Source organism: Crinia signifera, chromosome 8 (genome assembly GCF_055691185.1).
Source record: "Crinia signifera chromosome 8, ASM5569118v1, whole genome shotgun sequence".
NCBI classification, from domain to species: Eukaryota; Metazoa; Chordata; class Amphibia; order Anura; family Myobatrachidae; genus Crinia; species Crinia signifera.
The window spans coordinates 59,816,210-59,888,298 of record NC_139224.1 but is presented as its reverse complement, the minus strand read 5'-3'; the positions used below and the strand labels follow the sequence as shown (position 1 = coordinate 59,888,298).

The 72,089-nt window shown below is 44.7% G+C and overlaps 1 protein-coding gene across 3 annotated transcripts; it reads right to left on the bottom strand.

The window, feature by feature from the left end:
• Positions 1–43,533: 43,533 nt before the first annotated feature.
• PDGFB (platelet derived growth factor subunit B) lies at positions 43,534–69,805 on the bottom strand. Of its 3 annotated transcripts, none has more exons than XM_083156517.1 (7): positions 69,379–69,805; positions 58,695–58,791; positions 53,484–53,570; positions 49,746–49,939; positions 48,080–48,227; positions 47,584–47,759; positions 43,534–44,480 (listed from the first exon to the last, which is right to left on the bottom strand). In XM_083156517.1, exons 1-6 carry the CDS (start codon positions 69,433–69,435, stop codon positions 47,623–47,625), a joined length of 720 nt encoding a protein of 239 aa, XP_083012643.1. In that variant the 5' UTR covers positions 69,436–69,805; the 3' UTR covers positions 43,534–44,480; positions 47,584–47,622. The 3 variants fall into 3 exon arrangements, with proteins under 3 accessions (XP_083012643.1, XP_083012641.1, XP_083012644.1); XM_083156515.1 differs by lacking the exon at positions 69,379–69,805 and adding an exon at positions 68,173–68,322; XM_083156518.1 differs by lacking the exon at positions 69,379–69,805 and adding an exon at positions 68,173–68,297 and having other exon boundaries at positions 58,699–58,791.
• Between the last annotated feature and the right edge of the window lie 2,284 nt (positions 69,806–72,089).

Below are 72,089 nucleotides of genomic sequence, written 5' to 3'. Positions count from 1 at the left end.
AGTGGACACATGCCCATCTTGAGGAGGGAAGGCACCTGAGCAAGGTAAAGAACATATTGTTCTGGTTTACCCCGTGAGTGCTGGTCCTTGGGACAGAATACAATGTATATATATACATATATACTGTATATGAAGTTAGCATTAGCGTGATGTGTGGTAGAATGTACCGCGCAAGTTAGTCCATCCCACCGAGGGAAAGAGAGGAGAATGCCACTCTGAATAATGTCATCATAGCAACATACCCCTACGGTAATCAATGATGTGATCACAAAGCCATGTCACCATGCCATGCCCACTCCCTGTACACTATGGCAAGTCATACCGTGTTGCTGGGCCAACTATGAAGTGTATGACCGGGGCCCAGGTGCAAAAACATAATTTGGACCCTCTCCCACTATCCAAACCCAATAAGTTATTGCTAAGTCCTCAGGGGCCACAATGCAATGCACCTGCTGCACCAATTGTAGTTCCACCTCTGGGAGTGGTTTCATAGATCAGTTCAACTCAGCATTTGGATGAAACTCTACATACTGTACATTAGGGCGGAGTGAAAAAACTGAAATTGAGAAATTCAAAATTGGCTAGTGTGGGAAAGTTGTGACTTGACCTGAATAAGAAACGTGCAAAAGCTTTTTGATTTGAGTCAACATCTTCTGTTCTGGCAAGAGGCCTAAAGTTTCACTTTTTAGGTGAAAAAAGCGAACCTATAAAGATGCTCCGATCTAGTTAAAATTATGTCCGGATGTCTTAGAGTGGTTTATTAATATACTTTAGCATAGTAAAAAACAGTACGAGATTGTCCTAGTGCAAAGTGACTGACTGGCGGGAGAAAAAATCCCTAATAACTGACCCATTTTCATGGTCACAATTGTGAATATTGTGTGTTTTCTCCTGAACGTGTTTATAATAGAAGAAGCACAAATACTCTAAATGGAATTTCAGTGACACTGTGTGAAATATAACACTGCATAATAGCCCTTAATCAGACCTGATCGCAGTACAAATTTGTTCTCAAAATGGGCAAAACAAATGCTGCATTGCAGGTGGGGCAGATGTAACGTGCTGAGAGAGTTAAATTTGGGTGGGGTGTGTTGAAACTGAAATCTTAATTGCAGTGTAAAAATAATGCAGCAGGTATTTACCCTGCACCGAAACAAAATAACTCAACACAAATCTAAAGGTGGCCATACATCTACACATCGATTGTCAGATCTGGCTGGTTGGAACAAACACCTGGTAATATCTGAATGACTGTTTTTGGCAGTTTTCCAGCATTTCAAAGCAAAGTGCTCTCATCCATTACCAGTATTTTGTTCCAAACAGACAGATCGGACAATAAATCTGTAGATGTATGGCCACATTAACTCCCTCTGCACATGTTACATCTGCCCCACCTGCAGCTGCATTACAGCATATAATTATGCCAAAGATAAGCCAATATATTAACAGTTAAATACATTAAAGTGCATTATGCTGTAATAAGTATTGCTGATCAATCCTACCTAGCAAGGCCGTCTTTTTGTATGGGCTTAATGGGCACTTGCCCAGGGGCCCCAGGCGTATAAGGGCTCTATGTTGATAGCTGAGGATCCCCTTTTTCCAGGGATACCAGAATTTTGAAAATCGGCCCTGGGGAACTGCAGATATCCAACTTCAAAGCAGCAGTCCACATCCGACCTGTTAATTACAATTTCCAGTCATATTTCTCAGGTTCTCTCTGACACTAGCGGCTTGTCTCTATCATGCCCAGAACCAGAGATATCAGCCTTCAAGCAGCCGGTCCCTGCTCCAGCTTCAAACGTCTGGTGTAGTTTTATATTTTTGTCAATGGATTGTGTGGCAATCCACTCTGAGTGCCCCTGTGCCCTCAAAAAGGTTTAATGGCAGCCAATGCTGCTATTAGGAAAGACTGCAGCTTCATAGACACTGCAGGGATGTGAGGGGTTAACAGACCCAGCTCACATCCACGTGCAGAGAACCTGACACCCCCCTGATTAGCTGGCTGAGGGAGCGTGAAGAGGAGGTCAGAGGTCAGCTGTGCAGGAACTGATGAGAGAGAGAAGTCTGCAGCAGCATGAGAGGGAAGAGATACACGTGCTGCCAGAGAGGAGACGCTGTGTAGTGTGTGTCCAGTAGCCAGAGCTGGGCAGCGTGAAGTGCAGCAGCCAGGAGAGACTAAGAGAGGAGCTGCAGCACACAGCCACAGACCCAAGGCAGTGATTGATAGCCAGTGCCTGGCTGGAAGGGGAAGAGAGAGAGAGAGAGAGAGACAAGCATCAAAGCAGAGCAGTGACCCCACAGACCCTGGATGCTAGAGACAGCTGCTGAGAGGAAGCAATCGTTACTGGCTGGAGCCAGCATCAGCAGCAGTAATCACAGGTACCCAGTCCCCCTTGGCTAACCCACCCATGTGCCAACCTGCGTAGAACCCAGCTGAGGCCCAGTTCCAGGGACACCCCTAACCCAGCACCTGGAGAGGAGGCCCCTTGAGAGACTCCCTTGGTGAAAGCTCCCTATTTTGCATAGAGCTTCCAAAGCCTGTTGTTACCTGAGTACAGGAGGTTACCCCAGGAAACGGGAATCTGCCTGCCCCTCTTTCATGAGGATTGTTTTGTGAGTTACCCTGTTGTGGGTCTATGTAGATAAGTGTGCACACTGTTAGGGCCTAATTCAGAGTGAGGATTTGACTTCGTGGGACCTTGTACTCCGACTCAGGGACAATCGTGTAGTATGCATATATAAGGTGCCCGGCGCCATCTTGTGGACAATCTTTATTACACCGGTAAAGTCATCTTGTTTTGAAATACCAGTCTTTGAAGTAAATCTCTTTACCCTTGTCTTTATTATAATATTTTTGCTGACTGTCATTTTATGTAGAACTGTCATTTATTGCACCAGTGTTTAGTGTTACGGTACCGTAGGTAGGAATGCTCATGACCAGTACAGTCTGACCCTTGAAACAGACTGAGGTGGTCATTGGTTACTAGTTTGCGTTGCAGAGATATTCGTTCATTCACCCATTCATACAGTCGTTATTGTAAGTGTGCTGTTTACGCAGTTATGTGAGGAAAGAGCAGCAGGATTGCACTACGTATTCTTTAAATAAATTTCAGTTGCTGCTAAATGTTTAGCGTTGTCTTCTGTGGGTCCCTTGGGTTGTGCCGTTCCCTGCCACAGGTTCTCCAGCAGAAGCCGCGAAGAATCCAGAAGCCGCCGCCATCACCAGCTCCAGATTAAGGTACGCCATCTTGCGTCACACCATACAGGGGCACTGTCACACTTGGCGTCACGAACAGGATTGCAAAGACCCCTGTGAACGACGAGATGTGGCGATCACAATATGCAGCACCTCAGGAGATGCGGATAACCGCCAGTCCACCACCCCAAGTAGGTCCAGACGCTATCGAGACCATGATAGAACAAATCAAGGAGGCGACTAAGGTAATCCGTGAAATGCGTCGAGAACGGGAGGAATATGAATATAGAAGATGGCGACGTGAACTTGATAGAAGGTACAGACACCAGCGGAATCCCCGATGGAGGTTGGAGCGACGACCCACCGACCAGGTCACTGTGTGCCCACAGACTACGAGAAGACACGGGAGAGGCGGTCCACCGGCAGTGTTCCAGAATACGACGAGAGCGTCCTGTGGAATGCAGATGACCGATAGGCCGCAAACCGGCCCAAGAAGAATTACAGGTCGTGTCCTGTGGTTTGATGTGCCACGCGGATATGGATACATTAGACGTGCAGATACCGGGCGTAGCGTGTACGTCCATTACACCGCCATCCAGCATGCCGATCCTCAAAACTGCTTCCGGAGCCTGAGCGACGGTGAGGTAATCGAATTTGAACTGGTGAATGGGAGGAGGGGCATCAAGGCCGCCAAAGTTACTGGGCCGAATGGAACACCGGTGCTGCGCAACAGACACGCCCCAGAACAGCATTGGCACTACCCACACCGTAAAGAGCCTCCACCTTACCACCAATACAGCGGAAGTAGAGCTGAACCGAGAGAGGTCAAGCAGGAAAATAAAAGGGTGAACACCAATCCTCCTAGACCAGGACAGATGCCCCGCCCACCAGAACCTGACATCACGAGGTCAAGCGAGAAACCGGTCGTGTGGAGTGAGGCAGTCCATCAGAATCGGCAAGAAGTGACCAGGCCTCAACTTCCAGAGCCGACGCGGGAGTATGTGCCCAGGATGGACGATGCCAATTACCGAGCGGCGAACCTAGGGCCAAGAAATATCAGAATGGCTGAACCAGAGAGAAACTCCAAAATTGTGGTCCATATGGCCGTGACAGAGACCGTGGAGCCATCAGAAGTGGAACCAGCTATACCGTTGCCTGAACCCAAGGCCAAGATAGAACCAGCAGAGAGAGATGAAAAGGCAGAGACCTGTTTCATCAATGGGAAGCCTGCAACGGACGGCGAGTACACGACCATCTCTGGAGAAGAATTCGCCTTCAGAATCCAGCAAGCAATACAGAGGTCGAAGAGGCAAGATCGAGAGGCGAGACGTGCCTAAAGCTGAGTGCAAGTCGTGAGAGTGGGCACCATCCGTTGACAGCAGTGGAGAAGCTGGACCGCAGAGGGATGGAGTCCTGTGGCGGAGGGATGGTTGACCCGGGGAGCCCACATTAGATAGGAAGGTAGTGATACTTGTAATGGTTATGTAATGTATAATTGTTCACACCTGTTTTCATTTAGCGTTTAAATACTTTGTCATGGACATTGACAGGACTTTGCCCGGAACTTATTGGTCCTGGTACAGTTGCCTGCGGACAGGCAAATTTCCAGCAGGGAGGTATGTGGCAATCCACTCTGAGTGCCCCTGTGCCCTCAAAAAGGTTTAATGGCAGCCAATGCTGCTATTAGGAAAGACTGCAGCTTCATAGACACTGCAGGGATGTGAGGGGTTAACAGACCCAGCTCACATCCACGTGCAGAGAACCTGACACCCCCCTGATTAGCTGGCTGAGGGAGCGTGAAGAGGAGGTCAGAGGTCAGCTGTGCAGGAACTGATGAGAGAGAGAAGTCTGCAGCAGCATGAGAGGGAAGAGATACACGTGCTGCCAGAGAGGAGACGCTGTGTAGTGTGTGTCCAGTAGCCAGAGCTGGGCAGCGTGAAGTGCAGCAGCCAGGAGAGACTAAGAGAGGAGCTGCAGCACACAGCCACAGACCCAAGGCAGTGATTGATAGCCAGTGCCCGGCTGGAAGGGGAAGAGAGAGAGAGAGAGAGACAAGCATCAAAGCAGAGCAGTGACCCCACAGACCCTGGATGCTAGAGACAGCTGCTGAGAGGAAGCAATCGTTACTGGCTGGAGCCAGCATCAGCAGCAGTAATCACAGGTACCCAGTCCCCCTTGGCTAACCCACCCATGTGCCAACCTGCGTAGAACCCAGCTGAGGCCCAGTTCCAGGGACACCCCTAACCCAGCACCTGGAGAGGAGGCCCCTTGAGAGACTCCCTTGGTGAAAGCTCCCTATTTTGCATAGAGCTTCCAAAGCCTGTTGTTACCTGAGTACAGGAGGTTACCCCAGGAAACGGGAATCTGCCTGCCCCTCTTTCATGAGGATTGTTTTGTGAGTTACCCTGTTGTGGGTCTATGTAGATAAGTGTGCACACTGTTAGGGCCTAATTCAGAGTGAGGATTTGACTTCGTGGGACCTTGTACTCCGACTCAGGGACAATCGTGTAGTATGCATATATAAGGTGCCCGGCGCCATCTTGTGGACAATCTTTATTACACCGGTAAAGTCATCTTGTTTTGAAATACCAGTCTTTGAAGTAAATCTCTTTACCCTTGTCTTTATTATAATATTTTTGCTGACTGTCATTTTATGTAGAACTGTCATTTATTGCACCAGTGTTTAGTGTTACGGTACCGTAGGTAGGAATGCTCATGACCAGTACAGTCTGACCCTTGAAACAGACTGAGGTGGTCATTGGTTACTAGTTTGCGTTGCAGAGATATTCGTTCATTCACCCATTCATACAGTCGTTATTGTAAGTGTGCTGTTTACGCAGTTATGTGAGGAAAGAGCAGCAGGATTGCACTACGTATTCTTTAAATAAATTTCAGTTGCTGCTAAATGTTTAGCGTTGTCTTCTGTGGGTCCCTTGGGTTGTGCCGTTCCCTGCCACAGGTTCTCCAGCAGAAGCCGCGAAGAATCCAGAAGCCGCCGCCATCACCAGCTCCAGATTAAGGTACGCCATCTTGCGTCACACCATACAGGGGCACTGTCACACTTGCTCTGGCTCCTGATCGCTGATACCCAAGTTCCCAGCACCTCCTGAAAGTTGGGACTCTAGGTTTTTATACTAGGCTAAGAAATCTATTTTCAGATAATGGCGATATCTGCAGTCAAACAAGCTGCCCTTCCACCGGAGTACTTGTGCTTCTTCTATTATAAACACGTTCAGGAGAAAACACACAATATTAACAATTGTGACCATGAAAATGGGTCAATTATTAGGGATTTTTTCTCCCACCAAAGTCATTCACTTTGCACTAGGACAATCTCGTACTCTCTTTTACTATGCTAAAGTATATTAATGAACCACTCTAAGACATCCTGACATAATTTTAACTAGATCGGAGCATCTTCATAGTTTTCGTCATTTTCACCAAAAAAGTGAAACTTCAGGCCTCTTGCCAGAACAGAAGATGTTGACTCAGATCAAAATGCTTTTGCACGTTTCTTATTCAGGTCAAGTCACAACTTTCCCACACTAGCCGATTTTGAATTTCTCAATTTCAGTTTTTTCACTCCGCCCTACTGTACATACTGTAGTTCTCTGTAAACAATAATGCTGGAGCAATTACATCAGCCTTGTGTTTAACTCCACATAAGCAAAAATTGATTTAGTGTGCCTGTTACTCTGTGTGTAAACATTTGTTTAATGTATTAATATGTGTGAACGCATGTCCGCCATATCTATAATGGGTGCAGCCTATATTTTTAGGTGCGTCCATTTTTACTTGAGTTTCACAGTAGGAAAATCACTCGGAAAATGGCTTCAGAACCATTTTCCCTACACCTGCAATTGTGCACTAGATCCAGGGACAGCCAGGGCCAGATAAACAATTGGGGGATGGTGCTGCAGCTCCAGGCCTCCACATAAACATACAGTAGATCCATCACCATGACAGCGTGAAGATCGCCAGAAAGACACCACTCGGCTATTTTGCAAAAATGTATGCAATTTGTTTTAACTGTTTTATATTTAGAGAAACATAGGAGCTTGTAGTGTATGGGCGCTGCCTGCCTACATAACATTGGCCTCACCTCCTCTACATTTCATAATAGACCCTTGAAAATGTTCAGCTCCAGGACTGGCTATAAGGTCCTTAATACAGCACTAAGGACTCCTAGTGACCCTAGTGCCAGTGTCTATTGTGTTATTGGCTTGAGAGGAGGGGTCCCGGTCACTGCACAAAGGCCTCCTCCTCTCTTGATGCTCCCCTTTGCATTTCCTCTGTGGGTGGGGTAGATGTATGAAGCAGTGATAAGGGAGAAGTGAGCCAGAGGAGAAGTGGTACATGGTAACCAATCAGCAATGAAGTAACACATATAAAATTATACAGAGCGGCTGATTGGTTGCCATGAATCACTTCTCTGGCTCACTTCTCCTCCCTTCTAACTGCTTAATACATTTTCTACTGTGTTATTGGGTAAACCTGAAAATAGAACCATGTTAAGATTATGTGTATTTTTAGAGACAAATTATTTATAATCATTAGATGTACCCCTTTGTTTTATATACTAAAAAAAGATTAAAGCAACATACATTCTTTTGTTTTTGAGTTAATGTTTTAACGTCTTATGAGGATACATGTCCCTAATGTTGAAGCCTTCAGCTCTTCTTTAATCTCTGAATGAGTATATATATCATCAAAGATGAAAGAGACCCTGATCAACCCATACTGATCTCAACAGCAGTGTCCTTAAAATCTGGCCTGTTATCAAACTCTCGATTTGCAAATGCCTCAAACATGAGAGAGCAGTTAGGAGCATGTCAAATCCTGTGTTATACTGCAAAGCCAATTTGTCAGGCAGATGGATATATTTTTAAAGATTGATCACATTGTTGAGAACATTGAATGACAGTCTGTGGCTGCATCTGTTTAATGCAGAGTGTGGAGTGTTTGTGTGTGTGTGTGTGTGTGTGCGTGTGTGTGAGACAGGATGCTACTGCATGTGGCACTTATTGATTTAATATGTCTGCCAGCCTGTGTTTAATGTATTTTCTATGTGCATGAACACATTTCACTTTGGCCCTTATTCTGGTTGGTGCGTACTTTCCCGTATACTTTCGGATGGCGTTTTTTAGCCGTCTGCGCATGCGTGGGGAACGCTATGCGCATGTGCCACGCATGGTCTACGTACTTGTACTCACTAATACCGTACAGAAATGTGCACCGCAAACACTCAGGAAATATGGGCGTATTATGGGCGTCATTCGGAATGACACAGGGGCGTACTTTCAAAGTGGGCTAAACTGGGCGGAAACATGGGCGGATACGGGGGAGTACACTTATTTTGGTGGGCGTGCATTCGGACAGCACGCCGATAGCACGCGAACAAAAAGGCAAGAAATGTGCGGTGTCCATAAGCAAGTATTGCTTTGCGGACACCACTCGGTCATGCGCTAGGCAATCGGAACGCCTAATCAGGACGGACGCACCTCAACCAATGTCAGCTGAACACAATACAATCACCTACTTTACTCATTACTTGTTAATTACACGCTTCTCACTGCTTCAATTGGACCCATTGCAGCTTAAATGGAACATTACATGCTGCACTTGTCACACACTTTTACACTGCAAATAATTAACCCAACTTAATATAAATAATACAAATACACATGTCACTTCTACATGTATCAATTAAACCACACATTTGGGGGAAACCAACAAACATTTATTAAAGGAACTTATAAAATAAATTATAAATCGAAACAAAATAAAAGGTACCATAGCAGGAAGACAATGAAATAATATATACAAAATCCATGTATTATAGACATACATAGGCACAGCAGAATCATTAGGAACACATCAGGTGGCTTCACAACAAAAGTAGAGCACCAACACTTCAAGTACAGCACACAGTAATGGTAGCCGAAACAGGGCAACAGGGGAACCAAACATGACATTCGAAGCGAGGGCAAATGTGGGTACCCTCGGCACGGAATTGGACACAGGAAGCTGACACACACAGCTCAATGAAAGATTTGGGAAGACATAAGGGGGAGATTAATGTGGACCCAAGTTCATTTGCGGGCACGTTTGCCCCTGGCAGGCTCCTTGCCACGTGCAGAAGCTCTTCGGCCACGGCCACGGTCAGATGGTGGGCCAGGTGGAGCACATGCTGGGGAGGGGGTGGATCTTCTTCCCCCTCTGGCAGCAGGGAGTGCTGATGTTGGTAATGCACCAGAAACGGATGCTATTAGGACCCTATTACTGGCAACTAGCTCCACCATAAGATTATTATAGCGGAGGAGGAGTTCATTTTGCCGCAGGGCTTGATCAGCCAGCACCTGCAGGCTAGCAGCAATAGATTGCTGGGTGGCACTCATAGCCTGCAGGCTCTCAGCGATACTCTGCTGGCTGCTGATCAAACCCTGCAACACCTCCTCGGTCCTACGCACCCGCTCTGATGCCGACTCTCCGTGCTGCTGAATATTCCCAAGCACATGCCCCCACGTGGCCAATTCAGCCGCAGACATTGGGTGCTGCTGCTGCACGGGCCTGCTACTGGGGCCAGGTGGCACAGACTCCTCAACCTCCTCAAGAGATGCTTGACCAAGCGGTGGGGATGCTGGTGAGAGAGAACATTACAATTACAACACATTCCGTGCCAAATTAGAACCATCTACTTATGGCCTGGCAAATAATTACCTTCAAGCAAAGAAGCCATGACTTCCGCTGGGGCCTCGCTGTCCATGGTGCTCACCCCCCGGACCTCCTCCACTGCAATGCAGCACTCTGTCATCTCTTCCAGGGGGGTGAGCTGCTGCTTTGATGGCATGGGGCCAGCCCCAGAGGTGTGGCTGTGTTCCCACCGCTGGGTCAATTTCTTTTTGAGGTTAGTTTTGAAGTCGTGCCACCTGCAATCAAAGTGTACATATTAATACATGTCACTCCTCATGTTTGCTGTAGCACCCATTGCAATCTGAAACATAATACAACATGTGCCTCCTGACACCAAACTTACATTTTCAAAAACAACCCTTAGTAGATACACTTACACTCACCCTCCAAAAGCTATCAATTAAATGACATGGCAAACATGTCTGTGCCTCCAAGCAACGTGAACACCCATTGACCAACTCCATCTTATATCTAATGTAAACATTACTGGTCTTGGACTGCTCAAATGTAACACACATGAACTTGCCTCTTCTTAACGTGCTTCGTCTCACGAACTTGTGGAGCCACGGCATTAATCTCCGCCGTTTTGTCCTCCCAAATCTTCCATCTCCTTGTGTGTGTCAACCGGTCCTGTGGACACTCGATCCAATCCCGTGCGCGGGGCACCAGGATGGCCAGCTCCTGTGCTTCGAATGCCATGTTTCTGGTGGTTGGTTCCTCTGTTGCCCTATTTCGGCCACGGCCACGGCCACTGGCACGGCCACTGCCACGGCCACGGCCACCTGTCGCTGTACTTGAAGTGCTGGCAGGCTACTCTGTTGGGAAGCCACCTGCTGTGTTCCCAATGATTCTGCTGAGGCTGAAGATGGGCCAACTGCAGCTTGGCCAGATGTGGATGGCCCAGCAGGCTGCTCTTCTGCCCCTGGCTGGTCTGTGCTGAGGGGGACATAGCTGGTGCTGGACTCCATGCGGGCAAATAGTTCCTGCCACTCCTGCTCTTCCTCAGAATGAGCCGCAGACATGTGTGCAACAACATTGCATTTCTCTAACACACCTTTTTATACTATTTCTGTAATTGGCGTACATCAGCGACACCCTGCGTTCCGTACGGCCGCGTTCCGTACGGCAGCGTCAACCGTGCGGCGCATAGGCCACGCCCCTTGCTGCGCAAAAATATTTAAAAAAAACCTGGCAAACTGAGTAAGTCTGATTTAGTAGGTAAATGCAGTTGTGAACACCAATGACCAAATAAAACTGAGGTCAAACATGAAATGTATATGTGAATGTACATCTGTACTGTGCACTTGTTTGGTATGTAGTACAACTGACAATACCCATTCCATATGTAAATCCAGTCCACCACTTAGGCACACGTAATCAGTGCTAGCATCCAAATTACATGTGAAAGCTCTCCAAATTCAGCCTTGATGCTAGCTACTTTTCATTCCACCTCTCTAGTATGGCCCAGTAGAAGGTAAGTGTACACATGGCAGCATGGCCTAATTTTGGGAAAAGGTCTGCCACTATTTGCTATGTTTCTGCTGCATAGCTTTCATTATAAAATAGCTGTTTAGTACCTTGTTGAGTTTGGTGTAAGTGGCTAGTGATGCAGACTATTTCACCTGTTGCTTATACCCATGTTTGGTGATTGTTAAAGATTATATATAATGGGTTCCCATCTTATTTTACACTGTCTGTTTAGGATGGGCTGCTAAACTATGCAAAGGTACAGCAAGTGTGGGTGTGCGATGCAATGGGTTAGCCGTCTGTTCGGGCGCATACACGCTGTTAGTGTAAAAATGAACAATAAAGTTAATACCAAATATCACTCTGATCAACCAATGACAGCACATGATTGCTTGATTTGTGCCATTGCTAAGATGGCGGCATATGGAAGAGCAGCACCCTTTTCAGCTGCGGAGCTCAGGACACTGGTCTCCGTTATGGAGACCAGGCTGGGGCGGGCGGGCCCATTCATCACCAACCGCCAGAAGCGGAATGCGTATGTGGTGGCCCGCCGGCGCATATTCGCCCGCACACAGGTGCGGCGGACCATCGCTCAGCTGGAGCGGCGGTGGTCTGACCTGAGGCGTCGGCAGCCGGATTTGCTCCAGCAAATCAGGGGCAGTATTGCTAGATGTTAGTGTTTCTACATTAAATGTCCATTTGTACCTGATTGCTTACCTGACATTATTTAAGCCAATAAGGTAACCAGCCTGATCATGAGTTAAACATGGCATACACTATATGTGTGCTACTTCCTGTTTGACACCCTGTAATGGTCATAAAATATGTTATTGGGGAGGATTAATGCTTGTGATGCTTACAATGGGCCAAATGTCACAGCATACCTGCCATGTTACAGGCTGTGTTTTGTAAAGGCCACTAAGGAGCTGTTTGCCTGTACAATTATCTGTACTTATAACCTTTGCATTTATAGCTTGATAAGGCTTAATAGAAATGACCACTAATTGGCACTTTTTTGTTTTTTCCCAAACACAGCACGTGATCGAGCAAGACAGGCCCGGGAGGAGGCAGAGGTGGGCCAGGAGGAGCGTGCCCAACCAAGGGCAGAGGAGGTGCTTCCTCAGAGAGGGATGGCGGAGGAGGTGCCCGAAGAAGTGGAGGAGGAGGAGGGGTGGGCTGTGGAGGCGCTGCCACCAGAGGAGGAGGTCCAAACCGAGGAGGAGGTGCCACCTGTGGAGGCCCCTGAGGATGAGGAAGAGGAGGAGGTTGAGGCCTGTGAGGTCGTCCAGGCGGCCGGAATTGGTATGTATACATAAGGATTAATTGATCCTTTTGTCATCTACTATTTGCTATGTAGCACTGGTGATTCAATTGTTTATTTCAATACTATAAAGTGATAAAACAAACTGGGTAGCAACAGACACACTTTGGGGTTAGATAGGGTGGCCAAACCATCCCTTTCATCCTGGACACATATTAATGACACAGGTTGTGAGGATGGCTTTCATGTCGATTTTAAGTGCCACTGAACCTGTGTAGTTAATCTGGAAGAAAGGGATGACTTGCTCATGTAAGGGTTACATGTCCCTGCTGCAAGCATACAATCTGTAGCCTCATATAGGTGAGTAGAGTTTACTGGTGATTGATCTTTGTAAACTAGATTCAGTATGGCATAAATGGAGTATGGACAGGCGTGGCTTAGACTGGAGTAACAAGTGGTCAGTGCCCCTGGGCCCTCCTGTAGCTAACCACCCCCTGTGGTCTGCATGTATGTTTGCCAACATAATTGTGTGTTGATTTTGTCTTAGTAATGATTTTGTGCATGGGAGTGGGTTAGTGCTGCAGCTTCCCCTAACTGGCATTCTGACAATGATTTCTGGAGCAGACCATCAGCAGGCAAGCCATGCTTGATTGCACAAATGTACTGAGCATTCCTGAGAGTTGAGTAACTCCCCTGCCACGATCCATCATATAACAGACACTGAACTTTTTTTGCAGAATTGGGATTGGTGCAGCGTGTGACATGCTTCTCAGAGCTTAGTCATGGGTGGGTTTGGATTGAGAAGGAGCACTATGACTGTGAGGTGTTCTACAGAGTAAAGGGTAGAGGGGAAAAAACAGGCTTTCCATGTAGTATGTATGCATGTATGTATAGCTGTATGTGTCATATATATAGTTATATATGTGTCTATATACATATATATATATATATATATATATATATATATATATATATATATATATATATATATATATATACACACACCTGTCACGGTGCATGTTTAAAATTTAGGTATGACTATGTTAAATGTATGCCTGAATATCATTATTAATTTTTACATTTTCATTTGGTCCACAGATGAGCCAGCACAAGCACAAGAGGGTCTCCGTGGGGCCCTCTTACGGATAAGAGGCCACTTGCGGCAGGTGCTTATTGAACTCGACCAGCTGGTTGAGGGGGACTTGTAATGTTTTTTTTTTTGCCAGTTAAAACAAAATAATGTTATGTAAATAAATTGTTAATTACAGTTCGAAGTTGTCTGTGTGTTTATTTAAAATGGGAAAGTATATGTGTAACTTGTTTAAAATCTTTTAAATAAGCAAAATGTAAATAGTGTATATAGATGTATGTTAGGGTCACATGCTGTAAGGGTTAATGTGTGTAATGAATGTACTAGGAATGTGGTTCAGTATAGATTAGGATTTAATTGATTCAAATAGATAACAATCCCTTTTTAATGAGGTTGCCTAATTGCCTAAGTGGGTCATGTGATTGCTGTGTGTACTCAGTAAAAAAGTGTTGTATTGAGCGTAAATACTCCGCATCGGTGCGTACGGCCAGCTTTCCGTCCATTCTAACGCGGTAAGACCGTGCTTACGCGGTAAGACCGTGCAGAATCTGTGCGTGTCCACAGCACACGCAAGGTTTGTGTGTCGTCCGTACACACGCCCTGTTCTTAAAGAGTGAGTCCATCCGAATGCGGGGGACCCGTGGGCGTTTCTACGGACGATGTCCGCACAGCGTTGCGTGCGGACAGCACCGTAGGAATTCGGGAAAGTACGCACCGATCAGAATAAGGGCCTTTGTGTGTATTTTATCATATGAGTCAACCTAAAATTAGAACCATGTGCAGATGGACTGTAGTATGTGATATAAATAGATAGATAGATTGATCATACTTGCCTACCCTCCTGGAATGGCGGGGTGGGTCCCACAAATCGGGTCCCCGTTCCGCCCCCACCCCCTCCCCCCCGGAAAGGTGGGCAAGTCTCCCGCAACACCGCCGCAACCCCTGCTCCCCCACTGTATAAAATCTCGAATTTCGCTGGTCCATGGGGAGGGGGTAAAATGACGTGAATCGCATGAATTCACGTAATTTTAGCCCCCAATTCACGGACCCGCAAATTAACGCAAATGTCATGGGGGAGGGGCTTGGTGATCAACCTGGAGAGGGAGGAGATATAAAAAAGAAGGCAGGTATGAGATAGATAGAATAAATCAGATCACTAGGTCATGGTATATTACTCCTTTGCATGCACAAAGCTAAATGAATACATTCACCTAAGGGAGTAACTATAGTGGGTGCTGAAGGTGCATTAACTGTTTTGCCCAGAGGCATAGGCGTTTCTATAATGTGTGCAATGTGCGCAGTGCACATGCGCTTATGGTTCCAGGGGGGCCCACACCGCACACACTGCACCCATAAATTATACTTACCCCTCCGGAGTCCTGAGGCGGCATCTCAGCAATGAAGATGCATACTGCATAAAGGAAAATAGAAATAGTTGTCAAATGCGCTCAAGAGCAGCTAGTTTAGAATAATACATATGTTGACCTCCTTGAAAAATACCCAGGTACATGTGTTGGAGCCTTTGTGACCAGACCCAGATGGGAGAGATACTTGCCGGGACCCATGAAGCCCTTACCCAGTGTCAGTAACCGGGACTGCCACTACTAAGCGCTTTTGAGAACTTTCTACATCAAGATTGTGGAATCTGCTCTATCTTTTATGCTTTTATTGTTTTATACATATTATATGTTGTAATAAAACCATGTTACACTATACTGTATGTGGCTTACTCTCTTCCATATTTACAGATACTCCACCGTCGTTGGGAGTTGGTATGTGCAGGACAACAGGCCTATGATTCTATCTCCTATATACCAGTTGGAGAAGAGGAGACGCCCATCCCCTACCAGGGATGTACGGTATTTGCTCCTCCAGAATATCTTGATGAAGGGTCTCCATATATGTTTATGTGCCTACTGGAAGTATATGAATTTAGGACAAACACTTTTTCATTTATCCTGACCTTATTGTTTTACTACGGAGATGCAAATCACTTGCAGCTATTTACGAGTGATTTGCACATGCGTACTTGATATGTCCCCAGGAACAAGGCGCCATGTTCCCGGAGACCTGCACATGCGCAGTAGACTATGGCATAATGCCACAGTCTACTCGCCGACAGGAAGGAGGGGACCTTCTTTGGAGGCTGCATGCGGGTCCACTCCTCTCTTAAAACGCTCCTGTCCAGAGGCTTAGGTGACCTGCATTTCTTCTAAAGTGTATGGGGGAAAAGGAATCTTGAAATGCACACCCTAATTACACACATGTATCATGAGGTGTTATCATGATGGGCCTTGTAATTCTACAAAGAAACAATACAGTGCTAATGTAAATTTCACAATATTAAGCAGTACTGTCTCATAATAAGCAATAATTGAGGTTCTTGGTATATTTACTGTCGAAGAAATATTAGCCCACCAACCAGCCTCTAGGTGACCTTATATCTTCTGGTGGGTCCCTAATACTAAGTTTGAATCCAGGATGCAGTAACCTCAAAAAGGCCTGCGAAAGCCAGGTACAGTAACCCATTTATTCATTTATTTACAGTTTCCTATAAAGCGCAGCATATTCCGTTGTGCTTTACATCCCAGTACAATAGTGGAAAACTGAAGTAATAGTGAGTTAATAAGAAAGAAGTAAAAACTGGGGTTAAAAAGTGTTACATAAGTGAAAATGCTAGAAAGAATAATATTAGTAGAAAATAAATAGTGCTAAATAAACATTATGGCAACACAGCCCAATTGGAGCCGTGCCCATAATTAATTCCTTATAGAGTGGCCTGGTGCTTTGTGTGAGCAGTGCTGTCTCCTGGTGTTACACCGTGAGTGCGCTTCTGAGTGCTTCATATGTGCCTGGTGTGTACTGTGATGATTACAAAAACCTATAAAACCCTTACAGAGCACCCTGGCAAATCATTGCACATAGTATTATCCTGACAGTAGCGTTGCCATGGTCCTGGTTGTGATTTGGGGCACTGCATACCTTCAAACTGTCCCGATTTTTATGGACCAGTCCCATTTTTTGGGAATGTCCTGCATCCCATCCGAGGCTGCCAGTGTCCTGTGGTGGAGGGGGAAAAGGGAGAGACAGTTGGAAGTAGAGATGTGCACCGGCGACTTTTCATGTTTTGTGTTTTGGGTCTATATCTCCGGCAGTGTTTTGGATCTGTTCCAAAACACCACCATTTTCGTGTTTCGTGTTTCGTGTTTTTTTGTTTCGTGTTTTGAATCTGGATATTTCTTGGCAAAAAAAAAAAACAACATAAAAACCGCTAAAATCTTAGAATCTGGGTCTTCTTATTTTTTTTTTTTGCTCCTACGCTATTATTAAACTCAATAACATAAATTTCCACTAATTTCCAGTCCGTCCTGAACACATCACACCTCAAAATGTTGTTGTAAGGCCAAAAGGTTGCACCAAGGTAGATGGATGACTATGCACAGCGACACAAATGGGTGGAACAAACACTGGACTAATACGACACACTCAGTATCACCCCTGGACTGATATGGCACACTTAGCATCACCCCTGGACTGATATGGCACACTTAGCATCACCCCTGGACTAATACAGCACACTTGGCAGCACCCCATGAATGAAACGGCAGACTTGGACCACCCCAGAAATTATACGGCAGACTTGGCTCACCCCAGGAATGAATCGGCACAGATGGTGGTACTCATGACCTGATACAGCACACATGGTGGCACACATGGAATTATACAGCACAGATGGTGGCACCCCTGGATTGATACGACACACATGGCAGCACACATGGAATTATACAGCACATATGGCGACACTGCTGTAAAAATAAATAAATGAAGGGCAGCTCCACTGGACTGATACTGCAGACTTAGCAGCATAATATAAATGATACGGTACAATTGGCTCACCCCTGGAATTATACATGACACATGGCAGGACCCCTGTAATAATATGGCACACATGGAGCACCCCTGGAATTATATACAACACATGGCAGCACCACTGGAATTATACAGCAGTATCGCTGAACTGTAATTTAATGGCAGAACCAATGGACTTTAACAGCAGTACCACTGGACTAGATTTATGCAGCAGTATCATTGGACTTGAATTAAACAGCAGTATCACTGTACTGGACTTTAATGGTAGTACCAATGGACTTTATCGGCAGTACCACTGGACTGAATGCATGCAGCAGTATCACTGGACGGGAATTATACAGTAGTATCACTGGACTGGGATTGTACAGCAGTATCACTGGACTGGATTTTAACAGCAGTATCACTGGACTTTAATGGCAGAATCAATGGACTTTAACGGCAGTACCACTGGACTGGATTTATGCAGCAGTATCATTGGACTATAATCAGAGGCGTAACTAGAACTCGATGGGCCCCATAGCAACATCTTGAAAGGGCCCCCCTCCCATCTTTTGTCACTACAATGCCCTTTATGGACAGGAGAGAGAAGAGAGTGAGAAAGAAAGAGGGTGTCGGGAAGAGAAAGAGAGGAGCCAGTTAGAGAGGGAGAGAGAAAGAGAGAGAGAGCGGAAAGTGTTAGGGAGAGAGGGAGGAGCGAGCATGAAAGACACTACTTGATAACAGCACAGGACAGGGGGGGGGGAGGCATTAATGCATAGACGGACGAACTGGAGGGCAGGATGGGGCATAGACCAACAGACAAAAGAATGGGGGGGGGGTTGGCAGACAGAAGGTAGTGGGCATAAATAGGAGGCATATAGATGGACAGATGTGAGGGGCCGCACAAATTGACAGTAGGAGCATAGATAGACGGATGGACAGGCAAGGGCATAGATGGATGGAGTGGGTTTATATGGACAGAAAGAGGCGGGCTGCAATGGGGGCATATATAGACAGAAGGGTAGGGCATAGATGGGAGAGGCAAACATGGACATATGGGGAGGGGCAAAGACAGACAGAAGGACATAGATGCCCCCCCCCCCCGCGCTTTGACCCCTTTTACAATATACACATTATGCCAAATACAAACAGCACCTCCCTCCACCTTCCCCCTATTAAATGATTATTAATCGAATTACATTTGGTGTAACGCACATTTGTTGCTGGCAGTCCAGGCTGGCGCAGGCCATGGTTCCCGATCACCGGCTGGAGGAGGAGCATTGATGAGGCACCCGGGGAGGAGGAGTCCGATACAATGCTGCCGCTGCTGCACCGCTAGAGCGGCAGCTACTGCCAGTACGCAGCAGCAGCAGAAAATTCAGATGGTAAGCACTGCCCGGCCCGCGAAAACCACCCACCTCAGCCACCTCCCTCCTTTCGCTTCCTCCCGTCAGATAATTACTGGAACTGCACCCTGGGCTCCTTCTGCCTTTCTCCGGGTATCGGCACGACCCGGTCCCTGCCGGGACCCCAGTTATAAAATTAAGAAAATAAATCTTTTTTTAGAGGGTGCAGGGGGATTGCCTTGGCCCCATAGCAGCTGCATCCCCTGCACCAATAATAGTTACGCCACTGCCGAGGGGTATCATCTGCAGCCGGCGGGGGTATCTGCGGCAGCTGACGGGGGGGCTGTGCCTCTCTGGACACAGCCACCTCCGCGCACGTCACTGGAAGGAGTCTTCCCTCGCCGCACACTGCCGTGCCAAAGGTCAGAGACTCCCTCGTAGCAGGCAGCGTGGGTGCATCCGGTCCAGGTGGATGCGGCTGCCCGGTGGACCCCCGCTCTCCGCGCTCTACTCTCCCGCGAGCAGCTCAGCCTTCCTACAGGCTGCCGCGGCACTCTTAAAAAATAAAATACTAAGCATGGTGCAGGGGTGTGCCTGCTGTCCGTCGGGCCCCCCTATCCGCCGGGCCCCATAGCAGCTGCACCCCCTGCACCCATGGTAGTTCCGCCACTGACTATAATGGCAGAATCAATGGTCTTTAACGGCAGTACCACTGGATTTATGCAGCAGTATCACTGGACTGGACATTAACTGCAGTATCCCTGGACTTTAACGGCAGTACCACTGGAATTTAATGACAGTACCACTGGAATTTAACGGCAGTACCAATGGACTTTAACAGCAGTACCACTGGACTGGATTTATGCAGCAGTATCACTCAACTAGAATTATAAAGCAGTATCACTGGACTGGAATTATGCAGCAGTATCACTGGACTGGACTTTAATGGCAGTACCACTGGACTTTAACAGCAGTACCAATGAACTGTAAAGGCAGTACCACTGGACTGGACTTATGCAGCAGTATCACTGAACTGGACTTATGCAGCAGTATCACTGGACTGAAATTAGACAGCAGTATTACTGGACTGGACGTTAACGGCAGTACCACTAGACTTTAACACAGTATCACTGGACTTTAAAGGCAGTATCAATGGACTTTAACAGCAATATTACTGGACTGGATTTATGTAGCAGTATTACTGGACTGGAATTGTACAGCAGTATCACTGGACTGGACTTTAGCGGCAGTATCACTGGACTTTAACGGCGGTACCACTGGACTGGACTTATTCAGCAGTATCAGTGGACTGGAATTATACAGCAGTATCACTTGACTGGACTTTAACAGCAGTACCATTGGACTTTAACAGCAGCACCACTGAACTTCAACATCAATATCACGGGACTTATGGCAACACAGGACACGATCACTAGGCAGCACAGGAAACGAGCACTAGGCAGCACAGGACACCAGCACTAGGCTGCACAGAAGCACAGGACTCGACTACACCAGGTCGCCACCCACACAGACCACCACAGACTACCACAGCATCAGAGCACCAGAGACCCATCTACCCAGTTCCCTCTCCAATGCTGGAGTGAAAGATGGAACCAACAGCATGTAACTTATATTGAGTCCAGATCTCACAAGATCTGATGCAAGATGATGACTTTTGCCACGTTCTGAGCTCCGAGTCTGGGCGGGAATACCCGAACAGTGATCGGGTCTGTTCTCGGATAAGAGGTGTCCGGGTGTATTTGGATTTTGGAAATCTGAACCCATTAACCCCTAAATGGGAGTCCCCCCTGCAATCCGCTGCGCTTTAGAGCAGCAGAGAATAGACACTGTGTGCATGCGACAGTATTATTAATAAATGTGAAGAAAGGTTTTTTAATAAGTACAAATAGGTTTGGTCTGTGTCCCTTGATAAATATACAGTATATAGCAAATACTGGCGCTACAGAAATCATTCTGCAAAACATCCATTCGCAGTGCTGCGGGGACATTTTGCATTTAGCAGGGGCTGGGCATTCACAAGCCCGGTGGGCGGCGGTACAAGTCTTGCAAAGCAGCGAACTGCCACTGCATTGCGAGCCAACCAGAATCAGGGGTGGGGTCCTGGGGTGCACACCAATTGAGAGGTGCGACCCTGCGGAGACCTTTCAGTAGAACTGCATACAAAGTCAAAGGTGCAGGTGCACAAATCAAACTCCCAATTTAAAATATTGCAATAAAATTTTATTGCAATATTTAAATTGGGAGTTTGATTTGTGCACCTGCACCTTTGACTTTGTATGCAGTTCCAACCAGAATCAGGTCTTAATGTGCAATGTCACAGATTAAGACCAGATCACAAGCTGCTTTTTTATCAAATGGGCAAAACCATGTGCACTGCAGTTGGGGCAGATGTAACATGTGCAGAGAGAGTTACATTTGGGTGGGGTGTGTTCAAACTGAAATCTATATTGTGGTGTAAAAATTAAGCAGACAGTATTTACCTTGCACAGAAACAAATCTAACTCTCTCAAATCTAACTCTCTGCACATGTTACATCTGCCCCACCTGCAGTGCACATGGTTTTGTCCATTTTCAGAACAAATTTGTCCTGCGATCAGGTCTGAAGTTTGATTGTCCAACCACTGCAACTACAGTCCTCAACCTTGCCCATTTGTACATCTTCAATATGGCTTTAACAGCACGTCTTTAAAATCTGTTTTGAAATCTTTGCCTGGGAGAGACCTTGCTGATGCAGCATAACTATTTTGTGTCTTCTTTTTGTTCTCAGGCTTGCCATGGTGTGTGACTTGTGACAGGAAACTGTGTGGGTCATTCTGGTCACTCGTAAAGCTGCAAATTTCGCTGCTTTGCTAGCAAACTAAGCGCCGCCCGCAGGAACATCCGTCTCTCCCCCTAGCACAGCGAATGTCCCCACACGCATGAAAATTTATATTTTGCATAAACAAGCATTCGCAGCCTTGTATGCAGGGCCGTAAACATTCGATGGTCGCTGAGTCACCACTCTGTTGCGGCGCCCTGCTACGTGAACGGGGCTGGCAGCTGACATCCTTTGATGTCTGCTGTCCGCCCCCGGCAATGGCATCACAGCACCATTAGCATGGGAACACCCAGCTGTTTTATGCTATTTTGGAGGCAAAAGGTGGTCACATGAAATATTTATTTGATTTAGATTTATTTTCTGTTAATTCACTTTGCATGTTGTTAAAACAAACTATTAATGCTTCCATTTTTTTAAAAACATTCTTAAGGTTCACACAAATACTGGGCGATTATGGCCAGCGATGACCACTGTCTGCGCTGGGGGGAAAGTCTCTCAGTGCATACACACTGAGTCGCTTTCTCCCTGCCCGGCGCTGTCAGAGGGGGTAGATGGCTTTGCATACCACAGCGCTATGCAAACCGCCCACAAAGCCGCTCATCTGCTGGTAATACAAGAAGATGAGTGTCTTTCCCAGCGATGATGTGGGAGCGCACATCACCTCTCACCGCTCGTCGCTGGGCCGTACACACTTGCTGTTTTGAGCAGCTCTCAGCTCAAAATCACCCAGTGTATATGGGCCTTTACTTTGCAGCTATTTTTCCACACCCGACAAAAAGTTTGGCAGAGTGCTGTATGAACAACTATTTTTACAAACCATATTATTATATGACCTGGGTATATCAAATTAAACAAATCTTGAGTGTGACTTTTCACCTTTAAAGGGCACCTATGAAGCATTTTCTATATATACTGTACACGGTAGTTATGCAATACATAGGAATTTTTATGCTGACCTACAACAATCCACCTTTGTTCCCCATTAAAGTGGAGGATGCCAGTCTATGTTAATGGAATGTTACGCTTTGATCAGTTAATAAAAATACTCTGCTGCAGTATACATGTCTGCAAACAGTACAGTTTACAATTAGGTCATGCATTCCCCTTTACTATTCAGCATGAAGTCTAATGCCAGTCTGTTCTGCAGGGTCACAGTTCTCATGGCAGACATTTCCATTGTGACCTTTTGTAGTGTGCGCTGCAGTTTCACTGTTAAACTTTTCTATCACTAAAGATAATCATCTAAATTCATTAAACTACAAATTCCATGTACTGTATGTGGAAGAAGAGTAACAGTGAAGCTGGGTACACGTATACAGGGGCGCCGCACGAGAGGAGGAGACCTGTGTGCAGCCTCCTGCATTCAAACCCCCTCCTATCTGCCAGCCACAGCTGTGTGCTGCCCAGCACAATAGAGTCTGAGCAATAGAATGCTCAGACTCAATTGCGCATGTGCCAACCTCTGGAAAAATGGCGCGGTGGCCATTTTTTCTGGCAATATACGGCAGTGCTGCTGCATTCATCGCTGGCCTCCTGAGGTTAAGTATTAAATAGGAGCAGTGTGTCTTTGCTCCAGCGACCTCTCTGTTAAATCCACACAGTTCAGACTCATAATGATCGTAAGCCAGTATATGAGGTGCACACAACCACTATTCATCTGATTGATGGCTTAGATAACTGAGGGGATCTGGTTGGATGCTCCTGCACACCTGCAATGGGGTCCTAGCACATCTTATGATGTGGATTACAGGGCGGTAGAGAGCCTGGCCAGGCCCAGGTACTTTTCATGGGGCATGGCCTAATCATGGGAGGTGTGGCCATGCACCCTTAGAATTAAATACAGAAAAAATAGCACCTCCCTGGCCACACTGCGCCCCAGCACACATCAGCATGTGTTGAGTTAAGAAGATCTGTTGCTGTTGCCAGGTAACAGAGGATCAGACCTGGGGCCGGGTAATTAGTACCTCCTCCTAGGGCTGCCACCAGAAATTGTGGGGCATGTGCCTGACAAATTAGACAGGGCCCCCTTCCCTTTCTTAAACATCCAGATTGCCTGGTGAGACCTGTGTCTGCAGCACTGGCGCACAAATGTAACTTGTGCAGAGAGAGAGTTGTTTTATCTTATCTACATGCATAGGCGAATCTATGGGGTGGTCCGGGGGTGCACAGGACCACCCATTAGCCTATTTTGTAGCTGAGGGGTGGGGCTTTCCAACGAGCCCAGCCCCGTGTCTCTAGCCCTCTGGGAACCGGAGATACGGCCAGGCAAAGCTGGAACATTTTCCCTATAGGATAACATGGGACCCCCACCCAGTTTAACGGCTGCCAGTTCCCCCTTCGGCATCACTGAAGCTCAAGGTTGATCTCAGTCGAACCCAAATCGCTGGGCCTTCAATCTGATACCAGGCTCGATCTATATGGATTAATTGGTTCCAGGGATATTGAGGTTATACCGTTTTTTTTTTTTTTTTTCATTTCTTAAATGTAATTTCATGACTGTTTATGTTCTTTGAGGGCAGATTTCTCTGGAACCAAACAGCCCAGTTTCACAGGACCAAAATCATTCAAAGCCAACTCAAAAGTTCTTCAATATGATACTCAGGGCCGGTGCTAGGGTGTCCGGCGCCCTCCTGCAAACCATAAATTTTGCGCCCTTTCACATTGCCATTGCAACAAGCTGCAGCCCGATTGTGGGAGCGTATGCAACATGCGATCCTATGGAGGTTCTCGGGTGCATGTACTGTACATGTATGCATACACCATCTCAGTGCTGTGTCTGCAAAATGTTGCAGGCACTAAAGGTCCGCAGGAGCACACATCGCATCGCACGCTGCTATTGCATCTTTAGGCACATAACCCGGGATGCAGTTAAAATCCCGGCGGTCGGGATCCCGCCGTTCAGAATCCCGATTCCGGAATCCCGACCGCAGAAATGCCGACACATTCTCCCTCCTGGGGTGTCCACGACACCCCTGGAGGGAGAATAAATTAGTGTGCCGAGCGTAGCGAGGCATCGGGCCCACTGCGTGGCGAGCGCAGCGAGCCCGCAAGGGGGGGCGATCCACGTCCCCCCCTTGTCGTGAGGGCTGAGGCAGCTTTAGCAGAGCAGGGAGGGAGACAGCGCCTTTTCAGCATGGCGCCTCCCTGCTTTGCAGGAGCTGCTGAGTGGGTAGCGCCGGCCCTGATGATACTGGTCTCATGTAAATGGGTCAGTTGGTTCCAAAGATATAGCTGGTTTGTTAAAGGGGGGTAGGGAGAGGGGAGTGGTTGTCTCTCCCCCTCACACCAGAAAATGCAGGGACTAGGCTGGTGTATAAAGGGTCAGCCTGGGAATGTCCCTGCATGATCCTGGGACCATATTCCCGGGTAAATCCCTGCATTTTCTGTTGTGAAAGGGGTATTATTTCAAAGGGGCATTACGGTGTGCAGCATCATGTGTAAGCGGCATTATGTGTGCAGCATCATGTGTAAGGGACATTATGTGTGCAGCATCATGTGTAATGGGTACTATGGTGCACGGCATCATGTGTAATGGGTACTATGGTGTGCGGCATCATGTGTAATGGGTACTATGGTGTGCAGCATCATGTGTAATGGGTACTATGGTGTGCGGCATCATGTGTAATGGGTACTATGGTGCCATCAAGCAAGAACCCCCTAGCAATGAGCACGTAGGTAAGCAGCACTTATGTGGCAAATATGTAATGGGCATCATGGTTTGTTATATGGTATGTAATGGGCATCATGATATGTGGCACAATGTGTAATGGGCATTATGGTGTGTGGCCTTATGTGTAATTGGCATTAAGGCGTGTGTCTTTATGTGTAATGGGTATTACGAGTTTGCTAAAATGTGTAATGGGCATTACTGTGTATGGTCTAAAGTGTAATACCACACCCCTTTTTGTGATGCCACGCCTCCTTCCCATGAGGCCACACCCCCTTTTTGCCGCGCGGCTACGCCGCGCAAAGGTCCCCCTGCTGTTGTGTCTAGATCTGGGACCACCCATTACCATAATTCTAGATTCGCCTATGTCTACATGTTCATACGGGATACGGTCGGTTGGTCGACCTAAAGATGGTCGACAGTCATTAGGTCGACACCACTAGGTCGACATACTGCAAGGTTGACAGGGGTCTAGGTTGACATGTCAAAAGGCAGACATGGGTTTTTTCACAGTTTTTTGAGCCGACATGTGCCGACAGGTGGTAGTTCATGCCCTACCATCCACTAGGGCGTGGTGGGAGAATAAAATAGTGTGCCATTCGCAGCGAGGCACCGAGCCCGAAGCATGGCGAGCGCCCATGTCCTTGGTGTGTCAATGTCGCCGACATTCAGGTAAAAAAACTGTGTAAAAACCCATGTCGTCCTTTTGACTGTCGACCTAGACCATGTCGACCTAATGCTTGTGTCGACCTAATGACCTGTCAACCTTGTCCCGTGTCGACCTAGACCCATGTTGACCTGGTGTCAACCTAATGACTGTCGACCATCTTTAGGTCGACCATACAATCCATACCCGTTAATAATACATGACAAATTGTCATGCAGCTGCCACCTGGTGTCGTAAGTCCCTTAGGGGCAGATTTATTAAGCTTGGAGAAGAGATAAACTGGAGGTAAAGCGGAGAAAAGGTAAAAGGAGATAAAGCACAGCCAATCAACTCTCAACTGTCTTTTTCAAACACAGCTGATTGGCTGGTGCTTTATCTCCTTTTACCTTTTCTCCGCTTTGTCTCCAGTTTATCTCTTCTCCAAGCTTAATAAATCTGCCCCTTAGTTGCTTGTCTACAGCACTAATTCAGACCTGGTCGCAAGACCTATTTGTTTTTAAAATGGGAAAAACCATGTGCATTGCAGGTGGGGCAACTGTTATGTGTGCAGGGAGTTAGATTTTGGTGAGTTATTTTGTTTCTGTGCAGGGTAAATACTTGCTACTTTATTTTACACTGCAATTTAAATTTCAGTTTGTACCCACCCAAATCTAATGGGGCCCCGGCCTCCACACGGGGAGATGAGCGTTCTGAGCAATATTAGATTGCTCAGTTCACTCAGCACACATCGCTGTTCTCCGTGAGAACAGTGGCCCTAACACCGGCAATTATAGATATATCCAGCATGCTGGATACTAATCGCTGGGGAAGCACGGGGCCACTCATCGCTACCGCTATGCCCCTACACATGGAACAGTGTAGGGACATTCTCTAAGCAATCTAATGAGATCGCTTAGAACACAGTACTTATGAGTGGAAGTGAGCAGTATGCGTGTCCTAAAATTAAGGATTAGCCGTGGACTGGTATATGGTCAGGAATCGGGTCCCTCTGTGTCTGGCCGCTGGCTGTGTATGGTCTTTAGAGTTCCCGCTAAGGAGAAAGAAATTTTCAAGGAATAATTCCAAGGAAAAAAATCAGGTGCTTGACAGGATGTGTTTTTCTATGGGTTAGCTGCTGCTCAATGGGGGAATAGTCAGTCTCCACCTGAAAAGAATACAACAATACCAATCACGCCGAGGCATGTGAGCAGCACTTAGAAAGGGGTGACACACACTGAAAGGTACAATGTATAAATTTTATATGATAAAATTAAACATAAATTACATCACAATATAAATCACAATATAAAAACAATTAAAGGTACCATGTAAAACAGGTTCTTCACAAAAGCGGATGTATTAGTACAAGTCCAGATTGGACAGTAGATGGCGGCGGTGGGGTATGGGTGGGGGGGGAGGATAACCAACAATCGCAGGTAAGTGCACTTTACCAAATGGTCGGAGGTCTGGATGTCCAATAGGGTCCACTGAGTGAAAGTTGAGGTCCTCACAGTGGTATACGGTTTATGAACAGCTGTTGTCAGTCGGTCGGCTTCCGCTTGAGTGGGTAATAATAATATTGATAAAGCTGCAGTTGGCAGTGAAACGCGTCAGGGGGACTGCTGGTTATTCACTCCAAGTACTCTAAGTGTGGACTTCCCCATCCAGATTGGACCCACTTGCTTCAGGTGTATCATCACCCACGGACTCACCCAGCTCACCCGCCCTCCTCCCAACCAACCCTCCCCCATCTTGCCTGGTGGACACTGTTCCACTCCAACATTCAGCGGCATAATTTCAGCTTGCCACCAAAGGAGGACACTGCCAAGTGAACAAATACCACCATTCCATTCATCTCCGGTCGTGTTCGGCGGACACCGCTCCTTGGAATCCTTGTAATCCACCCCCCCCCTCCATCTATCATCCAATACATGAGGGGCACCCACTCAAGCGGAAGCCGACCGACTGACAACAGCTGTTCATAAACCGTATACCACTGTGAGGACCTCAACTTTCACTCAGTGGACACTATTGGACAATCCAGACCTCTGACCATTTGGTAAAGTGCACTTACCTGCGATTGTTGGTTATCCTCTCCCCCCCACCCATACCCCACCACCGCCATCTACTGTCCAATCTGGACTTGTACTAATACATCCGCTTTTGTGAAGAACCTGTTTTACATGGTACCTTTAATTGTTTTTATATTGTGATTTATATTGTGATGTAATTTATGTTTAATTTTATCCAGTAAAATTTATACATTGTACCTTTCAGTGTGTGTCACCCCTTTCTAAGCGCTGCTCAAACGCCTCGGCGTGATTGGTATTGTTGAGTTCCCGCTAAGGCCTGTAGGATTAATGCTTCGTCCAGCCATGTCAGTGTGGGGCAGATGTTCGCTGATGTCTGAGGACAGTGCAGGTAACTCTCAGTGGATTGCTGGTTGGGCAGAAGCACGAGGAGACGCAGATGACGCTGCTGACGCTGCAGATAGAACCGGAAGTGACGCAACGTGGTTCGTCTCCATGGCAATGGTAGACTTCTTTTACCATCGGGAGACTTTCTTCTTCCGTCATTACCAATATTATTTTCAAGTACCCCCAACTGGTCTGCAGAGTACCCCCAGGGGTACTAGTACCCCAGGTTGGGAACCACTGGCTTAGAAAATGCCCAGAGATCACTATGGGCCATTTTCTAGTTCACTCTTAAAAGAAAATTCCTTCTTAGATGGACAAAACCATGTGCACTGAAGGTGGGGCAGACATAACATGTGCAGATAGAATTAGATTTGGGTGGAGTTTTTCTTCAAAGTGAGATCTATATCACAGTGTAGAAATAAAGCAGTTAGTTAGTATCCCTGCACAGCATACTTGCCTACTTTTGAAAACTAGTTTCAGGGATATTATGGGCCTTATTCTAGTTCACTTTCTGACAAAATCCTTCTTAGATGGACAAAACCATGTGCACTGCAGCGGGGCAGATGTAAAATGTGCAGAGAGAATTAGATTTGGGTGAGTTATTTTGTTTCTGTGCAGGGTAAATACAGGCTGCTTTATTTTTACACTGCAATATAGATCTCACTTTGAAGTAAAACCCCACCCAAATCTAACTCTCTCTGCACATGTTACATCTGCCCCACCTGCAGTGCACATGTTTTTGTCCATCTAAGAATTATTTTGTCCGAAAGAGTGAACTAGAATAAGGCCCTATATTTGGCAGTAGAACTTTGCACAGCGCCCCATTGAGAGGGCGTGTCATGCTCCACCCAAAGGGCGTGTCTTGTTACATATATGGATAAATTGTGAAAAGAGATTGTGAACGTGGCACCTAGAAGCGTGGGTGTGCACTACTACATCTGAGAGGGATCTTTTAAAATCACTTATATACAAATGTAGATGAGCCCCAAAGCCGTTAGAAAGAGCTACTATACTTGGTAAAGTGCTGGGAAATGGTGCTGATAATTCAATGTAAATGTACCTGTCTCTCATTCCTTTTTTCCCAAAAAATGTAACAGTGTAATGTGGGCTAGGTGAAATGAGGGAGATTGCTAGACTAATGAGGGAGAGAGGGAGATTGCTGCTATTTCAGGGAGTCTCCTGCAGAATGCAGGAGGAGAAGCAACTATGCTTCACAGAATCAAAATAACTCACCCAAATCTAATTCTATCTGCACCTGTTACATCTGCCCCCCTGCAGTGCACATGAATTTGTCCATCTGAGAAGGAATTTGCCTCTAAGAGTGAACTAGAATAAGGCCCTATGTGTGTAGTCCCCATAACGCTCTCTGCACATGTTACATCTGCCCCACCTGCAGTGCACACGGTTATGCTCATTAGAGAAAGAGTTTGCTTTTGCAATCCATGCTGAATCAGACCCCAATTTCATTATCATGTATGCGCTGACAGTATTTACTAGATATATTTATCTTAGTACAGTAAATAACCTTTTTCTACATTATTTATAATACTGTCCAATGTGAATGTCAAGATTACAGCTAATGTTGACATACAACATCTCATGGCTATAGAATTGTACACGCCGTGTACACACGCTTCAATTTTGACAGGTTTTCAGGTACAGGAAATCAAATGGTTTTTAAGATGCTTTAGATCTGCATTCGATTCGATGCGTGCTCCCGTTTTCTCTAAAACGAAAAGAAAAATAGAATGTGGAGGCAAGGAAATATCCAATTCGATCCAATAATTCGAATGTATTGTATACACTGTGCTTTGTGAATACACATCGAATTCGATATCGAAATCGATATTGAATTCAAAAGTGTAGATCAAATGTGAATGAATCGAATGAAAAGCAAAGGCCAAATCGAAAGAGGGTAAAATTGTGGAAATCAAAAGCAAATTGAATCGAAAGTTAATCATATCTGTGTACACACCTTTAGATGTGGAATACAATTTGGTTTCAATTAGATATGCCGTTTGGTTTGATCTGGCATTCGATTCTATTTCTATTCTATTTCTACTATATAGTCTTGCCTGCCAAAACGATTTATCTATTCGAATTACACTACACGGCAGTGTGCATCGGGATTGAATCTGCATCAAATGTAGAGAAACCATTTCGATTTCGATTTGATTTTGCTTCTATAAGCAAAATCGAATTGAAAAATAGTGCATATCTCACTGTGTGTACCCTCTATATGTCTATGCTTTCATGGAGGATAATTAGACAATCAAATGCTTCCAGCTCTACATAACTTTAAACATCAAGTCCAACACATTCAAGTCCATGCATGTCCTAAAGGATGCCCAGGCCAAATCTAAGAAGCAAAGGTGCCATCTTGAGTACCAGCTTTAAGAGCAAATAAACTGTGTGCTGCGTAAATTAATAACAATTTACCCCATCCTACTGAAAACCATATCTGGTGCCCCCATCCTACTGAAAACCATATCTGATGCCCCCATCCTACTGAAAACCATATCTGGTGCCCCCATCCTACTGAAAACCATATCTGGTGCCCCCATCCTACTGAAAACCATATCTGGTGCCCCCATCCTACTGAAAACCATATCTGGTGCCCCCATCCTACTGAAAACCATATCTGGTGCCCCCATCCTACTGAAAACCATATCTGGTGCCCCCATCCTACTGAAAACCATATCTGGTGCCCCCAACCTACTGAAAATTATATTTAGTGCCCCCATTCTATTGAAAACCATGCCTGGTGCCCCCATCCTACTGAAAACAAAGTCTGGCACACCCACATTAACAACAAAAATAATAATGGACCCATAAAATTTTTCTATTTAACTTTTTACTCTGTAAGACTTATTTTTATTGTGTGCCCTATTATTAAAAAAACTATGTTTTCACAAATGATCTCATATATTTTCTGTAGAGTTGGGTATTATGCTCACCTTTATTTATCATGATTGATACAACATAGTGCACAGGTTCGCAAAGTCGGTCCTCAGGACCCCACACAGTGCATATTTTCCAGGTCTCCTCTCAGAATCACAAGTGAAATAATTAGCTCCACCTGTTGATCTTTTAAAATGTGTCAGTTATGAGTGCACCTGCTGGGTGACCTGGAAAACTTGAACTGCGTGGGTTCTTCAAGACAGAGTTTGAGAACCCTTGACCTAGTGCAAGGGAAAATAAAACCCTTAACAGTCAATCAGGCAGCTCCATAGAAATTCCCTTCTGAGTTAAATAAAGATTGGTAAGCCTGCCTACTTTATAGGTGGTCAGCCAATCAATAATGGTCTTTTTTCATTCACAATGTCTAGGGGATGAAATAAAACTCTAGAGATATCTGCAGATTTTCTGTAGTGTTCTTCCCAAATAGTTGACCCAAATAGTTCTTCCTACCTCCTGCACATTAAATCTATCACTAGATTTACAAGTACGTTGAAACTGAACATCTTTTATATTACTGCACAAGAAGGATATACCACTGATGAAGTCTGCATAGGATGAAACACGCGTAGGGTAACCTTGAATCCATGAATGGGTACTAATAAGTAATGTATTGCCTAATTAGAGGAATGATGATGTGACAGAAACCACAAAATAATGAAGCTTTTTTTTTAACAGTATGATGTTATATGTATTTTATTCCTGTGAACAAGTTTTTAATAGTTTTTGTTTCTTGTATCAAAAAATTAGAGGTTCACGATCACTTTCCATAATGTGTTTCTTTGGCTTTTGGGGGCCAATTGTGGATCACATGTAGTGGTCCTAATTTTGCCCCTGCCCAGATGGTCAATGTTTGCGCCCTTTGCATGTAACCCTGACAGAGAACAGGCGCGGCGAGTTACACATTCGCCAGGCCCTTTGCAGCGGGGAGGGAAAGATGGGGCAGAAAAGGGCGGTGCCGGTGCTGGACCATGGGAACTCCTGGCGTTTTATGGTGTGGCCAAGAATAATCACTTTATTTGCAAGTAGAAGTATTTTATATTGAATACGGTACAGGCAACCAATGGAGAGACTGGCAGAGTGGATCAGCAGATGATGAGCTTCTTGCTAGGAAGATCAGCCAAGCAGCAGCATTTAAAATGGATTGCAGTGGTGAGAGTCTGTTCTTGGGAAGACCAGTTACAGTAGAAGAGTATTACAATAATCAATGCGGGATATAATTGAGTGCATGGATAAGAGATTTAGTAATGTCTTGTGTGAGATAGGGTCGTATTTTGGACATGCTTTTTAGATGCATGTAACATGATTTGGAGACCGATTGAATGTGAGGAACAAAGTACAGTTCAGAGTCGAGCATGATCCCTAGGCAACGAGCTTGGGAGGTAGGGTAGATTGTTGAGTTGTCAACAATTATGGAGATATCAGGATGGTAACTTAAATATTAATTATACCGAGTCTCTGACTTCACATTTATAAAGCGCATCCAAAAAAAACTATTTCCACTCATGTTAATGCAGCTTTTATTTTGAAAAACTCACATGGAGTCCATGAACAGTCCAGGGGGCTGTTGCCGCAGATCCCAGGACTTTTCATTAACTCCATCTGAGTTTTTAAAAACAAAAGCTTCAAAAAGAATGAGTACAGCAAGTTGATGTTTTGGTCCATATGTTCCAAATAGAAGCTGGTGTCTAGATCTTATATCTCTCCACTTTATCACTAAACAGCCCACAATGTGTCTTGCTGAAAATAAATGTTATACATTTCAGAAGATACAGCAGCTGTCCCAATTTCCTACATTGCAGTGCCACAGAAAATGCAGAACTACTGTCATCATATCTTCTCTGTAACACAATAAACACACAATACACAATTGCCTGAGCCAGAAACACAATGCAGATCTCAGTATTTCCATAGCCATGCGGTAGCATAACCAAACCTCCTCATTTCCCAGCGTCCACACCCAAACGTGTCCTCTCGGGGAGAGCTTTTGTTTTCATTCTTAATTAATGGAAATTTGTTTTGGTTCCATCATACACAATTTTTCCCTGTAACTACATAAAGTCTAGAATGTGAATTTGCAGTACCTTTGGCACTTGCAGGCCATGTCTTTGTAAGGTTGAAAAGGAGGTTACAGTGTAACTTGTGGATTTGCTTGTATATGGAAGATGTTTTATTCAAACTGCTGTTTACCAAATGGTGCACCATATGCACTGTACTGCCAATGTACTGTCAATGTAATAAAAAAATAATAAAGGACATTTCTGGTGGGGGCCGAGGATAGTCGCATCCTTGGCACCCTGAAAAAATCCTCATCTGCCACCGCATCTGGGAATGACCGCCGATTGCAGCAACATGGTCTAGCTGTTGCAGGATCCAAGAGCTACACTTCACCCCTACCACCTTCCAGCACTCACTGGGGCCTCTTTTGCCTCGCCACACCTGAACCGCCTGATAGTTTCCTGCTCCTGGCTCCCTGCTATGCTCTGACAATTGTACGGCCGGCCCCGTGCTCCCACACACCCAACTGCTCAAATGGGCCCATGAACTCTACTGAGCATGTGAACACATCAAAACATCTGAATACGCCAAATGTGGTGAATCCATTAGCCCCCGGGCTCACACAAGCGTGCCTACCTCACTTGAACACCCGAAACATGCCCAAACACCCAAATACTCTGAGTAACCCTCTGCAGAGGCAGGGAAATCTATTTCCAAAGATGGAAACCCTGTCCTCAATAACCAATAAAACCAGGCCAATACAAAACCCTGTATTGCAAGATGCTCACTGCCACCACCCGTATCCCATCTCCAATCAGCCGCAGCTTGTCAATCATGCTGTACCATAGGGAGCACTGCAATTGTCGTAACATCCACTTATCTGCACATGTGCAGTGTTAATCCTGCACAGATCTTAAACCACTGGAGATGTACATACACCATTGAGGATGTGTACATCTCTGAATCATAGACATAGTGCCCTGAGAAACTGAATGAACTGTATGGTAGTATTAAAAAAAATAAAAAAAATAAAACATAAATGAAATCATCCCAAAATGATATATTATTCCTATGTTCCAATGAATGGTGCACGAGAAGTAGGCAGCACCATTACTGTTTTTGCAGTGTTAATGTGGCAACTTTGTTCTTGCACTTATATGACATCAGAATTTCAACACTCATGCAATGGGGGACAATGTTTAAATAATACTGTAACACATTTGGTAAAAACATTGCGAAAGAAAGAACTATTGCTTAATAGAATACCAAAGAATTTATTTTTAAGTGCAAACCAATTTAGACTCTAAAGGCTCTTGGGACGAGAAATCATGTGAAATCGTCCCAAATCGCATGTGATTGACATCCAATCCAATCTGATGAGCGGTCTAGAGTGCACCAGATCGGTGTCAGAGGTCGAACCTGCCTACCTACATTTTCTAAAATCTATCACCACCTTCTTAGTATCTTACTGTTTAAAAATAAATTATTATTCTCTCCCCACTTAACAGGTTTTGCCTTATAGCTGTCCCTTTTTCCTTTACTAATCAAGACCACTAGCATAGCATCATCTGCAAATTGTACAATAAGATCAGAGTCCACACTTCCAGAAATTAGTTACACATCTGGCATATTATAACTAATCTCACAAACCTTCACAATCAGCACCGCTGGCACAACACCAGTGCTAAAAGCGGAGCAATAATCTTACATAGGGATTGCTGTTTTCTAAATGACAAAGAACTCTATGAAGGACAGTAAGACCAGCATCCTCTGTGAATCTATTTGACCTATACACAAACTGGTGATAGTGAAAGCTCAACGATATACCCCACGCTAAGGAGTCCCAAAAGCACTCTTTTAAAACACTTCCTAATTAGTGATGTAAAAGTAATTGGGTGATAATAATTTAAGCTATTTACCACTGCAGATTTAGGGACAGGAACATTTGTGGTAACTTTAAAACATTGCAGAACATTACTATAAGCCAGTGATAGCCAACTACGGTCCTCGAGAGCTACCAACAGTTCACATTTTCCAGACAACCTAGCTGCTGCAAAGGTGCACTCATTACTAACTGAAACATTTTCAAAGATCCACAGGTGGAGCTAATTACTTCACTTGTGATTCTGGGCCAGATGTATCAAGCTTCAAAAGTGATAAAATAGAGAGTGATAAACAGCCAGCCAATCAGCTCCTACCTGCCATGTCACAGGCTGGGTTTGAAAAATAACAGGTAGGAGCTGATTGGCTGCTTGTATATCACTCTCCACTTTATCCCTTTTTGAAGCTTGATACATCTGGCCTTCTGTGAGGAGATCTGGAAAACGTTAACTGTTGCTCTCGAGGACTGGATTTGGCTACCCCAGCTATAAGCTAATATGGAAATAACACCTTGAAAAAGTCCTCCATTGAGGAAGAAACGCGTTGGTGAACTGCATACAAGTACTTTGGACGGAGGATAAGCCGGAGGAGGATCGCCATAGAAAGTGTCCAGCAACATCCATATTGGTGATAGAGACTCATGTTATTCTGGAACTGCTTGATTGCTAGTTCCTGAACATCCGGTAATTTACCAACCTCCTCTAGCTCAAGGATTGCAGTGCTATTCATGCACTTTATTTTCAGTGCTTTTATGTATATGTTTTATGGAAGTGTTATTAAATGTGTGATGTTTTAAACGTACTTCACCATTATACATTATTTCCATTCATTTACATGGTCTATGACATCGGAGGAATCCTGCCCCTCATCTGTAGTTCCAAGCGCTGGATACGTTTATTCCATTTTGTTGTTGATGGAAATAAAAATGTCAGTAAAAATACTTGCTAACTGGTCAGCACAGACGTGTAAAACTCTGCTTGGAATACAATCTGGATGTTTCTAAGATTGGTTTGTAGAGCAGAGCAGAGCAGAGCCTTATGCTAGGTACAAACCAGAACGATCCTGATCGTTAGCAGATTGTGAGCAGATCATGCGATGGTCGCACGATCTGTTGGAGCACACGATCTGCTACTGATCTGCATACGATCCGATCCCAATCCGATCTGGATCTTTATCTGCATCAGGTAGGTTCTGTAAAATGACCAGCGGGGACGCGCATCGGATCGGAACAGCAGCAGCACCACCGGGTAAGGGAGGGAGGGGGGAGCCGCCAGGACCCGCTGACTCACCGCAAAGGACAGCTCTAAATGCAAGAACTGTCCTTTGCCATAATTATTGCATATGTAAGAGCATATGCGCTAATTATATAGGCGATGGGTGGTGGAGCTCGGCTGCAGATGTTAGAACATCGCGCCCTTTGTCTTGTTATAAAAGCCTTTGTCTTGTTGTAATAGCCCTTATAACCAGTTAGACCTCTATGCTTAATCCCTTGCCACCTTGACTTGCCACGCATAACCAGAATTCAATATTTCTTGAATAGGCCTCCTTAGCCAATCGAATACCCCTTTTCAAGTTTGAACGGATATCATTATTCATCTATGGCTTCTCTGTAGGAAATAATCAAATTTCCTTTTCTCTAGTTACAACATCTATGCAAAATGTAAGATAAAACAAGACCATAAAGGCCAATAAATCATATCAATGCTTGAATCCCCCATAGTCTCCTCAACAAATAAGTCCATCAGTGCATTCTAGGCAATTCTGCAAACTTAACAGAACCCCACTGGCCAAACCGTAATATTCCTGATAACTGGCCTAGTCCTTTTAATCCCGGAAGATATTTCAGGACTAAAAACAGAGAGGAATAATCCGGCTGCCCGATGTGGGGGCATCAGAATTTTATAAGCATGTGTTGGAACTCCTGCATTCTGCACACATTTTGGGAGTACAGATTTCAGATTAGCCTGATTAACATCACCTGCATCAATGAAAGCATACTCTAGTCTGCAGTTTGGAGTTAATATTAAACAAGGTGACCAAAGCTGTGGAAACATTAGCTTGTCGCAGGATTTTAACAGCAGCCACAAAAACCACTGAAAACTCCTGGGGCAAATAAAATGGCCTGCACCTTAACAATATGAATTCCAAAACAGCTGACCAGTAGTTCTTAATTTAGCCCACATGCAAACACCAGTTATTATGGGTGTATATTGAAAGGGCTCCATCTTTTTTGTTGCCAGACTCTATGTCCCATTGCAGGGGTGTCCAAACTTTTTGTGACAAGGGCCAGATTTGGTGAAGTGTAACTGTGCGGGGGCCAACCATTCAGCCTGACATTCTTTGAATCATTAATCACATCAGAATGGTCCCCCACTCTGCCCCCATAAACTCTATGTCCCCCAGCCTGCCCCCATTCACTGTATGTCCCCCAGCCTGCCCCTCCTTCACTGTATGTCCCCCATTCGCTGTATGTTCCCCACTCTGCACCCATTTACTCTGTCCCCCAGCCTGCCCCCCTTCTCTTAATGTCCATCAGTGCCTCCATTCATTGTATGTCTCCAAGCCTGACCCTCCTTCACTGTATGACTCCCATTCACTGTATGACCCCCATTCACTTTGTACCCCACTCTGCCCCCATTCACTGTATATCCCCCAGCCTGCCCCTGCTCCCCCTTCTCTGAATGGCCATCACTGCCTCCATTCACTGTATGTCCCCCAGCCTGACCCTCCTTCACTGTATGTCCCCCACTCTGCCCCCTCCCTTCTCTGTATGTTTCCCAGCCCCTTGTGTGAGCCAGAGGAAGGAGAGGCAAAGCAGGCACTGCAAGGACAGGAGATGCTTGGGCTCCCGCTGCTGCCCTCCTCCGCTCTGCATGTTACGGGAGCAAGCTTCCCCCTTACTGCCCCCCTCCCCAAACACTGCTGTCACTGCGATTGTGGAGATGGGTGATATACGATTGCAGCAGCAGGGGTAGGACGCCAAACACATCTGACTGTGGCGGCCGGCACCTACTCACTGCAGCAGACAGCAAGGTAAAGGTGCGCTCGCCCACCTTTAGTGTCCTGTGCTTCCCACATCTGATGCTCTGCCCGCTTCCAGCTGGAGGCTGCGAGACTCTTGAAATGACAGCAAGTTGGATTTAATGAAATTGATAGTTCTAAAGTTGTACAAGGTTGGACTTTAATGTGACACTGACACATTTGCAAACTGTGACTCCCATTAAATCTGGGGGCTGTTCTACAGTAGTCTGTGATGGCTGCCGGACGGGTTCCCGACAGTCGGTATCCCGACAGTCGTTTACCGACGTCGGGATCCCGACTGTCAAAACGCTGACAGCCGGGTGCCCGACGGCCACCTATTTTCCCTCGTGGGGGTCCACAACCCCATAGAGGGAGAATAGGTGGCTCGCGTACCCGCAGCGTGGCAAGCGCAGCGAGCCTGCAAGGGGCTTTTTTGTGCTCGCCATGCTGTCTGACACCGGGCAGTCGGGATCCCGACGTCAGGATAATGACTGTCGGTATCCCGACTGTTGGAGTCCCGTACCACACCCGTCTGTGATGGCTTCTCCTGAGAGGTGATGTAGGAATGCTATCTGAATTGCGATGAGGTACAAAATCAAAGTGATTTGTGGTGTACATTCAATTGCATTTTCTGAATAACGTCTCCTGTCTTTTATCCTTCAGCTTCTAGGATAAAGCCCAAAGATTTTGTTCAACAATGAATCATGCGCCGCACTGTATGTCTGGAAAACCCCTCTTTTTTTAAGCCCAGGAATGGAATTCAAGGATTAGCCTGACACGGTCTCAACACTGATGGGTGGGGAAAGTGAAAGCTGACTACAATTTATCTAAAGGATTTTAAGCTGTTTTGAACGTGGTGCATTGTAACCTCTATTATTTATCTTGCCCATGTAGCTCTTAATATCACGGTCAACGCTCAATATTTTCTTTCAATGGGAGGTTCACATTCCTTATGAAAATGGACTGGACTTTGAAATACTTGCGACTTACAGATGGCACGGTTGTGCTCTGGAGAAATGCAAGTGCACTGCCAGCCTGTGAATGGGTTAAGCTTTGTACATTGCTGTCTGTTCACCTCAGACCTGACCCCAAAGTCTCAGTAGGAGGGGTGGGTGATCCTCTCTCACCCCACATCTTGGCAGGGCTCCTGTGTTTCAGCAGCAGCAGCTGCTCTCAGCCTGCCCAGCTTCTCTACCATCTATAAAATCCCTTCTCAGTTTCCTAGGGATATGGCTGCCTCCGGCAGCTACCCGATCCTTCCTCCTAGGGTGGGGTTACCTTTGCAGCTGCTGGTTTCCATCAGTGCTCAGTCGAGGGGGGCAGCTCCTTCTTAGGAAAGGTACAGTAATACAGCTCTTCTTGAAGAAAACAATACTGGCCACTTTAGTCTGGAGCCAGACTCTTATGAAGAAACACCATATATTGTTAGTATGCATGACCAATTAATGAAACAGTTTCAGGAAGTATAAAATATCCAATTGTATATAAAGCTATTGTTGGTTACACCAGTATGGTGGGGTATCACTGGGATACATGAGGGAAATTATTCATCAATTATTTGCATTTAAGCCTTTAAGGCAGGCATGTCCATACTGGGGCCCTCCATCTGTTGTGAAACTACACATCCCAGCATGCCTTGCTATAGTTTTAGCATTTCCGAATAGCAAAACTGTGGCAAGGCATGATGGGACTTGTAGTTTCACAACAGCTGGAGGGCCATAGTTTGGACATGCCTGCTTTATAACTTATTTATTTCTAAAAAGAAAAAAAAATGATTGTGCTTTACGTTTAGCTGCAAATGAGAATGAAAGTATTTAGAATGGCCATGGCTGTGCCTTATTACTATGCTGCAGTAAAGCAGCACACATCTTTGGGCACAGATACGTTCTACAGTAGCACACACCTTGTAATGGGGCACATGTCCAGTAAATCAGCACTGTTACCTCATACATCTTTGGCTACACCGCCACTTATGTAGCCATCGGTCTGCCGGAGAGCAGCTGCCATCATCTTATAGCACACCTATATCTTTTTCTACTCTCAATGTTTTTCCATGGTAGCCAGGAAAGTGATGATGTCATTACCAGTGAAGACTCCCCGGATCCACCACTGGTAATTACTAAAGAAACATATACACTGGGGCAAAATACATGCAATTAGGTCACTTTTCATGCAATGTTGCTGGTAAATCTGATGAAAAGTGTCCAAATCGCATGTAATCAGGTTAGAATATGACTATCTCTGCTCATGTTACCCATTAGAAAAAGATTTTGTGATCTGTGCTCAATCAGGCCCAAGACGGACAGATTTTTAAACACTAAAACATTTCAAAATCAATAGAACGATGTTTTAGGCTGTAGAGTTTTAAGGGGATGTGGTCACTAGGTCTACAAGCATTAAGTCAACAGTCATTCGGTCAACCGCTTTAGGTTGACACATGAAATACAGTAGGTCGATCTGCATTAGGTCGGCACAAGCATTAAGTCAACATGAAAAAGGTTGACATGAGTTTTTTCATACATTACTATCCAAGTGGTCATAGAGTGAGAATATAATAGTGCACAACGGAGAGCCATGCGAGGGAAGGCGGTACACTTATAGAGCGTCCATCTCCACTTAAGTCGACATAGACACAAAAAAACATGAAAAACTCATTTTGGCCTTTTCCATATTGACCTAATGCTTCTTTCGACCTAATAACTGTGTCGTACTAATGCATGTGACCTATTCCATGTGTCTTCCTAGTGACTGTCAACCCTACGACCCTTAACCCGTTTTAAAGGTCACCAAAATGACACCTACAGTAGGTCACAAAATGTATTCAAGTGACGTAGAGCACCTTTACAATGAGAGTATCACAGACAGAAACATTCAACTTGAAAGACAGGAAAAAAAGAAAATTAATTTTCTTAAACTAAAACACATGAATTTAATATTTAGCCCTTATCCATGTAATAAACCCTGCATGTGATTAGCTTTACAATGTATTTAGTCACATGGAGCCAAAGTGACAGACATGCTGTAACCGTGACCAGCAGCAAACAATGAAATGTTTGATTGGTTCAGTCAAAGCTAGACACATGCAACCAAATGTTTGTTAGGCTACTGTGACTTTACAAACAAATTGATCTTCACACCACATTATCAAATAAGCATCTACATGATGATCATGTGATCTCATAAACCGTTTCAGATATTTTGTCCAAAACTCCTTCCTCAAGAAATGTGAGTGCAGTAACCATAGCAACTAGTCAGATATAATCAGTAAACTGTCCAATGCAAGCAGCCCAGCAATCATTTCATGTTTTCCCCTTAAATTTAGTTACAAAAAACGGTACTTATGTATTAGCAGGGCGATTTTCTTACGCAGAATCGACCACTAAGCAATTTGCTTAGTGGGCGATTCTGCGTAAGAAAATCGCATCGCATGATGTTTTTGTGTGATGCGATCGTATGGGATGCGATTTTCCTATGTAATTTATCCACTTCTTTCTACCCTCGAGCGGTGCGATGCGATTTCAGCGCACGCAAAATCTCATGAGATTGCATGCGATTTTATAGGGTGCGATGCCATTTACTTTACTATACATTTCTGAGATGCAATGAGATTTAGCACCCCCCACTATACACGCCACTCCGAAGCATGGCGAGCAGCGGCGGAACGCGTCCTCCCGACATTTTCATACCCCCACTATCCACCTCAGGGTGGAGTTGATTTTATATAGTGTGGCGAGTGCAGCGAGGGAACCGGGAATACTTGTAACGTAATCCACGTCCCCTCGGTGGCTCGCTGCACTCCCCACACTATATAAAATCAACTCCACAGTGACGTGGATAGTGGGGGTATGAAAAGGTCGGGAAGATGCGTTCCGCTGCATTATCAATGCTTTGGGGTGGCGTGGATAGTGGGGTAGGGGGGTGCCTAAATCTCATTGCATGTCATAGAAGTATATAGTAAAGTAAATGGCATCGCACCCTATAAATCACATGCGATTTTGCGTGCGATGCGATTTTGCGCGCGATGCGATCGCATCGCACCGCCCGAGGGTAGAAAGCAGTGAATAAATTACATAGGAAAATCGCATCGCATGCAATCGCATTGCACGCAAAAAAACGCATGCGATTTTCCTACGGTGCCTTAGGTATGCAAATAGGACGCCCTGCTAATACATAAGTACCAAAAAACATTAACCACCTTTTTTTATTTTAAACATTAAATGCACATTAGTTTTTTAGTTTTTTTTTGCAATCTGCAAAGTTTCCCAAGTACACAGCAATGTCAGTATTGATACTTGACTTCAGATGGATAGATCATACCCTAGTTACACAGAAAATAGGTCGACCCATATAGTCAACATGCTATATGTTGACTTGGCTAAAAGGTTGACATAATTAAACCATTCGGAGGCTGAAGGTCGACTGTGTTTAAGGTCGCCAGGTACAAAAGGTCATGACAATACACATATGGACGACGCCTCTTTTTTTTCCAACTTTTGCTTCATTGGCTACCCACATGGGCTACAATCTGGAATAGTAACCTTGCCGGAAGTAGACTTGTGAAGGTCTAAGTTTTCACTAATCATGGTCACACACTGTGAAATAATACAAACTTTGGGCAAAACTCCCACAAACTTGTGTCAAAATGCATAAGGCCAATATATAACAGAAGTTGACATGGCAATGATCAACGCAGGCCAAAGGTCGATATAAGTTTTTTCTTTTTTACATTTTCCTGCTTTACCATCTCCGTGGACTCTGATTGGGAAAGGTAAAGTGTGCCTGTGCCAAGTGTGGCGTTAGCAGACCAAGGAACCTTGCCTGAAGCATGGTGACCAAAGCGAGCCATGCGAGGGGACCCAGTACACTAATTTGGCACCCATTTCCTTTATCAACCACTTCCATATCGATCTTTTTTGTATGTTGCCCATTTGGTTTTGAACTATTGACTGTATATCCATAACCCTGGATGGGTTATCACTGAAGCTAGCTGTTTTATCACTGTTAAATATGGGCAGAACAGAACCTGTGTGTGGTGTAATTTTCTACACCATCTGCCTCCAGTGAGATCTCGCAACGCCATCATTCTGGATTCGCACAAGTGTTACCAATTTGGACCTTGATATTGTTGCTCAATCAGGTGTCTGGTTTGACTTGTCCCAATTTTACCCACCCACAACTGAACAGAAAACAGTCGGATTCAATAATGGTTTTTTGGGGGGTTTAATACAAATTGAAGATTTGGTTGAGTTTTTTCTTTGTACAATTTAAATACTGCATATAAATTACTTTACATAGTAGACCAATATTTTTTAGGTTTTTCTCATTGACAGGCAGAGCTTTGTGCAAAGAATTCAAAGAAATGGGAAATCATGTTGATGACTATTGAAATACAATTAGTGGTAGAGGGGTGAAGTAAGTTCAAAGATGGCCCCATTGTATCCAATGTCTGCTATCGTAAATTGCAAGAACATCGCACATTTCAGACAACATTAGTCAACTTGCGATTCTGCATCTGTTGTTGAACTGCAACTTCTGTTGTTCTGGAAGTTGTGGTCTGACAAACAGTTGGTTAACCACATGTTTTCTACCCATGGTACAGTCCATTAGCTTAGAACAGAAGTGCTCTTAGTATATCTGGCCTGTATATGACATGTAAAAGTGAATAGCTGCTAGGGGGGGGGGGGTCAGGAGGGCACTTAGAATGTAATCCCATTTCCAATTTCCAGTCTCTGTCCTGCCTCGTGCAATCTGAGCAAAGGAAACCGCTTTGTACAAAAATAGGTATATATTTATATATATATTTATAAAAATACAAAATAAACTACATTAAATAAGGTGACAAAATACATCCAGTGAGTTCAAGAGGGACTTTGTATTTCCCCTCTCTTTCCCTCTACCCCTGACACCAACGCTTAAATTTGGATAAAATTCGGTAGTTAGTGGTTTTAATCTTGCTGTAGCCAAGGAAGCAGGTTTCAGCAGGTTTCAGCGTCTGTTGTTAGGTGGTATCCAGTGAGGGGTAGCAGGTAGAGATGGGGTACAGTTTATAATTGTCTCTATAAAGCACCAGCGCCAAGTCCGGCATTTGAAGCATGCGATCACAATGAGTCCAAGGACCCCATAGGGGTCAAACTTATTTTTTCAGTGTAGCCTGGAAAATAAAGAGAGAATATTTAAGTTTATTTAAAGTATATTAAAAGATCATGACACATTTTGTAATGTATTATACTTTATTTATATTGAGTCAAAAGGTTTCTGCAGCATCTAACAAAGTACATAAAACAGTGATTTATACCCCTTTCACATTGCAAAGTAACCCAGGTCGGACCCCGGTTGTTGCCAGGTTGACCAAGGTCGAGGTGAGGTGTGAAAGCACCAAACCTTTTAACCTGGGTAGAACAACCTAGCATTTCGACTGGGTTATAAGAAGGGTTAGACCCTGGTCAGTCTCTGTATAATGGTCGACCCGGGTTAATGTGAATGTTCCAGGTCTGACCCGTGTTTGCGATGTGAAAGGGGTATTAGAGTACAAGACAATGTAGGACAAGATTATGATATAGAAACATTGCTGCATTAGAGGACAAGACACTTAATAAGCATCAGGGTGGCAGAAACCAAGAGTTAGGTGACGTTGTAGAGTGTATGAAGTAGAAGATAGTCTAAGTTTGAGAAGGAAAAGCACATGAGATGTAGCGTTCATGAGAACTTGTAATTTAAAGTTCTTGGTCTGCATGTCTGAAAAATCCAAAGGAAGGATATCATTTCAATAATGTAGTTATATCCATAGTTTGAACTTGATTTGGATTTTGGCCTCTAGACTCAAATGAAATAAGTTTTACAAACACTGCAGCTCAGGATCATTATGTAGCCAATCCTCACCTGCCATGAGAACACTAAGACCAGGCCTACTACCTCTACATCTGAGAACTTCAGGACTGCCCCAGGCCTACCCTTTAAGCATAATTTAGCCTAACCGTGTGCTATTTCTTTAATCCACTGTAACCTATGCAGTGCACCTCAGATGGCTGCATCGTATGGGTACTCCATGGGCAGGGTGTACATCACGTGGATCTGTCCATACAGGGTATATCATACTATTATACAAGTATTCCCATATATGCATTGGGTCCTTGTATGGATTATGGCCTACACTGTAACCTTTGTAACATGCCCAACATGACTGCCTCATCTGGTATGCTTGAATTGATCTGATGGTTTTATTAGGACTCAACTCTTGAGTGTTAGGACTCAGGCACACATTTTGGGTCAGGTCTTCTGGGGAAACCTTTTCCACGCAAGGTAATCCTATGCAGAGCGCCCAAAATGGCTGCCTTACCTGGTACCTTGTGATGGTGGAATACACAACCATGGAAGCGCTTACCCAAAATACCTACACCAATCCTCCATTTGTGTAGCAAAGGGGGTAGGTGGGAGTATAAAGGGAGATAAGGTCAGAGATGCAAATGGGAGAGGAATGGGTGAGGGCTTTGTTAATGACTGATATCCAGTGTAGGTCTTGTAAGAGAGGGGAGACGGACATAGTATGAGGAAGATAAGCAGGGCAGCCGCAATCACATGAAAACAGTCCAAATTGCATGTGAATCACCCTACTGTATTGGGTACAGAGGAGATAGTTGTGCCATCAATCAATAATAAAATTGTGGGAGTTGGGTTATATTGGTAAAGACCAACATTCTATATATACTGATCTGAGCTGCAAAGTATTTCTCATCATATGTTGGACTGATTTTAATTGCCTAGGTAGTTGTTCATTATGCACACTCCTTTACATATCAGAAATCTATTATTGACCGACAGCACCTTCCAATTTATCAAGCAAATCCCTCCTGCTTATGTGAAGGGAGGAACTTCTTATAATTGTTAATGATGCATGGTATCTTGGAATGTCTTGGCCATCAGAACAGTTTAAAATCCATGACGTCATATATATACTGTATATAACTCACTTTGGGTAAACATGGTAAAACCCTCATCATTATTTTGTTATAATAGCATTGTTAAAGCCTGTCATTGAGTACAGCAATTCCTATTCTAAGCAAGTTTTAAATTGAGCACATGGCAAAACAAATATTTTTTAGAAATAAGAGCAAATATACATTATACAGGTTATCTCTTATCCAAATATCCGTTATCCAAATTATTCCGAAAACCAATCATTGCAGAAAGTGAAAAGAAAAAATTCTTGCTAAAAACCTACTGGGGTAACAGCACTACTGGGGTCATGATATGTAACTGGCACTACTGGGGTCATGATGTGTAACTGGCACTACTGGGGTCATGATGTGTAACTGGCACTACTGGGGTCATGATGTGTAACTGGCACTACTGGGGTCATGATGTGTAACTGGCACTACTGGGGTCATGATGTGTAACTGGCACTACTGAGGGAATGATCTGTAACTGGCACTAAATATGTGCACGACAATGATTGCTTGGCATTCAAATTCAGCGCCTGAGATAGTACATAAACTTTGTTTCATGTTTGTAAACCTTGTTTTATGCACAAATAAAATATATTTGTTTGTACTGTATTTCATGATGTATTTATACAACATAAATGCAAGATACCGAAGGATACAACATTGAAATATAAAAATATTCTGAAATACGGAATAATCCGTTATCCAAAATTCTTCTCGTCCCGAGCATTTTGGATAAGGGATACTCAACCTGTATTCATCTGTGCATTTATGAACATGGTCTTCGAGCACATTTAAAAAAAATGATCCAGAAGTCCCATTACATGATAGTATCGGAGTTTATACTCCAAATAATAATTAACAGGCAGGCAGATAAGAACCCAGATTTAAAAGCACTGTAACAATTCTGAGATTACATTCTGCTTGTGTAATTGAAATGCTCAATTTCAGCATTTAATATTGTAGCTTGGCCCATCTACAGAAAACATTAAGTACTTTATTACCATTACTATATGGCTCTTTCAAACTTGAAGACTAATGGTAGCTTTTGACAACTATAAAAATGTATAGCAAAATAAAACTTCCCGACATTTGACTGTTAGTCAAATAAAGGAGCATACTATACTATACTTTGACGTTCATAGATAATTTAATCTTATCCCTATTTGTTCAGTGAAGCTGTAGATTCAAGGATTCAAGGATTGGTACTCCATTCCAATGCACTTAATCCTGCTAGTACCTGTGGGGGGGCCTCGGGCAGTTTTAGAATTAACTGATTGTGTTAGTTATTGAGAGCGGATTATAATCTCTCACCTGCTCAATGACAGATAACGAGAACCATTTCCACATACACTACGTGGCCAGGAGTTCTCTCTGCTCCTTCTTGCTGGGAAGATGTTTGAACTTTCTATTTTTCCTCTTTAGCTGCCGTGGTGGGGGCTCCTCTTTCCGAGTGACAGGGAGTGGAGGTGGTGTAGTTACAGTTACACCTGTAAAAAAGAACAAACATTTAGAGGGGATACACGAGAATTTTAAAATATGAGGAAGCGAAAAGTATATATATCTTCAGATCTATCTATGCATTTGGAGCTGTAATCCCATCTATGTTTTGGTCTTGACAATGGGCCCAGAGAGGCTCGAAATGTCAACATATGGTTCTGAATCTGTGGTGATGTATTAAACCTTTTTAGATTACATTTTTAATGAAAGCCTGGTGAGTGCTCATTATTGGACATTTTCTATATCTATATCTATCTATCTATATACACACACATACATATGCAGCACAAAACACAAACAGGAAAGTTACCTGCAACCCCCCTGTGTTCATCGTGGTGGTGCCGACTTCTTACAGACAGAGGACTAACAGACTGACAGCTACATTCCACATGGTCTTCTAGAGGAATCGGGACAAGTATAGTTGTCTTCTTGGATCGCTGTATCACAATTTTCTTCACCTGTATCAGGACAATAGAACACGTTAAAAAAATGTATCAATATTTTGTTCCCAGATATAAAACCTTTACCTCATTCACTCAGTACAAATTTGATTAAAAAAATTAAACCCAACTGCATTATACACGCTGATAGAGGTTCACATATAACCTCTACATTGTCATACTGTGCATGAAGCACATCTTTCCATTGCTCCCAGTACATATTCCATCACTCAAATGTCCAGCTAGGAATTTTCCATACAAAACATTCAACTTTTCCAAAGCAGAATAATTTCCTGGAAAGTGCCCCCAACGGTGGGGATACATTAACAGCATTATGAGAGAAATCCCCCACACTGTAAACGCAGCCGTCTGTGACAATATGGGAAGCCTCACATTGCTTGCTTAACTATTTGGATACTTTAGTTTAATGTGTTACATACACTGGATGCAGTTTTATGGTTCAAAAGTTTTGCTCATACAATGTAACAGTTGAGCGAATGACTTCATTCTGGCAGTTTGTCAAATATAACATTACTTTATGGAAATCGGGATGAGGGAAGTTGCATTGCAGGTGGGATATTTTCATTTATATTTTCCAGTGTTTGCGCATGTTTTGAATAAATTAAGGGAATAATTTGCAGATGATACTTAAATGATCCATTATATAATCATTTTCTAGGCTTGTCCTTTGTCTGCTAATGAACTATGGTTGCCTGTTTTCATGATTCAGGGGCCCATTTACTATAGGATCGCATGTGCAATGCGATCTGGGCGGGATCTACCAGCCAGGATCACATTACAATATGCGATTCTTTCAGCTGAGTGTTTGTCCCTGCTGAACGTATGTCCGAAAGGAGCCCACCACTGCGATTTGCTTTGCCGGGTGCGTAGTTAGCGCTGACCCCCAGCTGACCGATGCTGACTGCACTGCCTCAACGGCACCGAGGTAAGTTTGCTGCAATGGGCTGCCACCATCGATGATGCCAAATTTTGATACATCGGGCAGCATTGCATCCCCCCCATAGAAACCTATGGGAGATGCGGCTGCCATTGGAATACATTAGAGGAATACTTAATATTTGCAGTTAACCCCCAGAAAACGGGTGTTTTCAGGGAAGTAGCTGCAAATATTACATGGTAAATGCGCCCCTAAGACTGGCTAATATAGGGTTTAACGGGAAACAAGACAAATGGCCCATCTCAATGGCAATGTGTCGTCCTCAAAGTGCTCACAAACCATTCCTGAAAAACTCATGGTTTACCGGCTGCTACATGTGTATCCGGTGTTCCTGGTGTCATTGAGAGACAGCTCAATAACCTAAATCTTTTGGCCTGAGCCATCATACATGTAAGAGCCTTAAACAACCCATGGTGTCCCCTTTATAATAGTAAATGGAATCGAGGCTAAATGCTTTTTTGATGGATAGCCAGACTTTCATAATGTTATCAAGGCCATTTGCTGGTAGGAATATCAGATGATATTCAACAAATGTATATGTAGTGTAAGACAGATGCACTTCCCTCGTTACCGCTTACCTGGACATAGCGAATGTGGGTGCGAACTGGAACACATTTGATGTTGTGTGCGAAACAGCACCCAGAGCACCTCTGCACCTCTACGCATGATGGTTGCACTAGGAAGTTAGCATTGGTTGGATCCACCAGCTGGCGGGTGATTTCAAACACCTCTGTCCTTGTTTTGCACTCTGCGATCTTCGCTACTTCAGTATCTGGGAGAAATAAACGCTTTAAGTCAGTAACATCACTTTCAAAATATAGAAGTATAGAAGAATAAATGCCACCATCCACTAGTGCGATATGGCCACTTTTTTTGCAGTTCCGACGCATTGCTACGATCGATCGTATAAAAAGTGAGGTACTTATGTAGTATCTGGGCTGCCGATTTCTAAATCGGGTCGGATCGGGAGATCGCATCGCATCGCATGCGACCATGCGATTCGATGCGATGCGATGACCCGATTTTTCCATAGGAATCAATGTTAAAATGGACTGAGTCCATTTTAACATGGAATTCAATGGGAAAAATGGGTCCTTTTCATACCCCTACTATCCAAGTGGGCATGGAGTTGGATATAAACCTGTGGCGAGCGTAGCGAGCCACCGAGCCCGAAGCGTGGCGAGCGAAGCGAGCCCCGCGAGGGGACGAATACCGTCCCCTCGCGGGGCTCGCTTCGCTCGCCACGCTTCGGGCTCGGTGGCTCGCTACGCTCGCCACAGGTTTATATCCAACTCCATGCCCACTTGGATAGTAGGGGTATGAAAAGGACCCATTTTTCCATAGGAATCATTTTAACATTGATTCCTATGGAAAAATCGGGTCATCGCATCCGATATCGGATGCGATGCGATGCGATATCGCATCGCATCGCATCTGATTGTATGCCTTAACTTAAGGCATACAATCAAAAAATCGGCAGCCCAGATACTACATAAGTACCAAAAGTGACATATCGCATGTCTTTTACCTGCGATGTGAGGCGTGTTTCCGGGCGCCTCGCATCGCATTCCCAGATCCTACGGGCTGTCATGACATCATACTATATATATATATATATATATATATATATATATAGAGGTAAAGAATCAGGCTGGCACTCGTGGGTCTTAAGTAGAAAAACAGTGTATTCACAGCAAATAGCTCCAACGTTTCGGGGGTTGCGCCCCTTTGTCAAGGTGTGTGATTAACAAATAACTCTAAGATCTTACCTTAAATAAGAAGTGGTGAGAGAGAGGCAGCGTGGGACGCTGTGCTCCGGCTGCCGTGGCGCTGGGGGTGGAAGCGGAAGTGACACGCCGGACAGCTGACGCTGCCGGATGTGTCAGATTGTCGGAGCTTGGAACGCAAGCTCTGGCGTAGTCATGGAGACCACATTCTATTGGCCAGGGGATTCCAGCGGCACCATCGCTACTAGCGGCTCACGCTGCCTGTGGATAAAAGATGCATACATGAGTGACATGTATTGCAAAACACAATTAACAATTACAAATCTCGTGCGCAACATTATACATACTGGAAGTGTCAGCAGGGACACCTATCTAAAAACGTGACAATGTGCATTATAAAAGGTCTGCAAACTAATGAACCGGTGTACCACCACATCTATTTCAGTGTCAGCTCTAAATAAGCGGTCTGGGTCAGCCGTGGTCCAGAACGCAACGGGGATGTGGGCGGTCAATGTAAACTGGCTCTAATAACGTGCTCAGGGGGTCATGGTGGGATTACAGCCGGCACACACTCTTAAGTGTCACGGGTCCCTGCTTGCTGGGTTGGGACACTATGGGGAGTCGACTGACGTTACAGTTAATGTCGTCGAAGTGTGGTCAGGGAGTTATCCTGCACTACTAAGGGACATAAACCAACATAGTAAAGCAGCCTCTACGATGGAGGAAAGGAAAACGTACTAAATAGAGGGTAAACCAACAATAATTGGCTGAGGTTGAACGGGGCTGACTCTCCTACTGAAGACCCCTATGTCTCTGGGGGGCTGAGTGATGACCCTGAGGTGGTGCCCGCCTCAGGGTCATCACTCAGCCCCCCAGAGACATAGGGGTCTTCAGTAGGAGAGTCAGCCCCGTTCAACCTCAGCCAATTATTGTTGGTTTACCCTCTATTTAGTACGTTTTCCTTTCCTCCATCGTAGAGGCTGCTTTACTATGTTGGTTTATGTCCCTTAGTAGTGCAGGATAACTCCCTGACCACACTTCGACGACATTAACTGTAACGTCAGTCGACTCCCCATAGTGTCCCAACCCAGCAAGCAGGGACCCGTGACACTTAAGAGTGTGTGCCGGCTGTAATCCCAACATGACCCCCTGAGCACGTTATTAGAGCCAGTTTACATTGACCGCCCACATCCCCGTTGCGTTCTGGACCACGGCTGACCCAGACCGCTTATTTAGAGCTGACACTGAAATAGATGTGGTGGTACACCGGTTCATTAGTTTGCAGACCTTTTATAATGCACATTGTCACGTTTTTAGATAGGTGTCCCTGCTGACACTTCCAGTATGTATAATGTTGCGCACGAGATTTGTAATTGTTAATTGTGTTTTGCAATACATGTCACTCATGTATGCATCTTTTATCCACAGGCAGCGTGAGCCGCTAGTAGCGATGGTGCCGCTGGAATCCCCTGGCCAATAGAATGTGGTCTCCATGACTACGCCAGAGCTTGCGTTCCAAGCTCCGACAATCTGACACATCCGGCAGCGTCAGCTGTCCGGCGTGTCACTTCCGCTTCCACCCCCAGCGCCACGGCAGCCGGAGCACAGCGTCCCACGCTGCCTCTCTCTCACCACTTCTTATTTAAGGTAAGATCTTAGAGTTATTTGTTAATCACACACCTTGACAAAGGGGCGCAGCCCCCGAAACGTTGGAGCTATTTGCTGTGAATACACTGTTTTTCTACTTAAGACCCACGAGTGCCAGCCTGATTCTTTACCTCTACACCATCTCCGCTTGTCGGGCACCGGGGTAGTTGACCGAGAGGAGCGAGTGCCGGACCGCATTGCCCTATATATATATATATATATATATATATATATATATATCACTTTGGATAAACATGTTAAACCCCTCATCATTATTATTATCAAATACAAATACCATTTGTAAAGCCTGTCATTGAGTACAGCAATTCATAGTCTAATCTAGTCTCAAATTGAGCCCATAGCTCAAGAGCAAACATTCATTATAGTCATCTGTGCATTTATGAACATGGCTTTTGAGAACATTTTAAAAAAAAATGATCCAAAAGTCCCATTACATGAGATTATCTGAGTTTATACTCAAAATAATAATTAACAGGCAGGCAGATAAGAACCCAAATTTAAAAGCACTGTAACAATTCAGTGATTTGTGGGTATAATAGACTAGACTGACTTTTATTATCAAACTGTGAAAAATCATTTGATGGTGATTGATTTGTTAGCGTACACATCCCCTTGCATGTTAGAGATGGGATTCGATCGGCGGTGGGAGGGGGTGTTCGGCAGGGCAGACATACACAGCCTAGTGAACCGGTCTGAATCAGGCCCTTAATATGCTGACAATTTGCAGATGTTGATACAGTTTTTTAACTGATGACACTTCAACAATGTCAATCATACCTGTCAACATTGTACGGCCATCCATATGAATGCCGACTGTGACCATCAACATGCTGACGGCATGCCTGCATTTTGATATGGATGGTCATCTACAAATGATGCTCCTGTAACTGAGAAATAGTTTAGCGCAGGGAACTGACTTACCTACTACGCTGCGTATGACCCGGGAGTGGCTGGAATCGCCCCTTCTTGTTCCATTTTTAGATAGTTCGTACACATTCTCCTCGTCATCTATTAGGAAAAACACATGTTAGATGTCAGTTGTATAACATAATGTCCAGCTACTTTGGAAAGTCAGGAGTGATCAAGGTCAGATTGGAATGAAACATTGCATTAGAGTAAACAGCAGCTGTGGGTATATGTGATTCTAGCACTGTACAGCTCAGTTAGATTTCATTTTCACACTTACAAAGTCACACTTCTCTTTCCTGTAAGTTTCTGAAAAAGCCACTTGTAGTTAGAGGAATCAGAATCTAAAATTAAATGATCTTAGATTGCGTAGATTAAACTCATGTATACTAAACCATTGGAAGTTTGTACTATACACAGCAAGCTATAAAGCAATGCAATAGTTACACAGGCATTGTGTATTTACTGTATGTGCCCTAAATGTGAGTACTTAACAACCTCTAACACTTCTTTCTGCATACTTGTCCTGGGGAAATAGAAGGTTGTAAAATATCAGGTTCTAAGAAATAATAAAAAAGAAAAGTAGTAAGAAAATGAAACAAAATTCAATGTCTATGCAGTCACAAGACTGGGGCTGAAGCGCATGGTAAGCCCCATAAGGGGGACCGCACTATGGCCCTTATTCAGGTTAATTTGCTCACCTGCTTGTTCACAATGTGTGCGAGCAGCCACAGCAAATAGATTATTCATTGGCGCTCGCACATATCAGTGCGGGTGGGAGACGTGGGTTTGCGTGCCGGTTGATTCGCCCATAGGAACGTTCTCATGGTAGTTCCCCGATGACGCGGGTGCAGGGAGCGGATGTCAGCAGTCCCCCCGCTTCCTGTACAGGGACTCGCAGATGTAAGACACCAAAGATGTGTCTTACATTTCCGAGCACTTGAAAAATCATTAGATGGTCCACGACCATCAAATGTGCCTGCACGCAACGCTGCGAATGATTGAGTATGCAAATCATCCATTCCCATGCCTGCAGGTACTAGCCGAGCGAGGTGGTGTTGGTGCGTGCGGCGACCGGTGGACTCGCAAGTCTGCAAAATTTGAAGACTTGCGAGTCCACCTGAATAAGAGCCTAAGGACGTTGTAAGAGAAGGGGGTAAGGAGCGCCAAGGGCTGATGTCAAGGGGCAAAAAAGGGTAAGGCAAAGTTTTGGGTAAAAAAGGGTAACCCTGGGCGGTTACATGTTCCAGTTGCGAGAAGGGGACCCTGGCCCCCCACATGATTCAGTTACGATTAGGGCTGGTGGACCGCAGTGCAATCTTAGCCACTCAATAAGTAAATTTGTAATCAAATTAATAAATTGTGACCTTTAATTCATCATAAACACATTACTTTGTCTGGTTATTTCAGGTACAGAGGGAAGAGGAGGGTTGGGGGGTAGGGGTTTGAGGTTTATATGAATTGTATGGACCTGTTGTCATATTTTATTTTTCTTGTTGCTAAGAAAAGAAAATGTCTTTCTAAGACAGATCATATTGATTTATCCTGCTGACAAAGAGAAATAGTGGAGGGGGGTTGGGCACTATAAGAGATGACATCACAGCAAACCCCCTCCAATCCCCAAGAATCTGGCTCCAGAGGAGACGCAACCTGCTGAGATCTTCCATTGTGCAACCAACCAGCATGCACGCCTCTCCATTATCTGCATAAGCACATTGCATTGCAAGCCTAATGAACTTTATGCTCAAAGGATTTTTGCATATTGTTTTTATTTACTAATTTGCAGTAAGGGTATCCCTGTAGTAGAATTCCCAGCCTTGGGCTGGGGGATTGTCACAGGGACTTATGTTTAAGAAATGCAACACATTACTACAGTGAAAATGTAGTTAACTTACAGTAGTACCGGTAAATATAACATAGGCTTAGTTATCTAGATCTATCTATCAAATTTTTTCGGGATCAGGAATTATTTTATACTTGTCCATTTGTAAAACAGAATTAGTTGTTGCTCTGCACAAATTTGTCTTCCTTTCGGCAAGATCAACATAATGGGTAGGACAATTTAATTCATTCTTAAGCTTGTGTCCTTTACTAAACCCCTACATTTTGGAATTTGAATCGGCACCTAGCCAACACCCATCTGGTGTAGTGTAAGAAGATTACTATCCCTGAAGAAAGTCATCACATACCAAACTTATCCCAATCAACGGAGCACTTGAAATAGCAATCAGCTGCGAGGTGCCCGCGCTCTAACCGTTTCCATGGGACCATCAATATCACAATTTACTTACATGCCCCATAAAAATCTTCAACTTAGGGTACTGTAATAAGCGTTCTTGTGTGTGACTGCCAACTGAATTGCCCACCGCCCCCAACCCCACCTCCCCCTGTTTACATTGATAAACCTTAGGAGCCGCCCTTGGGAAAGTATGTAAACTTGCAATATAATTTTAATGGAGCTTTTTTTTTATTGATCCCATTACAAGGAACATTATCATAAAAAAGAGACAGGCGTTTATGTGTCAATACAACACCTGGCTGCGATGGGATCGCCTGCAGAATTAATCTGGTGGATTTTCTAATAAATGTCATCATTTTATCCAGTAAATAGTTGAAGAGGATATACTGTACACGCAGACCAATCATGAACCAGATGTTAAACAAATACATATTAAAGGAAACAAAATAACCCAAAAAGTTCTGAATCACATGCCACAAATAGCTAAAATTATTTTAGAACAATTCTACAAGAAAAGGGCAATTAATAAACTACTAGCATTTAACTGTCGCAATATATCTAAAAAGTCTTATTGTGCTTCTGGGAAAGGAATTATATTAGACAATGGCTATTATTCAGATTTAAGGTAACACTTTAGAAATCAGTGTTTCCAAAACAGCTGCTTACCACACCCTGTCTGTATGAGAACACACCAAGGACAAACACTGAACAGGCCAAGAGTTGCTGGGGTCCAACTGTCCACAAACTCATTAGTGACTTTTTGCATGTCACAAATTGCAAATTGTCCAATTGTATTAGGCATTGTAATAGCAAACTGGCAACTTTAGAAGGTTATAATATGCGCCACAATCCCCCTTGTCCTTTGTTAACAAGTGGCAACATGTAGCATTTAGGGATGAATTGAGGCTGTATTTGGGCATATTTCTATTTCAAAGTATTCTCGGAGGTCCTGATTCAGGGAGGTCTGTGCAGACCGAACTGCATATCCGGCAGTGCAGGGTGTGTAACCCACTGCTTATAATGTGATACTGCCTATATTGATAAACCGGGCAGCATCCCACCCCCACCCCCTCACCCCACCCCCCCCATTGAAATATACAGAGGATGCGGCTGCCTGCTGCAGTCCCTCCTAGATACATTCTGGGGATACAGTACTTCATATTTGCGGCTAAAATGGTCTTTTCAGGGAATTAGCTGCAAATATTTAATGATACATGGGCCCCGGACCTATGACATATACAAGTGCAACTTTACCCTCCGGGGACAATAGCTTTTGCCCTCTAATCAGCCCCTGCAAATACAAAAGTATAAATACATTTTAAAATGTGTATTTATTCACTATTTGTTCTAGCGAAAACTTTCTTTCACAAGTGAATATCTGTCATCACTAAAGTTAGATGATTAAGATTAACTAAAAAAAAAAAAAGAGCAATAAACTGTATCTGTGCAAACTACTGGCTGGCTAATATTTAGTGTATGTCACTGTACAATAATTCATGTCCTGAGACACACTAATTACCGGGAGAGCAGACAGCGGCCCGCATCCCATCCACTGCTGCCATACAATAATGCAAATCCTGTCATTGGAACCCTAACACCCTTTGGAAAATGCATCAAAATGAAGTGTTCTGCAGCAGACTGAGCCATGATGACACATTTCACAACATAGTCACATGATGTTAAGAAACAATACACAGCTCCATGGCACTGCTTTATACCATCCACTCCCCTTTAGTTCCCAGGAGCAGGACCCTCTTCCCTCACTTATATCATCTCCTCCTGCAACATGAGCGCCAAACCTTTGGGATTGGCCACTCTGCTGCTTATTTGGGTATTTTTGAGTCTTATGACTGCTGCAATGTTGTAAAACCCTTGAATTGTTTTGTTCACATTGGTTGTGTACTTTGTAAGGAGCTGCAGACCCTTTGTGGTGCCATATAATAATGATAATAATAATAATAATCCCATGTATAGAGAAAAATGTATATTCTTCATATACAAGTGTTTTAGACCACAGGTTCTCAAAGTCGGTCCTCAGGACCCCACACAGTGCATGTTTTGCATACGCGGGAACAAATAGCTTTCGGCTATTTTGTTAATTAGTAAGATGGATACAAACATTTAATACATCTGCCTGTTTCCATGTAATAGGTATCTGGTTTTATGTCTCCTTACCTCAGATTTTTAATACATTCAAAATGGAATCTTATAAAGCTGAACAAGTATTGTTTTGTAAGTGCCATGTACCTCTTGCATACAGCAGTGTTATCAGTGGCACTGCCAGGTTTAACATTAATACATGTGCCCCATGGTAATAAATAGCACAGACAGCTGCTGCAGCTGGACGAGGTCTGGAAGTGAGAGGGCGTGTAGTGCAAGGGGGGGGGAGCAAGGAATTCTTTTTAAGCACAAGCCAGAGTTGGAGACTGGCAGAGCAGACAAAGAGGGGAAGTTGTGTCCAGACACAGATAGCAATGTGCAGGGTCTGACGTGCGCACAGGAACAATAGCAAAGAGGGAGGTCGCAGTAGTGCACAGCAAACTCTAAAGTTCTGCAAGCACTGTGCTCCTGGCATGAGTTCCTGCACACATGAGTCTGCTCTATGGGTCACACTTATAACCCATGGGCTAAGGTGAAAACTATTTCCCACACAAATATATATTCCATATACAAAGATTTCATGTTAGCACATTCCTGTATATATAAGACATTTACTGCATATTTTGCACATAATTGTAGGCGCCTAGTTCTGAGAAATAGTCATGCAGTGACATGCAGATAAACACAGAGATACATAATGTATCTACGGATTGAATTATGGCTAATGTCATCATTAGCCGGCTGATGGGTGTCATTTAAAGACTGGTGTACAGGACTTTCCAGGGATTTGCACTGAAACCATGATGATGGTACTTTGAGTAATGAGCATGTGCTCCCTGTGTGCAGCAATAAGCCCAGCGTGAGGATGCAGTTCTGTAGAGATTTACCTACGGAATCTATCTGCAGCAATCTTCGTATATCTGCTACAGACGTCACAGATCCTGCTGTGAGTTTCTCGTACAGCTCTTCTGGAATAGGGTCCCCCTGCCAAATACATATACAAGGGCCATTACTATGTTATACAGACATGTTTTACATCAACTCACAAAATAACTAAATACTCTAAAGTTGATATAGCAATATTTACTGTACACAGGCAACATAGATTTAGGGCGGTATTGACGGGCAGATTTATTAAGCTCGGTGAAGTGATAAACTGTCTGGTTTTTTTTTTATCACCAGCCAATCAGCTCCTAACTTTGAAGTTACAGGTTTGGTTTGAAAAATTATAGGTAGGAGCGGATTGGCCGGTGATAAAAACCAGACACTTTATCACTTCACCGAGCTTAATAAATCTACCCCTCAATGCGGTCGGTGAGGGGGTTTGTATGGCGAGGATGGCTTTTCCTCGCTAAAAACAAACCATCCTCACCAGCAAACCCCCTCACCGTCCCCTCGCCGTATTCAATGTAAGGGACATATCCACTGCATTTTTTTGCGTGCCCTGCCGTTTTAATGGCCACACTCGCCGTTTCCACCTCACCTCAGGGAACAGGCAAGGTAGAAACAGCGAGTGAAGGGGAGTGTGAATACTGACGGCGCGCTATCGGCACTTCTCGCCGTTAATAGCTCGGCGTCAGGGGCATTGAATACCCCTCTATATCTGGCAGTCTTCCCCAAACATTTGTGTTGCATTTTATTGGCTCATCTAAAGGGTGACACTGCTGAGCAGCCTGAGCAATGTATATCGCTCAGCACACAGCGCTGCACAGCGATGTGTCAGCACTGTGTGCTGAGCGATCTGTCAGGGCCAATGTTCTCTTGTGAAATCACTGGTCCTGCTATCTCTATGGCCCGTACACACAGAGCAATGTAGGGGTATTTACTAAGCCATCTAGTCAGATCGCTTAGAAAATGCCCTGAAATCCCCCTGTGTGCCCTCCTTTTTGCCATCAATATTTTTCACTAGCTACCTAGACTTGCTATGGAGTCACGTCATGTACATTAGCTGGGTGCAATAAGGTCACCCATTCGTTTTCAGGTATCTGGAGATTTAGCATTACCATTGTCTTACTCCCTGCTTGCTGTATGCACATAGTATATGCTGACCATATATTTAATGTCCATTTTAAGGCACGTCAATAGGCCCCAGTTTTATAGGTGACACTAGTTCTGGAGCTGGTGTGTTAGTCATTTGAATTCCATATTGTTTTACCTGATGAATCTGAGGGCGCATGGAAGGATTGTTTCTAACCTTGGATCAGTTACAATAATTTGATCTCATTTCATATCAATGGTTGCACATGGTTCTGATGCTTTTTTGGTGTAGCTGTAACCAGAGAGATTGATAGGATGCTGGTAAAAATGCTCTGATATTTGGATAATCTCACAGACATTTCCAGAGTGTAGGGACGTATGATGTTGAGGCCTGTGGCTTGTTTATCTGTCAATATCCCCTTGTTTGTAATTTCAGTCTAATGCCAATACTTGTGTACTGTCAATATATTAAAAATATCATAGTTGTGAATAGTGTGACACTTGCAGTCAGAATGCTGTTGTTCATTATACTGGCGCCAGAATTCCGACTGCATGGATGCCAAAGGTATCACACCTGGGAAGAAAGGTTTAGGCACTAGGGGGGAACTTAGGGTTAGGCCGTGGGGGGGGGGGGGGTTGACTTTAATTGGTTCCCTTTTTTTCTAAATGGAGATAGCATAAAGTTTCAGTTTTATTATCTGCTGCTCTCTAATGGGAAGAAGTCCATTTGCAATGAATAAAATTACAGATCTTCTCAATTTTGTCACACTGCCTATGTAAACAACTTGCTCGTGGAATGTACACTGATCATATCTTCAATAGACAAATACAGGTGGTGGTTTCCTATTGCACAGATAGCCCCCATTCTGGGCCCAGACAGAACAAGCAGCATTAGGGGCTAATTGAAGCTGTTGTGCAGGTCCAGTGAGAGCAGCTTCTCCTACCAAGCCTGATGCTGAGGTGCTGGATAGCCAGGAAGGGATTGTGGGCAGTGGGTAGGGAACAACATCTAGGCAGTACCAGGGACAAGGATGTGGTTAGGGGCAGGCGAAACTGGGGGTAGGGAAGGGAGAAGGGTAGATAGCAGTTGAGCAATACTGGAGAACAGATTAGGTCTTTATTATATTGCACCTTGCATAAACCAAGTACTGTGCACAATACGCTGCCTGCAGTTAGACCTGAGGTACTAGCATGGCAGTTGTGTCCTTATGGCCCAGGTGACATATTACCCTGAGAGTAGTGTTGTAAACTGCACTATATTAACCCCTCCATCTATGACAACATGACACCCAGGGCCAGCAACAGAAATCTTGGGGTCCGGCACAATGCTATCTCTGAGAGCTCCAGAAAAACCACCCCGTTGAGCAGTACATTTTTCTTAACACTGCATATTGAATGTGTTTGTTTACTATAAAAAAAAAAAAAAAAAGATAAATAATACTAATTATGCAATGCTATAAATATCTGCTAAGCAGTGAGTAATAATAGCATCTGCACTTACATAGTAAATCTTTTATTATCTATTTTTTTTTATTTTATAAATATGACTAATAACTCCCTGGCCATAAATGAGTGACAGCACTTCCACTCTGTCACTTTTACCAACACACCTCCCTGGTACCACAGTGCCCCTATCTAGATGCCAAGTTATAGTCCATGGTGCCTAGATTTCTCCTGCACTACTGCTCATCCTCCTCACTGCAGGGACACAATAGGGAAGGGCAGGTGGTAGGACGCAGCGTTACGCGTTGTGCGGTGTTGCATGTAATGTCACTAAACCGGGCCCAAGGGGGTTGCCGGAGGGGGTCAGAGTAAGTTCCCTTCCAGGAATCCAGGAGGGCAGCAAGCAGATGGCCAGCACCTTAATGAACTATTGCTAGGGGCTGCAGCCATGTATACAGCCCCTGAATCAATCAGAACCTTGTTGCACCTCACAAGGTCAGGGCCTGGTACATGTGTCCCAACTGACACCCCCCTCCCCCAATGGAGCCAGCCCTGATGATACTGCCAGCATAACCGGTATTAGGAACTTGCCATTACACACAGGATTACTCACAGTACAGAAGTGCCAATGCGAACACCTGTCATTGGACTACTGCAATGAACCTAACTTCCAATCCAGGCAGCATGTATCAACTCGCAACTTCTCACCCTTCGCATATAATAGGATTGACTGCTATTAATACTATTAGTGGGAAGCAGTAAATATACACATTTTTATCTCCAGGAGACCCTTGCATAGAGTAATAGTATACAGCATAACAGCAGGGCTCATTCAGAAAGGCTCATTCCTAACAGTAATTGTCATGCATTGCCAACACCAATATTTGCTTTGCATGTGACCCACATTAGCAAATGATCCAATGATAATATGATAATAAGCTTGTACAGAAACTAGAGGTAACAAAAGCAGATCGTTCCCACCTTTATACATATAGGGGCCCATTTAGAATAAGATCGCATATACAATGTGATCTGGGCGGGATCTACTGCCCAGGATCGCAGTGCAATATGCAATCCTAACGGACAAATTTATGTCCGGGCAGTAAGAGACAGGGGCTCTGTAAGGAGCCCGTCCCTAAGATCAGCTTAGCCGGGTGCCGGGGAGTGTGCGCAAGTGCGGTCAGTGCTGAGCCCTGGCTGACCCACACTGCCCCGACGGCAGTGCGGTAAGTAGTCAATAAGCTGAAATGGGCTACCGCCATCTCAGAACGTCGGTAGCTGAAGGACCTGATGTGATACATCTGAAATTGGTACATCGGGAAGCATTGCATCCCCAATAGAAACCTATGGTAAATGTGGCTTTGGGAAGAACAGGAGGGATCACAGCAGATGTTGACGATTCCTACATGCCGCCAATACTTTATACTTGCGGCTAACCCTCTGGAGCAGCGCACTGATGGGCACTGAGTGGGGAGGTCGCAGGTTGCACGTTGATGGTGAAACAGGCATTGAGGAATGGTATTGGCTGAGGTGCACGCAGGTGACTCCCTCCCTCACTGCCTGTAGCAAGTAAGAACACACTATAGTAAGTATTTGGCAATCACTGTATATGTGAAATAAATAAAGTATGTTTGGTCCAGAAAATTTAATTTGTATCCTTCAACCTGAATTATAGCCTAGTATTTTCCAAACTTGGGTGTACATCCTATTAGCCCTGATGATTTCGCTAGTACGAATCATCTTGGAAACGGCCACACTTTATGCAATTAGCACAAAAGGGTGCTAGATCGCGTGTTGTTGTTGGCATTTAGACGCCTTCGCACATAATAGGATTGACCGCTAAGTCTTCAGGGACTCCTAACTGAATGTTCTACAGATCTCCTCAGTATCACAATTTAAATAATTAGTGCCACCTGTAGGCCTTTTAAAATGGATCAACCAGTAATAAACGCTCCTATGTACTGTATAGGAGATCTCGAAAGCTACACTGTTCTAAATGGGGTTCACTCCATAACTACATGCTGGCAAAAATAAATCAAATAGGCTTTTTTCCTGTTTGAAAAACAGAATTCAAGTGCAGAAACCCACTGTTTGAGCGTAAATGGCAGAAGCACTGTTTTTTTTCTGCTGTGACTCGATTTTGTGGTCACTTTACCTGTTCAGTCTGACTGTAGGGAATCGGACACAGGCTATTTCCGGCTAAGTAAATACCTCTGGCGGAGCAATTAGTGCTAATCGAATACCACCTGAGTTTGGAAAATACTGCTCTAGACCAGCGGTTCTCAACTTCGGTCCTCAAGTACCTCCAGCAGAGCACGTTTTCCAGGTCTCCTCACAGAATCACAGGTGATATAATTAGCCCCACCTGTGATCTTTTAAAACGTGTCAGTGAATAATGAGTGCACTGTTGGGGGTACTTGAGGACCGAGGTTGAGAACCACTGCTCTAGACCATCTATAGTGTTCAAGTGTAATATTGTACACTCCTGAAGATTACTACACCTGCTCCAAGGCTGCACAGAGCACAGGCTTAGATTATAGATTGATGTGTAAATATTCAACTTAGGTGGGCTGGCTCTAGGCCGCAACTAGCGTCCATACCAGGATCACTCGTTTTATTATATATATATATATATATATATATATATATATATATATATATATATATATATATATATATATATATGATGCAATAGATGGTTGGCACTCACAGGCTTAAATGAATTCAGACCTCCAGAGGAAACAGGTAAATCCACATTTCAGTTTATTGGAAAAGCTTCATCAGAGAACAGGGGTCCAGTGCTGCAGTCCCCGGCATTTTAATGCCGGATAAAAGCTGTGTAGTTCTCACTTGCAGTGAGAACACGGTATTTTTAGCCCTAGAAAGGTTTCTACTGTATGCATCAGACTTGTCATCACACCACTACACATTTTAGTATCAAAAAGTGGATGTGATTAATACCATTGTGCCCTCTGCTGTGCAATCCCACAATACACTTTACAGGTGGTCGGGGGAACTTATTTCCTTGTAGTAGGCTAGTATGGGATAGGGGGCCTTCAAATATTAAGTGTACAAGTTCAAACACAAGCTAACCATGCAAGCTAACCATGCCCCCACTCCACCGCCCCCCCCCCCACCCGTAGCAATTTATGCACCTTTATATAAGCAGTTTAATGATATAGATTATACATATATATATATATATATATCAGAAATCTCACTAATGGCCCATACACACTGGGCGACTTTGAGCTGATAGTCACGCAAAACAGCATGTGTGAGCGTCTGTCAGCTCAAAGCCACCCAGTGTGGATGGCCCGGCGATGAGCAGTGAGCGCTGCTGCGTGCTCCCGCAACATCGCCGGGAAAGCCGGTTATACCAGCAAATGAGTGGCTTTCAGGACGGCTTTGCATAGCACTCCGCTATGCAACGCAGTCCTCCCCCCCTCAGTCGGCGCTGGGCAGGGGGAAAGCTGCTCAGTGTGTATGCACTGATCGGCTTTCCCCCCATCGATGACAGCGGTCATCGCTGTCCATACACGCTGGGCATATGACCTTAATGAGAACTATGGGGTCTGTGACTAAAGGTACCTATACACTAGGGCAATTTTCCTGCGATTTGATCACTTTTGATGCGATTTTAGCGATAAATCGCATGAAAAGTGTATAAATCGCATTTTGTAGACATTTGAAGCGCAGTCCTGTGCACATTGCATTGGAGCCTGAGTATTGCACCTGCTGCACTATAGGTAAGTCGCTCAGCAAAGCCACCCAGCAGGCTTGGCTGGAGATCACGTGATACATTGTATGCAAAAGAACTGCATCAATTAACAACTATAGGGATGGCCACCTAAAACGTCTAGCTTCTTCACTGCAGGTTAGTTCCACCTCAGTGTGACGTCAACATTACCCAGCAATGTGACAAGCATAGCCAATGTTATTTTGTGGTATCCATACCAGGTCAAATAAGTATTCGCATGCACTGAATACAGCAGCAATGCAATATTCTTTATCGCTGCCATGCACACAGAAATGTAATTATGCAGAGATATTCCTATCCTGAGCAGTTAGACTATACCATAAATGTTATCACCAACTAATAGTTAATACAAAGTGTACTATTATGATTGTTATTTTGAAAGTATTTCTCAAAGCTAGGAGAGAGATTAAATTGTGAGAGATAATTAGCCAATCAGCTTCTAAAAGCCATCATACACTACACAATTTGGGCCCGATTCTGGAGGATCAGGAGAGAAATCGGCTGAAATAGCCAAAATTGCGTAGTTTATGACATCCGATCTGATCCGATGTGCGGTCCCATGTGCATCGGATCAGATTCAGAGGTCAGACGGTCTGCACATAAGATAAATAAGTCGTCAGTGCGGCTAGGAGGGAGGTCTGGGGGAGCAGGGCCCTGGTGCTGCAAGCGAGGACCAGAGAACAGGGTCCGGGGGAGCTGCAGGCGAGGTAGCAGCAGGAGAGCAGGGTCTGTGGTAGTGGCAGGCGGGGAGTGGGGACCGGAGAGCAGGGTCCGGAGTAGCAGCAGGTAGGAGAATAGAAAAAAAATCCTATTCAGACAGTCTTTTGAACAGGATTTTTTTTATATTCTCCCGCCGCTGGCCGCTACCCCGGACCCTCCTCTCCAGCCCCTGCTTCCCACCTGCCTCTGCCACAGACCCTGCTCTCCTGCCGCTACCCCACCTGCTGCTCCCCCGGGTTATTACATGTAATAAATCACATCCGATTAATCACATGTAAAAAAAAGCACATCAAGTGCCAAACAGTATCAAGCTCTCCCAGGGAGCTGCCGGGGGAGCACAGGGGAAGTCGTCGGGCCCGACTTATCCTTAGGACAAGTCAGCCTAATGTATGGGGGCCTTAACTTATAAGGGTTGTGTTTGAAAAATAACAGGAGCTGATGGTACATTATCTCTCAAAATGTTATCTTTCTCCAAGCTCAAATAATACCCCCCATAATGAACTCAACATACAGAGGACTGTTAAACGTAAGGCTGGTTGAGAATCAGACCAGTTCTGCTACATTAACCATTTGTGATTGGGATCAGCAAATCTATATGAAGAATTAGTGTTTTGTAACAACTTGCAAATAAAATAAAATCAATATAAAATGTTTGTTCCTAAACCACCAGACTTCCATATATATATGGCAAAGCAAGCTACTGGGGCCTACGCACCTAGCGATGTGTGTAGAAGCGATGCTAGATCCGTCAGAACGCTAGGCGCTGTGCTGCTGAGCGATCTGTCAGTGCCAGTGTTCTCTTGTGAGAACACTGGCCCTGGCACCAGGCGATTATATTATTATCCAGCGTGCTAAATATCAATCAGTGGGAGATAGCGTCACGTGGTGCTGCGCATTGCTATGGCCCCCACACACACACAGCGATGTAGGGCCATTTTCTGAGGGATGTAGTTGAATTAAGTAACATCGCTCAGAAAATGGCCTGCAATCGCTACAGGTGTAGGCCCAGTAAATGCTTTATTCAAGTAAATATATATACAGTATATATCCTATACAAAAAAGAATGACTTCATAATACATCAGTAAAGTCTCTGAAGTAGAAAGATTGTAGATGACTCTGAATGCCTAGATAGATAGATAGATAGATAGATAGATAGATAGATAGATAGATTCAAGCTAAATTCTTCACTTTAACATGTTCATAGCATTCTCACACACTGAAAATCACAACCCACAGGCTGCACAAGCCAGAGCAAAGACAATTTTGGCAGGCAACCCTTCTAGGAAAGAAATACTAAGATCACAGGGAAATATGCCAGCTATTGTTCTTCAAAGAAAGTGCCCTGGTGCAGAGGTGAAAGGGCTGAACGGAGAGAGTGAGGAGCACTGGGAAGCTTTGCTATAGGAATAGGAATGGACTGAGAGATGGAAGTACTGGAGGAAATACAATGATTCCGTTCAAAGTAACCGGTCTGCTGACATGGATGTACTGTCCTGCAATAGGCTGGTAAACTATAGGACCTTGATGGCTAACTTTGACACTCCAGCTGTTGTTGAACTACACATTGCAGCATGTTCTGCTTCAGTTTTGCTATTTAGCCATGCTAAATCCGAAGCAGAGCATGCTGGGATGTGTAGTTCAACAGCAGCTAGAGTGTCAAGGTTAGCCATCAAGGCTATGGTTAAGAAATAAAAGTCTAAATATACAAAAAAAAAATATGGATGTAGTTGAGCTTAATGTAGTTTTGTAGAATGCTAAGAAAAATAAATCTACTAAAAAGATAAAAGCAGTTCATAGAACATTAGTCTGTAATATGCAATATTGTAAGCAGAAGGCGGAGCAGGAGGTCCAGTCAGCCTGACACAAAGCACCTGCACTGGAAGCTATCCAGAGAACATCTATCACTGCTACCCCTGGTCGGAGGCAGAGCCAAGATTCTATAGTGGCTCTCCTCTACTTAGCTGTGGGGTATTAGAGATGGGTGGGAAGAGAGAGAGAGAGAGAGAGAGAGAGAGAGAGAGAGAGAGAGAGAGAGAGAGAGAGAGAGAGAAGAGAGAGAGAGAGAGAGAGGAAGAGAGAGAGAGAGAGAGAGAGAGAGAGAGAGAGAGAGAGAGAGAGAGGAAGAGAGAGAGAGAGAGGAAGAGAGAGAGAGAGAGAGAGAGAGAGAGAGAGAGAGGAGAGAGAGAGAGAGAGAGAGAGAGAGAGAGAGAGAGAGAGAGAGAGAGAGAAAGAGAGAGAGAGACTCCTGTACATTGGATGGTTAGAAATAAGTACACTAGGATTACACACATAGTGCCCCCTTTTCCTCTCTATCATCCCTGAGACCTTCTTCCCCGACATCATCACTTTCCGTCTCTGCTGCTATAGGGACAGGCCTGTTCCATCCATCCATCTCCCTGCCTCCCCGGCGTGTGTGCGTGCTGTAATGTAACCTGCCCTCCTCAGGCATCTCGGCAACACTCACACTGCCTGAGGCTGCACATTCACCGGCTTCTTCCAGGCAGCTGCTGGCCGCGCACTTACGCGTGCACACACAGCAGCCCGGGCCGGCAGGTGCAGCAGCGCCTCCTAGCCCAGCACCGCTCACTCTCCCGCACATGCCAGGCCAGCGTTTCCGATGTGGACTAAAAATAGATAGCGATCCATCGTAACATGCAATACTAGGGTGATAAATAGCATGTCTTCTCGCAGATCCTCAATTACGAGTGTGTGTGTGTACACACACACGACGTCACAACCTCTACAAGTTGCATTCATTTTAGGCAATATCCTGCAACTCGTAACTTAATAAAGCACTATTGCAAAAAAGCCTTGTACTAAACTATACTGTAATTTGGCCCTACACACACAGATTTATCTGTCCAATCTGTCTGGTGGGAACAAAAACCTGTAAATATATGGGAGAAAATGTCAATCAAAAATTTGCTCCCAAACGCTGGAAAACCGACAACGGTCAGTCAGATAAATTGGTTAAATCAATTTGATATAACAAATTTATCCAAACAATAGTTTTTTGTCTGTTTTCCAGTGTTTGCGAACAAATTTTTGATTGACATTTTCTCTCATATATTTACAGGTTTTTGTTCCCACCAGACTGATTGGACAGATAAATCTGTGTGTGTATGGACAAATGTAGCAGACCTGTGCACTGAGTGAATGCCATCTTCTGATGGATGGTACTGGCTAAGGGTGACCAGCTGATCACATCACTATGGGCACTGTAATGTAGCAGACCTGTGCACTGAGTGTATGCCATCTTCTGCTGGTTGGTTCTTGTTGGATACCAATAAGGGTGACCAGCTGAACACATCGCTATGGGCACTGTAATGCACTGAGTGTATGCCACTCTGCCTGGCTGGTTATGGTTGGATACCAGGTATAATGGTAACCAACTGAACACATCACTATGGGCACTGTAATGCACTGAATGTATGCCACCTGCTGCTTGGCTGGGTCTGGTTGGAGACCAGGTATAAGGGTGACCAGCTGATCACACCACTATGGGCACTGTAATGAGGGTATGCCAGGTATAAGGGTGACAGACACCACTATGGGCACTGTCCTGTGGTAAAGATGATGTTTCTCATGTCATGATAAATGTTATGATACTATTCACAGTTACACAACCGACTTATTAGTAGATAACATTGCAAAGTCCCAGAGCCCTTACCTCAGCACGAATTGCCTGTAGGAACCACATAGACATTAGCAAACCCCCAAAATTCATCCTGTAGTCCACGGGACAATGTGTGGAACATGTATATGGCAGCTGTCAGGTCTGCGCAGACAGTGAATGGCAGGGAGGATGGCACCCTTCAAGCAGGGGATCCCCCTCCCCAAAAGATAAAAGGACTCCTTAATCCAAAGTCAGTAGGGTGGATGCTGTGCTAGATAAAATGCCAGGGGTTATGGAGCAGGGAGCACAGACATTGAGAAGCAGATAGGTGGCATAAATATTCCAGCAGTAACCCAGAACGTCATGTGAGATCTTGGAGCTGTGAGTCTAGGGTTCCCTTCCAGAGCTGATGCAAAGAGCGGATCCACAGCCACTGACTCCACTGTACAAGAGTCTGCAGTTTTCTTTAGCTGCCCGGGCTAAGGGGCGTGTGCTGTGCGGGGATGGGCGTGCAGGAGGAGGGGGTCTGCCTGCTCCACACAGAACTGTATGCAAAGGTGTGCAGGGAGGCGGGTGTGATGTCATCACAAGGAGGAGGGAGGCGCCGCACCCGCAGCAGTGCAGACACAACAAGGACAGGTATGAGTGGTCAGGTAATAGTAGTTACTTACACACATCTCCTCTGGTGACTGATGTAGTACTAATGAGGTTACACATCAGCCAGACGTTTTGGGAGCAAATGCAGATGTTTGTCCATAAGCATCTATGGACGGAGATCCAAAGTGATTTAGATTTTTACTTTTTCTAAGCATTTCTTTAGTTGTCCTCTTATTAGCCTGTTTGTATTTTTATTGAAATCCTCATAAACTACAATTTATTTTCCAATACACTAAGCTTGCCAGAGTTGTATGTTGGAAATATTGGTACTTGTTTCCTAGCACGGCGCCCAGATTTTCTACGTATGCTAACGTAGTGAAATCGCATTGCATGGGCCATTTTAGTGCCGTGCCATGCGATGCAATTTTTTAATGTAATGTATTCACTGTTCTACAACAATATGATTGTATGACATACCAAGAGGCTTTAGGCACCCCCCACCAGGGTGGTGTGGATAGTGTGTGTGTGTGTGTGGGGGGGGGGGGGGTGCCTAAAACCTCTTGGTATGTGATACAATCATATTATTGTACAGCAGAGGATAAATTACATTAAAAATCGCATTGCACGGCACTAAAATGGTCCATGCGATGCGATTTCACTATGCAGAATAGCCCACTAAGCAATTAGCTTAGTGGGCGCCGTGCTAGGAAACAAGTCCCGAAATATTTATTACGCACAGCAGATACATATTTGAATGGTAATTTCTGGGAAAGGATCCTGTTTATCCCTCCCCCATTAACTTTTAGGCTGTGTAGGCTGTGGGCTTCAGGTGGCATAAGCTACCCTGTAGTCTCCAGAATGCTTTGCAACAGGGGGTTGCTTATGCAATTGAAAATGGAGGAAAATGGTGGTTTTGGTACATAATATTTACAGGTACCCCTAGAAAATAGTTGTTTTGGGGAATATCCACAAAAATGTTTGCCCCATGTAAGCAAAAATAGTCATCTGCAGAGGTATCATCAGATTCAGTAGACCTTTGAGGCTGATCATTTTTGAAAGCTAACTATAAAAGTACCTTAATAAATAGGCCCCTGAGATTAAAATAGGGACAAAAAAGAAAATATAAGCTGCCATCAAAGACAAGTAAAATCATTTATTACCTATACTCAGCGGTGGCTCTTACCTCTGCGGGGGCTGGGAGCTCCTCTGCTGCCGCTGTCGCCGTGCTCATGGTCCCTGCCGCTGCCACCACCAATCTCAGTCCCAATGTGCAGCACATATGATCTAAGGATTGACCAATCAACCCGCGGGACCGCGCATCGTATCTAAACACCTCACGATGTGCACCAAAAAAAAAAAAAAAAAACACAATGCGTTGCACTGCCCAGCAAAATTGTGCATTTGGGTCTGAAATCATTCTGATGTATGGCCAGCTTCACACGCACAAATACATGTCATTGTACACACACTTCACACTCATACATGCCATACACCAGCCATCAATCCTCACCACAACAGGCAATTTCTCTGTTGATAGGCTGCTCCGGCGGCTTCTACTACATACTGCAGCATGGATTGTAGCAGGACGCCTGCCCAACCCAAACAGCCCTGTCCAGGCAGTCCCAGTGGCTCACCAGTCATACTTAGGGGGGGTGCACTAACATCCACCACCACACTTCTCCCTCCTCTGCCGGCTACCGCAGTGATACTTACAGCATATGATCTTAAAATATGCGATTAGTATCGTTAAAGGCAGCTCTTGCAATTAGAGATGCCCTTTGCGAAGTAGCCAGCGGAGGCAGCGGTGTAACTAGATTTCCTGCGCCCCCCTGCCGTCAATGCAGGAGGAGCCCCCCGGAAAAAAAAAAATGGAGCGGAGCCGGGGTACGGGGGGGGGGGGGGGTTGTGTTTCTGTGTGTGTGTGTGTGTTTGTATGTATGTGTGACGTGTATGTGTGTGTGTTACCTCTGGCCGGCGTGGCCGCATCCGTCTGCGCCGGGTCCCGGGCGGCTCTCCCGTTACTGCTGCTAATGAAAAAGGTGACACTTGGAAATTGGCTGCCCCCATACGGCAGACAAAAAACTGTCTGCGGTATGGGGGCAGCCATTTTCCAAGTGACACCTTTTTGTATTAGAACAGCGCTGCGGCTGCCGGGACTCGGGAGAGCT

Coding starts and splice junctions, on each gene's coding strand:
- PDGFB (XM_083156515.1), bottom strand. CDS start 68,307: ATGTGCGGGAGAGTGAGCGGTGCTGGGCTAGGAGGCGCTGCTGCACCT. Junction 58,792..68,172: donor AATGTGCAGCCTCAGGCAGT/GTGAGTGTTGCC, acceptor TGTATTTGGCAG/GGGGACCCTATTCCAGAAGA. Junction 53,571..58,694: donor GCTGCAGATAGATTCCGTAG/GTAAATCTCTAC, acceptor TTTTCCTAATAG/ATGACGAGGAGAATGTGTAC.